At 40.7% G+C, this 72089-nt stretch overlaps 2 protein-coding genes across 2 annotated transcripts in view; one reads left to right on the top strand and one right to left on the bottom strand.

The window, feature by feature from the left end:
* Nucleotides 1-3393, top strand: part of opn5 (opsin 5) — a 23988-nt gene extending 20595 nt beyond the window's left edge. The window contains exons 3-6 of the mRNA XM_035144195.2: nt 61-231; nt 879-1213; nt 1321-1565; nt 2841-3393. Coding sequence (XP_035000086.2) covers nt 61-231; nt 879-1213; nt 1321-1565; nt 2841-2907 — 818 coding nt within the window. The 3' untranslated portion in view covers nt 2908-3393. The remainder of the gene's footprint in view (nt 1-60; nt 232-878; nt 1214-1320; nt 1566-2840) is intronic.
* A 23236-nt stretch (nt 3394-26629) lies between these two features.
* Nucleotides 26630-64213, bottom strand: ptchd4 (patched domain containing 4). The gene is made up of 3 exons (XM_035143361.2): nt 63180-64213; nt 53157-53652; nt 26630-34141 (listed from the first exon to the last, which is right to left on the bottom strand). Exons 1-3 carry the CDS (start codon nt 63777-63779, stop codon nt 32460-32462), a joined length of 2778 nt encoding a protein of 925 aa, XP_034999252.1. The 5' UTR covers nt 63780-64213; the 3' UTR covers nt 26630-32459.
* Nucleotides 64214-72089: the final 7876 nt, after the last annotated feature.

The following is a 72089-nucleotide window of genomic DNA, read 5'->3' as shown; positions in this document are numbered from 1 at the left end:
CCCATTTCCATTTACTTCCTCCCTCCTCATCTCCTTCCTTCTCCTTCTTTGTCCCTGCAGTGACGGGAAAGCCCTTCTTCGTTGTGTCTAGTTTCTCCCACCGCTGGTTGTTCGGCTGGGAGGGCTGTCAATTCTACGGCTGGGCGGGCTTCTTCTTTGGTTGTGGGAGCCTCATCACGATGACCATGGTCAGCCTGGACCGGTATCTCAAAATCTGCCATCTCAGTTACGGTATGTCAGTATCTCCTTTACAAGGGTCTCAAACAATGAAGTTCCATGAAGACCAGAGAAATCTCCTGTTCTACCACATCCCAGAAGTGTTTTGAGTCCACAAAACACTTCTGGAGTTTCAGGGGTTAACAGCATTGCAGCAGAATCCAATACAATTGAAGTAACTGGTGACCACGTCTTCAGACGTAATAAAACAACAGAAAAAACATCTCATGCCTCCATACTGCTCATGTGATGTCATTTAGGTGTCCCCAAGCCCTGACAATCAAATTCGACTTAAAACAGCATCATTTACACCAAGTTTTAAGCCTAAAAGTCCTCTGATATCTTGCGACGAGGTGCACTCAGGGACCGTCAGAAATGCTAACGTCCGCTAGCTTAGCCACTTCTGGTGGAACCTTTAACTGTGCCTTCTGTTGTCAAGAATTGATTTAAGGGTTATTAAGTTTTGGCTAATTGTCACGACAGTGAGAGGGCAGCAGTCATAAACCTGGTCTGAGAGTCAGGATTAAAGATAGAAAAGAAAAGGTATAAGAAAAATAAGGTTGGAGTGAGAGAATTAAGGTTACATTTCTGTGTAGATGTGTTTTTTATTACCTATCTCATCACTAGTCCATCATCCTTTCTCTCTTATATTTCCCCCTCAGGCACATGGCTCAAACGCCACCACATCTTCCTGTGCCTGGCATTTGTGTGGGCGTATGCAATGTTTTGGGCCACCATGCCCCTGATCGGCTGGGGAAACTACGCCCCTGAGCCCTTCGGGACGTCCTGCACGCTGGACTGGTGGCTGGCACAGGCCTCTGTGTCCGGCCAGACCTTCGTCATCACCATCCTCATCTTCTGCCTCATCCTCCCCACTGTCATCATTGTCTTCTCCTATGTCATGATCATCTTCAAGGTCAAGTCTTCTGCAAAGGAGATCTCGCAATTTGACACCCGCGTCAACAACAGTCACAACCTTGAGTTGAAACTTACAAAGGTGGGTGAGAGGCAGGAGGGGAGGTGAGGGGAAGAAAGTTCTGCTTGTACAGGAATCATGTTCAGGTCAACTTTGTGACAAGAGTACTGCTTTGTATCCTCTTCCAGGTGGCAATGCTGATCTGTGCAGGCTTCTTGATAGCCTGGATTCCTTATGCAATCGTGTCCGTGGTGTCTGCGTTTGGTGACCCAGACTCAGTGCCCATCCCTCTGTCCGTCATTCCCACCTTGCTGGCCAAGTCCTCCGCCATGTACAACCCCATCATCTACCAGGTTGTGGACCTGAAAAACTCCTGCGCAAGATCCTCCTGTTTTATGGCCCTGAAGAAACGCAGGCATTTTAGAAAGTCAAGGTAAAGAGGATTGTAATTGTTCATCTTTATTGATGATTAATTATTGCTGAAGCACATTGATGGATCAGGCAGAGCACTGGAGTTATGTTAAAGCAGTGTAGCTATCAGCATTTTCCACCAAATCGGTATCGTATAAACATTTTCCATGATTAAAGATAAGATGAAGATAAAAGATTCCATCTAATGCAAATCAACTGTTCAACATTTCCTATCTATCTATCTATCTATCTATCTATCTATCTATCTATCTATCTATCTATCTATCTATCTATCTATCTATCTATCTATCTATCGTTACGTGCCCATATGGCTTCTATATGAATACAATACTTATCTTTAGCAAAATAAGCAGCAAACTGAGTATTTCCATCTTGAAACTACAGTGAACCAATAATAGTCTCAAAAGAAAAACAGATTCCGACAGCCAGGATTTCATTCGTTACACACATTTAAGAAACCAGTTATGTCATCTTGCAGTTTTCCATATTGTTTGCACCATAGACCACTTGACTCGGCTGTTGAGTAAAACCATGGACCCCTATTGTTGCTGCCAGTAGTTCGCTTGCAGGATAACGTGGTTTATCGAAGGTTATTCTACACAAGGCCACTTTATCTATCAATTAGTAATTCTGTGACTCCCACATTCTGTCACATCTGTTGTACTTGACATTTGTATACATTTAATTCACGGAAAAAAATGTTACTTCTAACTTTTAGGGAAGAGAGATGACTTTTGGGGATTAATCAGTGCCAGGATTAAATTGCCAATCTTCAGTGTCTCAAATATATTTCGACTTTTTTTGTAGTATAATAACTATTTTTACCATTGTGGTTTAATTCTTTTAAAACAAAGGAATTTGAACAACACGCACAGCCTTTGTTGCTTAAACCAAAGCTTTAGGTGCAGTCAAAAGATGAAAGTAAAGGTAGTCGTGGCTTGAGGAAGTAAGACGTCAACAGCCAGATGTGCAGGATGAATGTGGACAATGCTGAGCTCAACTGAAACATCATTCACAGCTTTTGAATTAAAAGCCACAAACCAATCTCATCTTCAAGGGCATTTGGCAGTCAGGTGTCAACTCTGCAACCAACTCCATCATATGTGCAGACTCAAAAACCTTCCACACAAACAGATTATATAGTAGTGTTTTGCCCATACTATGTAAAGTGTTATATAACATGTATAAATTACACTGAACTAAAAGGAATCTCAATTGAACAGCTTAGTTGGCGGAGTGTTTCCATCTGACGCGCCTGTTTTCGTGTTCCCCGCAGGTTCTGCACCATCTCTGGCTCATTAAAGAACACAGCACCAGCCAAAGAAGCTCACATTGAGATGTGAGACAGACGCTTTAGACTGTGGGACCTCCTTACCTCATCTACTTTGGAAAGTTTGCCTTGTTCCCTGACCTCTGTGTCCTGCACTTACCCAGTCACGCGCTGCCTGACCTCATCAACTGTTCACCCTCAGTCTTGCTGCTTGTTTTTATGCCTAAGCTGGATTTGCATATGCTTACCACAGTTCCCCTCTTCCTCCTACTTGGAAACGCATCTTCCCCACAAGGTTCTCCTTCATGTGTGGAGCTGTGTTGTAATGTTCAGTCGTAACAACATACAAGTAATGTGTTGTGCGAACTCTTTGACTCTGTTTTTGTTTTTTTTCAGTATTTCAGACACACTGTCAGTTATGCTTTGAAAAAAAGAAAAAGAAGTTCTATTGGCTGACTTACTACAGTGTTGTTCTCATAATACAGCTCGACTCAGGTTTTTGAAATTGAGAACTTTCCAACTAGTCATGTCACATTAGAGATGTCATTTTTTTGTGAATCCAAACCTTGAAAAGAGTGTATATATATATATATATATATATATATATATATATATATATATATATATATATATATACATATGCTTTAAAAATGTAATTTAAACTTTTTTCAACATGTTTTTAAAGTGGAAGTGCAAATTAAAATTGAAAGAAAACACAAATCAACTTGATGTGAGCCATGTCAAATTGGGTGCAACCTTCAATCGTAAAGTCATATTTGTACTGTTTGTACAGGCTGTTGTCTTTTGTACCCTAACACATTGTATACAGTGGATATATACTAATGAGCACTTTAGTAGGAACACCTAATTGGCTGTGCAATTGTCCAATCAAAGAGCAAACATTCAGGTCAGGATCTTCAGCTAATGTCTATATCTAACATCTGAATGTGGAGGAAAATGAGATTTCAGGCTGGTATGACTGATTTCTGCAACTGCTGATCTCCTGAGATTCTCCGTTTCTGGAGTTTACTCAAAAAAAAAAACATCCAGTGAGCAGCAGTTCTGTGGAAGGAAACACGTTGTCAATGAGGAGAATGGTCAGACTGGTTGGAGCTGAAAGACAACATAACCACTCTTTCCAACTGTGGTGAGCAGACAAACTTCTCTGAGGGAACGTGATCAACCTTCCACAACAGATGAAGACCCCATCAGGAATCCCTCTTGTCACCTGCAGATGCTAGGATCAGAGTCTGGAGTCAACAGCATGAATCAAAGGACCCAGCTGCCTTGTGTCAACAGTCCAGGCTGCTGCTGCTGCTGCTGGTGTCATTGTATGGGAAATGATTTATTGGCACATTTTGGACCCCTTAGTATATATGGTGTTCTTAATAAAGTGCTCATCGAGTGTATATCAAAATATAGTGACTCTCATCAACTGCACAAGGAGACGATTAGATTGCATTTACATGGTGTAGCTTTTTACCGTTACAGAGGAGGTTAGGTTTTCTATCTGTCTGCCAGAGCGATTTCCTTTTAACTTCGTGGCAGGTGGGGCATCACCCAAGGTAGAACCTGTTAAATGCTGGAGTGGATCCGCATAAACAGGTGGATCTAATAGAGCTCTTTTATTTTCTTAATACAACACCTTGGTGGAGGTATGAGCTCTCCGAGTGCCCTTCTTGTTTATTCTTTAGATTAGCGTTTACTAGTAAGATAAACAAGTTGAGGGTTAACTCTTTACAAGAAAAGAGACAATGTGGGCACTTTAGTAGCAAACACATTCAATATGCAGTGAGAGCAGTTTGGTGTTACATATACAGTAAACAGTATTTCTGATGACGTGTTGCCATTGTCGGATAGTTTATCAGGACGACCGGAACAAATCCAGGTGGACTGCCACATACTTGTGGGCTGGATACATGAGAATGATGACTTCAGAGGGGCTGTTTGCACCTGAAACTTGTCATGTGACTTAAAGAGACAAAAATGCAAGAACATTAGCCAGTTTAACCATGAGCATTTTACAGATGGCTGGCTACTATTCCCAGCTACCACGTTACCAAAACTGAGCACACTGACATTGGGTTTGACTGACTTTTTTGGAAATGTGTTACAATGGACACAGTTCAATAACAGTCGTGTTCGTTTTTGCACTACGCAACTCTAAGAACTCAGACTCAGTGTAAGAAAGGTTGTAGAATTTAAGGGGACTAGCTATGTTCAGGGACTGGTATCTAGATGGAGAGCAGGGTGTTGACCTGGGTGTTTGGTCAGGGCTGGGTTGCAGATCCTGGAGAGCTGGGCAGGCAACAGAATAGTGGAGTAGGCCAGACTGGAAGACGAACACAGAGCTGGCTGGGCACTGGTTCTCAGGGTGGGGTTTGTCGACATGGCAGGGAGCTGGTTGACGTAAGAGGCAAACATGCGAAGATGAACCAAATGAGTGAGTGGGAGATCTAGTGAAGAGTGGTGTGAAACCTCAGGGTTTAATGCTGCCTTCAAAAGGGGTCGTGTTTCTGAGCACCCCCCTCTAATTCATAAGCTTGGATCTCACAATCTCATGTTAGCTCCAAGTTCACGAGATCTTAAAAGTTCGCTGCTGTTTTCAGAAATCTCAGAGGCCACACTGAATTAAATTTTTCATTGAATGGTAAGTTGATTTATCATAATTTTTGTGTCACGTAGTTTGATTTGGAATTTTACAATGAAAATGGAGATATTTCCAAACGCCTCATCTCAAATCCACTATTATGCCGAGCGAGAATGTGGAAGGTCGGACCCAGTATACAGGCACTCACACAGATCAGGTACAGAATATAAACTAGGGAAAGGGAAAACAGCAGGAGCACAAAGGAGTGAGGGAGAGATAAAGCCAATACCTAACTGTTTTATGACTGCATGGTCCTGACCTTTTGCTGGCAAATGGATGCACTCATTTGACATCAGATTTGATAATGTCAGTATTATACTGAAAGTTTTGTAACTGGTGTTGTGTAAGATCCCCCTTCTCCTGAAGTTCAAGTAAACAAGTAAGCTCATTTAGCCAGCAAAACTTGACCTACTGACACCATCTATTCCATGACCTTTGCCTTGCAGGTCTTGACAGTGACTTGAGTGTCTCCTAAAGATTTCAGAGGTTCATCTTGCATGTCTGTCTCATGCTTTTCAGTGCAATTTACTGCTTTGGGGGTTGAATCTCTGCTGAAACAAAGACTCACTCAAGAGTGCTCCGAAAGTTCAACAGTTGAGTTATCTGGAATGAAGTACGGAGAAATGCAAAACTTCCTTTTGAAAAGAAAGCCATCTTGCAGCAGCAGGGTGAGGCAAAGTTCACTGCACACATATCAGAGGTGGAGGCAAACAGGAATAAAGATATAACATGTTGTAGTGCATGATGAAAGTCCTCAAATATACTGGCTTTGATTCGTCTGTGCCAATTTTGTTTGCTGAAATGTTGGGTGATCAAGGTTATTTCATGTCTTCTTAAGAATGAATGACCTCTGCAAGTTCGACAGCTGCTCTGGAAATTCAACACTGAAATTTTCTGCACAATTACACACTGAGTGACTTACATTTTTGTGTCTAATGCCAACATTTCAAACATTCTTACTTGCTAGATTATCTGCACATGGGCTCTATAATTAAAGTTGGGGAAAGACAATGATTATGGCAAAAAGTACAAAAACAAAATTAATTAGAGCTGCTTGAGAGAGGATCGAATGGCTTTGTAAATATCCCTATCCCACACCCTTGTGCATTAGACAATCTCACACCCACTTCAAGCCATGATTGGTTCTGTGTTCCCGAATGAAAGGCTTCGGTTTGGGAGGTAAAAGGATCGAACCCTGGCTCCTCCAGTCCGCATACTGAAGTGTCCATGGGCAGGTCACTGATCCAGTGTGAATGTGTGATAGAAAAGCGCTGCTGTATGAATATGGCTTAATGTGACTTTTAGTGTAAAGCTTTGAGTCGTCGCTATGTCTTGAAAAGTCAACGACAATTTTCATTTGAACAACACTATGGGCAACACTATGGATGTCTTCCAAAGGGGCTGTGTTAAAATGTATGTTTATTATTATTATTATTATAATTATTAAATTGGCCTTCAAACACTTCTACCATGGTGGGACAACATGTGTTTCCTGATTCAGCTCAAACTGAGCCTTAGGCAACTAAAAGACTTAGTTAGGGTTAGGTGGTGACTATGGTCATGGTTGATAAATGTGTGGAGCTAACCATGTCTGGAACTCTGGAAAGCCAGACGTGCTGTACTCCCATCCACCAGCCAGACCTCAGCAACCATCTATCATCTGTGCTACACAAAGGGCACATTGCTGCCTGCTGTGGTTCTGAATATTGGCATCAGATGTAAATCCTAAAGTGCACATTTGTTCAGTCTTGACTAACATAGCTTTTGGCCATTCTGCTCGGAAGCTTTGGCTTCATTAATTAGTCAAATGACTGTTTTTCCTTACTCTTGTTGAGGGTTAAGGTCAGCCCTAACCCTAACCCTACACCCTGTTAAAGCCCTATGAGACAAATTATGATTTGTGAATATGGGCTACACATAAAATTGTATTGTATTGAACAAGGATATTTGCATCAACATTCTGAAAATCCTGGATGGTCCAGGATGTAAAATTGATAAAGCATACGAATAAAATGTAAATATATATAGATATTCCACAAATAAAGATTATATTAATATCATCCAGATTTACTTTGGAACATAAACCAATATGGCCAACAACTTGTGAATCAGCCTAATTGTAGGGACGGATTATTCCTGAACTTGCTCATTTAAATACAGCACCTACTGCCCCAGTTAAAGGCTGTATATGGGTACTTGAGGGGTATGTGACAGCAAAGCAACACGTTTGGTTTGATGAAATCTATAGAAAACATAGAAATGACTCCATTTTCATAGTTGCTCCTTCCTCAAAATACAGTGTTAGACAATGTCAAAGTGCAGAGCTTACCCTGTATCTTATTTCAGATTCTTGTTTCCTTTGCTGATTCTAACAGCACATTCCCAGGTTATTCTATTTCAAACCCAACCACACTTAAGTAGCATTTTCTCATAATATGGATTTTACTGAAGAGGTGATGCTCTACTTGCTGCTGAAAGTCAAATGCCGTCGCGTTGCTCAGCCTTTTGTAAACTTGCCTCATTGATCCTCTTTTGTTTTCCTCTGTGTGCCAGCACTCAGGCTTCAACACCTCCACAGCTTTGGAGTGTTTGGACATGTCCTACTGTCTTAAACACCTGACTGGATTCTATTATCACTGCAACCCAAGATAGACAGACTCCACACGGTGGATTTTCCAGCAACTCTTCAGTGCCACTTATTCACATCTATATTTAGATTCACACACAGTCACGTCCCATTTGTTGTGTTGTGTAATTTGTATCATTATAAATGTCTCCTCCTCTTCTGTACCACCTTAGGAATACTACAAAGGTATAATCAATTCTTGTCTTTTGTGAACAGTCAATAATCTTCCTCGCAGGGACAGTTGCCTTTAATAATTTCCTATATTTTAATCAAATACATGTTTTTTTTAAAAATGTGATTGTGATTTGTTTCGTCTCCTGCTGCTCAACTGCAATGTTGACACCACCACTCCTGTGTCTGATTACCCACAGTGCACAGAAAAGACATGATTTGATATTCACATTAGCAGCTGAGCTTTGGCTTGATTGCGTAGTTTTATGAAGCACTCTTACGTGTGACATCAATTCCTCTCCATTGTCCACAATGGAAGGACATTTATAAAACAATTTTACAAAACCTGCTTTTGCAAACTAGTCTTTTGTGATTCGTTTGTTTTGTCTGAGTGGGACAGAAGTGGCTTCAACTGATCTTGAACCGTGGTGTCAACAATTCCATCATTTCTGTTGTCATCAGAGGCCATCAACATGCTTCAGTGTGTGTGTTCTCCCCGTATATTTTCCAACAGCAACATAACCAATACTGTCTTTGCTGACTATTGCTGAACGACCTGAGCATCTCAAAATCAGGCACATTTGGTTCACCACACAAAAGTCGGTCAATCTCAGGGTATTGCACATGCGAAACAAGCCATAATTCCTGAACGCAAGGTTCAATACACCTTGTGTGCATCTTTAGATAGACAATCTTGATTATAGAATAACAACAGAACTACAGATTGATTGGTTATTGTCCCCAGTGTCAGTATGATTGAGGGAAAAATCATACGTGCTGGGATCAAAATTCAGCAGCTCTTAAACTGTTTTACCTAATCATATTGACACTTGTACAGACGTAAATTGTATTTTTTAAATGAATCATTATACTTCTTAATAATGTGCACAGAAAGTACTTACATTGCACTCTACAGATGTGTTTGTGTTTTGGCCACTGGGAATTGTCTTGGTAAATCAAAGTCATTTGCATGTCTCCTAGTAATCTCAGTCCTTGGTCCCCCTGTGTAACAGTGCTGCACCAATCATTCTGCACCAGCTCTGTATTGCTTTAGCTTTGCACTGTTTGCATTGTTCCAAAACCTCTCCACTGCTCAGACCCTCTTCACTTGCTGCTTACAGCTCGCAGCTCACAGCCTACATATTTTAGCTGTGATTATTTATGTGCAGATTGATCACATGGTTTTCTTTTAAAAATGGTTAAGTTCTTATTTCTTATCCTGGTGGGTCAAATGATGTTTTGCTCGTCAGGTCTGTACAAGGCCAATGTCAATGATGAAATTAACTGATGTTTAGTTTTCCAAAAAGTACACTGATACTCTGGACTGATACATCTGATGTTTATGCACAAAGAACAAAAACAGGCTGGGGTGAGTTTGCTCTCAGTTCACAGGAAAAAGTTTGGTTTAATAATCATAAGCGGGGATTGATGCCTTAATACTTTACAGAAGAAATATTAGAAATCCTGAAGTAAGAGGTGGTGAAGACTACAATGCCCTTGTTTGGCATCACAATGAATCTTGGGTATTGGTTGTTAGTTGTTGGTCTGTTTCTAGTTTGTTGGTCAATGAGGAATGTAAAGGTTTTTGTTTGTTTAAAAAAATGAAACTACTATTGTTTTTCATCTAATTAATGTTGTACATCGTTTAGAATTTATAGCTCTTGTCAGGCTATGGTCCTTCAAATTGGTCTCAGGTCAACCCTTTTAAAAAAACGCACCTTGATATCACTAACCTATCTATGAAATTCGCTTTACAATGAAGATCTTGCTCTAGAGAATATCAGTAAAGTACAAATACCTCTTCAGGCTGCTCTGGTCACCTGACTGAGACCTGCTAGTTACACTCCCCTCAATGCCGAAAACAAGAGGGGTCGGATTCTCGTTGTCCTGGGTCTCAGGCTGTGGAACAGTCTGCCTCCTTTTTAAAGTCCCACCGGAAGACCTAAAGATCTGTTGCTGTTATTAAGCGCACTTTTTGTGTTTTTGTTGTGCTATGTCTCCTGTTTTAATGTTCCTTTAAATTAGTTTTTTCAAACTTTTATTTTCTCTTGCAAGGTACTTTGTTACTCAGGTTTTGAGATAAATAAGTACATGAAAATTAACTTCATTTACTAAAATCATTTCACATTGATTTGAACTATTTGTCTATAAGTCAAGACTTCAGTTGATAATAATCTGACATTAAAACCACAATAAACATTACTACTTAATTCAAACGTGCCGCTGAATCTGCTGCTCTGTATTTGATAGTCTCATAATTATATCCTCTTTTTGCGTTTACCCAACCCTAACCCTTTTGCATTGACGTCATCAGGAGGTTGCTGACGTCCCCCGGTGGTCACATTAGGTGGGGATTGATGTAAAACTGCCTGGGAAAGGATGTGAACACAGAATTATAAGGAGCTGATAAGCGGAGTTATTTTTCATGTGACTTTCATACGGTTACTGAGACAAATCATCCTACAGTTTAATATTGTGACACATGATTAGGTGAAAACCAAATATTTGTTTACTCCAACAGAATCATCTCACAGTGAGCCTCAGTGTTCTCCGTAAATCGGGTGTTTGTGTGATTATTCTTGGTCCCATGTTAACATGAAAAATAACCTTGTTCGAGTTTTTGGTCAGAAAGCTGAACTCAGAGCAAGCTCCCACTGATTATCACAGACGGCCTGGTTATTATTTACCCTTTTGTTTTAATCTTTGCTTGGATTTTGGATTAATCCATGGAATCAAACATGACCAATGCTAATTTTTACAACAATCTTTTGTGGAATAATTTGTTCTGTATTTTCAATGTTTGGATAATGAAGTGAAGAATCAAAGAATGAAAGATAAATAATATGAGCATGTTTATGGGAAATCTTAAAATTTGTTGTCTTTATAAGATGCACTGGTGCAATAATCTATATTTCCCTTTGTCATGCAGTATCCTAATGTGTCTTTGTATCTGAAAAGAAACATGTTTTTTATCCAACTGGTTTGTCTTTTTTTAATTATTGTGCAGGAAAAAAAGTTAAATCTTCAGTGATTACATGTTGACTATCTGCTTCTTTTTGACATCTGACATTATTACACTGTTGTCTTTGCTGACTTCGCCATGGACACCAGTCAAACAAACCTTGCATTTGTATGTGTTTTGTGTAAAAACATCACATGCATCAATGAGACTGTTCGACAAATGTTATGTGTATCACTACTCGTTGTGTATCTCAAGTACCACCTGTTGCACACTGACTGTACTCTTTTATCACCTGTTTTGTGTTCAAAACAAACACAGAGATTTGTTCATGCTCTTGAATGAAGGTTCAAATAAACAAAAATGTGCACATGAGTGATTGAAATGTGTTTTTCTCCATCCTGTGTCACCGCTTTCATAACTTTGATTAATCGGCTTCAATTGTCATATAATCTTAACTCATCAATGTGAACATATAAATATAGCAACATCAGTATTTAGTGTATTTCTGATGTAGTGTAAATCTATTTTCACAGTTTCCAACAATGAGAAACAAGCTCAGCTATGATCACACATTTTGTGACAAATTTGTTTTCAATGGCAATATCTCTGTATTACCACCCACACTCCACAATTTTAATCCAAGTTACTTGTGAATATTTGATCCATCCGTTATCCATACCACTCATCCTCTTTGTGATTGGCTCCAGCTCCCCCTGCCACCCTCAGTTCACATTGGACGAGAGGTGCGGTACACCCTGCAGGACACCAGTGTATCACAGGGCTAACATAAGCTGCTTTCAGACATGCACTGGAGAAAGTCCACAGAAACTCTGCAGGATATCCGGAGTTCGTTTCATGTCTGAAAGTAGTTTAAGGCTGCAACAAACAGTAATGATATTCATTTTGAAACAGGTCTTAGATGGATGAAGCCAGTGCGGAGAAGTGGGTTGTTTGTTCTTAAAATTTTGAACTCGAATCAAAGACAATACAATTTCATGCAAGGGAGATACCATTCAATGACATGAGCCCAGAAATGTCTGCACGGCTGAAGTTTAGGACCTCAGTCAGGTGAAGGAAGGTTTTTACCATCCAGGATTTAACATCCACAGTGGAGTATGAAGGGATTGAACAGTGCATGGATGGGAGGTACAGTGAGGTGTCATCTGCTTAAATATCATGGGAGACTTAATATACAAATATTTTCACAAAAAGATCTGTATAAAAGTACATAAAAACTATTGAAATAATAGCAACCCTGATGTTAAAAAGCATAAGCGAAAAATGTTTTTTTTAAGTATATATTATTAATAGTGTATGGCAGTTTAGTTGACCAACATGTAGACGCATATGACATCACAAAACAAGAGGGGGAACTGTAAAAAAACCCAGTAACAACAACAAAGTAAACGTGTGTGTGTCTGTGTGTGTGTGTGTGTGCTCTTGTAAAGATTCCTTGTGATAACAAGTTTTAGCCTACAACCTACGGAGTGAGGACATTTTAGCCGGTCCTCACTTTCTGACCCACCTTTAATGGAATGTTTAGGGTTTGAGTGTCCTCACTAAGATAGAAGTATAAACATGTGTGTGCGTGCGTGTGTGTTTAATACATATTTTAACCATTTGTACATCTAAGTTGGACCATATTTGATTTTGAAAGATCAATGAGAAAAAAATCTAATAAGAATTAATTTAAAAAAGAACATCAAAGTGACTAGTTTAGGGCTAGTTACAGATAAAAGGAATAGAATGTTGGAGTGACTTTGATCTTTGTTAGATGACAGAATTGTAGCAGTTCATTCCTCACGACCTCAGTTGAAGACCCTTCACCTGTGAACAACAGTTATTTCTGAAGACGAATCAGCACCAACATTTGTGTGGAAAAAATCTATTTCTGTCAATGAAAAATGCATCGAAATTCACAATCAACCGACTGTACTGCAGCAGACAAACATAGTAAGTATACCGCAAACACACACACACACACATAAGCATAAATGCTTTTTAAAAATATATATTAACAATAGTGTTCTGCAGTTTATCTGACCAACATGTAGATGCATATGACACAGCACAAAACAGGAGGGGGAACTGTAACAAAAACAGTAACAACAACAACAAAGTAAATGTGTGTGTGTGTGTGTGTGTGTGTGTGTGTGTGTGTGTGTGTGTGTGTGTGTGTGTGTCTGTGTGTGTGTGTGTGTGTGTGTGTGTTTAATACATATTTTAACCATTTGTACATCTAAGTTGGACCATATTTGATTTGGAAAGATCAATGAGAAATAATCAAATAAGAATGAATTTAAATAAAAGACATCAAAGTGAGTAGTTTAGTGCTAGTAACAGATAAAAGGCATAGAATGTTGGAGTGACTTTGATCTTTGTTGGATGACAGAATTGTATATAAGCAGATCATTTCTCACATGACCTCAGTTACACATACTTCCCCTGTGAACAACCATTATTTCTGAAGACGATTCAGCGCCGACATTTGTGTGGAAAAGATCAATTTCTGTCAATTAAAAATGCATGGAAATGCACAATCAGCCGACTGTACGGCAGCAGACAAACATAGTAAGTATACCGCAAACAAACACTTAGTGAGTAAATGTACTCAATTACTGTACTGTACATGTTTGTGTTTTGAAATGTAATGGATTAAGTATAAAGTAGCATAAATTGTAGCAACACAGAGGATGCTTTAGTATAATATATAATAATATGACAGTGATATCCTGCCTCCACAATGACTGGCAGACTATCAGTTCCCTGGATCAGCTTGAAACAGTAAGTGGTCCTTTTCTTAAAAATGGTAAATGGTCTGTATTTACTTTCACACACACTCAGACACGTATGTGCAGCACTTTCTCTATCACACACCACTCACACACTGCCCAAGGACACTTCAGCACAGAGAAAGGGGGAGACTGGGATCAAACCGCCGACCTTCTTGTTAGCGGACGTCCGCCGAGTTCTGTTGCTGAGAGACAGGAAGCAGATAAACTGAACGATCAGATTTGTTTCAAATCCAGATTTACCCAGAGATCCAGGAGCCCATTGAGATGATCGATCATAGAGCCTTCGTCAACCTGCTGAAGCTTCTTCTGCAGATGGACCCTGAGCTGAGGATCACTGCTGCTGAGGCTCTGCAGCACCCGTTTGTGTCCATGAGACACATGGAGGAGGAGCTGGACACCAGCTTGTAGTAAGTGACTGTGTGTTGGTATCAGCAGAGTTGGACAGATGCATGATTGGAAGAATTGACACGTTTATTTACTGATTGATTGATTATTTCTTGTTCATGTTTTTCTCAGTGCGTACGGCCCATTTGATAAGATGATCGTCTGCAAGATGGACGACTCAAAGGATGATTCCAAAGTCTCTGTCTCTCCTCTCTGCGGTGAGGGCATCACTAACATGCCTGCCTCACCTGGAGAAATCCTGCTGATAAAGATGGACTCTCAGGAGGAAACGGCTGATGAAGAGGCTGAGGAGGAAATTCAGGTCGTGCTTACAACTTCTCCTCGGGCCTATGAAGGCAGAAACAAATCTGCCTGAAGGAGCAGCAGCTTCTGGAGCTGAGGGTGCTGAAGCTGTCAATCACGATGCCATCAGTCGTGATCTGCCTGCGGTTTCAATTTTGACTTCTGCAACTTATTCTGATATCTGTTTTCCGCAATAGATCATCATATTATACCTTTCTGTAATGCTTATGATGTTTTTACACCAGAAGAAATAATGGAGACATCATACTCACATGACACAGCTTATAGTGTTCTTTGTGCCAAAAAACAACATTTTGCCTGAATTTGATCATCTGGGACAGGTCACTCTTTCTATTGGGAGCGACTCAGGGACCAAACAGTCCTTGCAGGTGAGAGAAAATCAGCATGGATCAGCCCATTGTCTTCTCCACATGTTTGGTAAAACCAATGGCTGCAGACCACAAGAAAGACTCTTCTGTGCTTTTTCGATCATCTCTACCAGACAATCAGTTTAAAGAGACAGAGACAGTATTTACCATTAACTCCTGTCTGACAATTGCAGATCATCAGCTACATCTCTTTAGTTATTCATTGTTTTTTACTTCAGGAAGTCACTAAATGTATATTTCCCTCATTTAGTGACTTTGAATAAATGTCCCAGATTACACACAGCATGCTGTACCACATTATCAATCATGTTTGATAAAGTGGGACAACTAAACAAAAAGATGTTTAAAAAACATCAACAACAACAAAACACAATTTAAACAACTCAATGCATATTTTGTCTCTTGAATACATCACAAACATAATTTGATGACAATTAGCAACATTTAATATATCCGTAACATTATTTACACCCACTTTAGGGTCTCTATTCAATTTAACCCGAATCTGTCTTTGGTTTGTGGGAGGAAGCCAGAGCACCAGATGAAGAATCAATGGCAATTTATATATGTATTTATTTATGTTTTTGTTTGTTTGTTTATTTATTTTGAAAGAGCACCAGCCAATGTGGAAACACTAACACTTAGCCAACCAGTGGAGTTGCCTGATCAATGTGAGAATTCACATACTTGGTCTGGAGAACATATGGCTGTAATGCACCTTGACGTTGGTTGCCACCCGCCAATAAACCGAGCAATGAAGAAGAATTCACATACAACAAAACAACAATCTGCTTTCATTATGAATTTGCACACAAACTATAAGTACAAGAATCGCATGGACTTGATTAAGTAGCACTTAATAACAAATTGTCATCCTCCTGTGTTTGTAGGGGCGGGGGTTAGATAAACCTCTCAGCGAGTACACCTGGAGCCTCATGAAAAGAATGACACGCTATTTAAATGTAATTCTCCCATTACAAGCAGCCCTTGTGACGCCAATAACTAACAAGCGCTTTGGAAAATGGAGATTGTGATACAGTAAATGGGTCAAGCTTCAGAGTATCCCTGTTTAACCCTGAACAGAGAATGTAAGCCTTTATCAAATAAGAAAAAAAACCCCCACCATGATGAGCCAGGGAAGTCAGTGGAGAGTCTCACATTTTCCTCATGTTTCCTGAAATGAACCAAGCAGCATGTGAACCTCCCTTCACAGCAGATTTTGTCTAAGACGTGTCCGGCCGCAGCATTGAATCATCTAAATACGAGCAGAATTGAATTATGGGATTACAATGATTACAGTCACTTGATATGATGAATGAACACTGAAAAAAAAAGTCTGAACAGGGCCGTGAAAAACATGAGAATTGGATTTAGAAATAAATGAGACAAGAGACCAAGACACTGTGTATCACACACACTGTTTCCCAGTGTTGTTCATGATGAGATGTTCTTCTGTAGTTATTCAGACAGGAGAGAGGAGTACACTGAACAAGTTGACCAACCTAAAACACTGAAAAAACAAATGAATTAAATTAAACTGATCAATTGTGTTAATATAAATTAATTTGAATCTTAATTTATTAAACAATTTTCTTGTATCAGTGTATGTGACAAAGTTACAAGATACTTACTACTATGCCCATTTCCTTCACCACTTCTCAGATGGATTTTATTTACCTTTTGCTCAACTACATTATTTTAACAACGTAAGAACATGACTTTATTCTTTAACTTTCTTCAACATGGTCCTAATTCTCTTTAAAACTGTATCATGTCAATAAGACCAAAGATAATCAATGAGTCACATTCAACTTAAAATGCTCTTTCATATAAACAACATGTTACACACTGCGCTTCACATAAAAACAGCAAAATCCTACGAAACACTGACAAATATTAACAATCTTTCTTATATTTGTGTGCTTAAACCTAAGAAGGTGTTTAAAAGCAGGATTTATCTGCATTCAAAATGTATTAACTCAACATGTTACTGTATTAGAGTATTTTCACAGCAATGTATATTAAAATGGGATCCGCTGCTGCACCGCACAACTTTTAGAACGATGATCTGAAACCAAAATGTCAAATGTTCAACCAACATCTCCAGCAGTTTAGCTTCCTCTGACGTAGTGTGCTTTCTCACAGGGTTTAACCCCACGTCCCCCCACCCCCCCTCTGTCATGCACCCTTTAGCACAGCTCACACCACAGTCTATTCACTGGCTTTCATTAGACTTTACACAGAGCCCCAGGAGCCAGAATTCTACTATAGCTTTGCTGTGTGGCTCCGAGTGATTGTTTTAAACACCAATTAAAACCAGATTGTAGGAAAGGACTGTTTACAAGACAGAGTGTGTGGATTGTCTAAATCAAATGTAGTCAAACACAGCCTCCTGTTGAACCACACGGGGAAGCTTCTGAGAGAATCTGAAGGACTGAGGTGCACACTCTGAACACCTATCACTGTCTTACCACAGATTTCTCATCAAGCGTGTTCGGGTTCGCTGCCGTTCTTCATGATCACATCCAGCACTCCCCCTGACTGATGTTCACAGTGACTGGAGTCATTCACATCGAGCACAGGCCGGAGAGAGAAGGGCTAAAAATCAATAGACAAATATCTTCTACGTCAAAGTGAAAAAAGTCCAAAGAATTGACAAAGCAAATTTCACCAAAAATGAAAAGGTGTCAACACAGAAAATCATAGACATCAGTTATAGTTCTAATCCCACAAAGACACACACAATTTTAGAAATGATCAGAATACAACCTTTGAAAAACCATGTGTGTATACTGAGATTTCTTTTATCACTGAGTGCACTGCACTCTAGTGGCTAAATGTACGAACAACATAGACCAGCTGTCACGACTGCAGAGGATCGATATGATTTGTTAGACATATTATGTTAAGTGTTAGAGGAAGTATAGAATAAAGAAGATTATATATATATATATATAGTTGTAAAAATATTTAGAAATATTATGTGAAAACCACAATAGTTGCAGCATTAGCAAATAACTGTGTGCAGAAGGTAGAGTAACCATATTTATCGTGCAAACCCCATAATTACAAATAGTGCAAAACAAGATTCATTGGTAATGATTAAAGATTTTATAGATTAAAGTATTAAAAAGTAAAAGTACTTTTATTGGCCTAGTAGTTTCCTATTCCCTAATGCAATGGTCTTGGACTTGGTTAACCTATTTCAAATGTATTTTAGATGTTCCTATACCAGTGATGCTGCTGCTGCTTTGAAATATAGATAGATAGATAGATAAAATCTATACTTCCCAGAAGTATCCAACCTCTTTTATTTAAATAACACACACACACACACACACACACACACACGCACACACACACACACACACACACACACACACACACACACACACACACACACAGCAATCGGTTTTTAGTATTTATTTGTGTGGTCTGAGGCACTCCCGGGCTGAAAATGGATTTGTACTGTAGGTGGCGCAATTGCTCTTTCTCTGAAGTTCTCAAGCACCTTCAAGGTCCGGAGCATGAAAGCATGAACGACAGTAATGGTGTGAATGTATTTTACATGGCCTGGACATGGAGCCGGTTTCTGTTTTCTCCCTCTTGCATATTAAAGATTTTTCATATTTCCTCTCAAGGAAGCTGCTGGTAGCTGCTGGGGTTTCAGGAGACCTCAGGTCAGTAAGAGTTGCCACAGCTACAGTATATTGAGCAACACTACTGTATCCTCATAGCTCCATTTATATTTTGTCTAGTTGTTCCTCACTCATATTCCCCTACTTGCAATTTCTGTGATATTTGCACCCAGGAAGTTTTAACATCTGCTAAAACAGTATTCAATCAAACTTTATTTAAACTTTAGCGAGTAAACCAGCCGTGTTCTGTCTCATCACTTTCCAATAGTCAGTCACTGCAGCGTCCAGTGTGTCCTGAAGAAACAGTGATGGTCAGAGGACGTATTACATCCTCCAACATAACCTGCTTCTGGCAAGAAACCACATCTGGCAGCACATAACACAACAGCTGCTTTTTAGTTTTTTGTAAGAACAATTTTTTTAATACTTGTTATTACTTCACTGTGTAAAATAACAAATCACAGGCTTTATTACAGATCATAGCCAATAGAATGATCAGTTAAAATAAGCTCCATCTTAATCAGTCACAGCAGTAAAGTGTTGCCTACATGCAACTACAGTGTAACTGTAAAATATAATAATCCTCAATAAAAATCCAGCAGCAGCGGGGCCTATTTTCTGCCTCTTTACTTTTGATCCTTAAAGAATGTTTAATGCAATTTCACTTAACAAACATTTTGAATACAGAAGTTGTGTTGGATTATATTTAAATTGTGGTGTACAAGTACTTTCACTCAGACAAATGATCTAAATACTCCTCCCAGTATCAAGGTTAACAGATTGTGAAATAGTGTTCAAACTATTTCAATGAGATAAATCAGAAAAGTTACTGAGAATTGAGGTTTCACTCAAATTTTGATTTATAATCAGTATTTATTTATATTTCAGTATTTATTTCAATTTTCTTTTTTCCTTGCCCTTGCAAAAATGGGCTTTCATATGAAGCTGAACCAGAGTTACAAGGTAAAAAGTTTTTTAACCCAGAGAAAAAAAAAAAATCAAAATGGTTTGGAAATACCTCGGGAGTCAGGCAAAAGGAAAGCAGGCCTCTGTATTCATAGACACAGAGTGTATACTGTACATCATACATATATGTAAACTCATTAGCATGTTATGTTCTTTACCCAGGCTGATACTGTGAATGCCTCTATGATTCATGGTGTGTAGCTTTGCTTACTTCTGCATTTCAGCACTGTTCAACTCTCCACTTAAATCATGTCAAACTTCCACACTGACCAGTGAAACCACCATTTTCTTCCATTAATCAATGAGTAGCACCACAGGAGCTGTTAGTTCGTTTTCCATTAAACACTCAGACAGATCACATTTTTTGAGACATCAAGAGTAGTTGTAGTTTTCATTTATTCTGAGATGACAAACTTTATTTCCATGTGATGTTGAGATTAAAGTAGTAGGCTCAATGGTACTTGTTGTAATATCTGCCTCTGGTTGGCGCTGACCCCGTCGTTCGATGCTCAGTTGACCAAAGTGGTGCAGTCCTGCTTTGAGACAGTTAAAGAATATCAGGTCTTTCCTGTCTTCTGCAGATGTAGAAAAGGTCTTCCAGCCCTTATTTCGTCAAGGCTGGTCTATTGTAATGCAATAATAATTTTTGGTATCAAGAGAAACTTTGAAAGAATCAAATGTATCCACAATGCTGCTGCTAGGCTTTTAATACACACTTAAAGAAGCGACCATGTCAGGCTAATCCTTGCTGCCCTTCACTGGTTACCTGTGAGTTATAGAATTGATTTTGACTAACCCTCTATCAGTCTGAACGCTAACTGAGATCCTCCCACAGGGACGTGCTAACAGTTCTAAAACTCGCCTGGTCACTCAAGGTGACCTTTGCAATCCGGGCCCCGCAACTTTGGAACTTCCTGTCTGGAGATCTCAGGCAAGTCCTTTAAGTCTCTTCTTAAGACTAATTTTTATCGCATGGCTTATTTTTAACTGTTATTATAAGAAAAAAAAAATAAAAATCTTGCTTTATTTTTGTTAAAATTGAAACATTTGATTCTTGAAATCCACTAAAGCCCTTTGTAACTTTGCTTTTGAAAGGTGCTACATAAATAAAGCTATTATTAACATTATTATTAAAATGCGTCCGTCAGTTGTCATTGCTCCAGTTCCAGTAAATCCATAAAAGCTGTAAAACACAGACTCATGCAGGAAATCTGGTGATTGCTGTAACTCGTGTTTACATAGGAATCAGAGCTGCACAAAGAACCAACTGAGTCTGATCTGAAACCAGCCACAAGCCACAGATCACAGACGTTGACCTCGAGTGTGACATAATCACAACAGCACTGCCCCGACTTAGCTTCGCCTCAAGAAGGTTGTGGGTTTGAACTTGCCAGCTGACTGGGGGCTTTTCTGTTTGGAGTTTACATCTTTCTGGACTTTTTTCCACAGTCCAGAGTCATGCAGTTTAGGTTAAGTGCACAATCTTAGTTATAAGTGTGAATGTGAGCGTGGGTGGTTTGTGTCTTTCTAGCAACTTTCACCTCTATCCAGTCTGATATAAAGTTTATTTGTCAAATTATTTTCAATATGTCTTTAAAAGCATCTTTTGCTCGCAGTCATTTTTGTCTTTAAGAGGATTTGATGTAACTACTTGAAGCTACGATCAAGCAACAGGAAACTCAACTCCTGTCGTAAAGAAATTAACATAGTATGTACTAAAATCTGTTCTCTTATATGAATTACATTTAAACATGTTTATTATTATTATTATTATTACAATTATTTGTATTATTAATCCAGGTATTTCATCTATTTTTTCCTTTTTATTAAGTAAAAGCAGACTAGATCATTAACGCTAGATTCTGATTCCATCTTTCTTTTCCTTGTAATATATTCAACAGATCATATAACACTCATGTCAAAATTCCCCTTTGAATAATTCACTATTTTGTGCTGTTTATTCGCGTCCCTGCTGATGTGCAAAGGCCTGAAATAGACAACAAAACAACATCAGTCATAAGAAATTTATAGACAAAAGCTCTTTTAATGAAAATCATGTTTTTTTTCTGTCAGGTATAAAAAAGATTGACCATATGCATATAATTTATAGTTTCAACACAGCAGGCAGTAGAAAAAGAGTTTATATTTAAAATATTCAAAGCATTCAAAAGCACACGTCTCCTTATAAACTGAAACTGAGACATTCCCATAAATCATCTACTCACTGTGGTTCTAGTTCTGGCTGCTGTCATCAGCTCCTGGCTACAACAGTGATGTACAGTACACAAGCCTGAGATCAAACTCTGTCCAAAATCCTTCCACGTGTACATTCAGGGCATTTTGATTTGCCAGTCAGAGACAGAATTGGAAAAATTGGGGCAGATGATGCGGCCGGCTGCTCAAGCATTCACTGTGAAAAGCTTCCCAAAAAGGATTCAGGATTATATTTTACCCCAGTGATTTCATTCTCTTCCTTCCGCAGATTTTTCCTTTTGCTGTTTCTGTTTTATTATCCTTCATCTTTCATCACTGCTCCGGGAGACCACTAATATCTTTACATCTCTAACTATGGAAGACTGTTCGCGGGCTGCTGCCGCAAAGGTTTGTGTTTATATTTCACAAGCTGAGATGATGTATTTGCTTTTATTTAATCTCTGTTGGATAATGTGTGCATGTTTCAGAACATCAGAAACTACTCGTGGGTTCTACAACGGGGCCAGTGCATGTTATGTATCTGTGTTGTAACAGATTCAAGCAGCTGCAGTGGAGGATACATCCAAAACTTTCATTTCGTTAAAGAATTTGAAGACTTGAGATGAATTTAAATACGAATCTGTGTATTGATAAATATTACCATTGAATGTGTATCATAACTTTTTCTTTCTACTTAAAACAATTTTTGTGCTAATAATTTATTTTAAAAACTTGGTAGTGACAAACACTTTTTTAGGGCTGCAACTACTATTTTCATGATCAATTAAACAACTGATATTTCCCTGATGAATAATTTTGTCTATAAGTGTCAGAAATGGTATGAAATTGCTGGTTATATCAAATATCCACAGATATCAAAGCAGCACTTCTGCTGAGTAGCAGTAACAGGGGGTTCTCGGGTCAGGTCAGCGATGCTTGATTACATATGTACAGTATATAAAGTACGACATGGCTAGTGATCCCAGTACCAGAACACACACAAGCACACAGAACAGGCACCCAGATATGGCCCTTAAAGCGACAGACAGGGTCAGGGTCTGTCCCAGTTTGTCCCATATCCAGTACACCACTGATTTAAGGCTTATTTATTCTGAGATATATAAGATATACATCCGTTTAAAAAGAATCAAACCATCACTGCCCAGCAATACGTCTGTAATATGCATCACATTTTTATTTTGGCTTTTCCTTGTTGATCTGGATTTATTTTTCTTCTTCTAGGATTTAATGGTACCTATTCGGATTTCAAGATTATTTTGTTCTTGTCAAATGTTTTTGTGTCGTTTTTTACGTTTGTTTTTGTCTTGACATCTTGGGACCATGTTAAAAATGGTAATAGTGTTTTTTCACTGGATGATGTTATCCGATGGATACTTTTGTCTTATTGTCTGCTTACCCATGAATAAAACTCAGTCAATCAATCAATCAATCATTCACTAAGAGGCAGTGCAGAGTTGAGAGAGCCAACATGGTGACAGTGAAAGAGGCTTTGATCATGTACCTCTAACGAAAAGAGGCAAAAACAGCTTTTTGTACAAGGTGAAGAAACATCATAGTTTCTTAGCAACTCCTGAAGTCTCTCCTCAAAATCTTCTGCCATTATTGAAATTTCTTCCTTGCACACTGATAATCACAAAACTGTAAATAAAATTAAGACTTCACTGAGTACTCTCACTCACCGCTCTCTCATTTTCAGTAAAGGACTTTCAGCCTCCACTGAAATATAGACTCATAAACTATATTATCAACTATATTCATTGTCGAAGGTCTTTGTGTTCTTTCTTTGAGTAGAGAGGGAGAACAAGAGCAAAGCAGAGAATTCTCAGGCAGTAATTATCACAGCAGAACTCAGCAGGGGATTCAGACTACGTCAACGGGTTATGAGCAAAAGCAATCTAAATGAAGGGGAGAGTAGAGGGATACATTAAAAGGTCGGCTGCGGTGTTAACGGGATTATTGATTCAGTATTTATTTATTTATATATTTGGAGGGTACACAGCAGATACATTATATAAATGAATAAATTATAGGCCTGATCCCCAGCATGGGAACAGACACCTGGTACCACGCAGGCACGGTAATAAAGATCCGACCATATCAAGGGGAATACCGGTGTTGGTGTTTAAGGGGGGGGGTTCCGGTGGTGTAAAATGAGAAAGACGGTGAGAAAGGGAGGAGGTGGGGCGAGAGGGGAGGAGAGGAAGCATGAATAATCCATCAGAGAATCACGACGGGATTAAGACAAGGTGGGAGCCAAAAATATCCCTGGCCAAGGCAGCTTGGCGCAATAATGCTGCAACAGAGCTCAACACGACAGCAGGAGCTAATGCTGCCAGTCTCCCTCAGTTCAGGAAGTAATGAAAAAAAACCACTATGATGTTGCTGTGTACAGTAAAACTTCCATTGCCATGCAATATCACACACACACACACCAGTGTTTCTACTTTCTCTATGCAGCCTGTATGCAAAACACACTGTGAACTCTCATTTAATGAGCTTTCAAAGGGCACTCCAGCACATTGAGTTCAGTGAACTTAACATCTTAAATCAACATAACACTGACAGGGAAAAACCCAGTCAGGTCAGTGTTATGTGTTTGTATGGACCAAGTGTTTTTGGAGCCTGACATATATCAAAGGAAAGCAGGCATCTGTCCCAGCACCAATGCAGGAGCCTAAAAGCCCCATGCAGGTTGTCTGTGAGACAGTTACCTTGTTATACTTCATTATACACTGTATTTTTTTTCTAAAATGTTACTAATATGTATGATTGAGCATGTTGAGCACTGTTATTTTAATAGGCTTTTATTTGCTGGTACAAGTATTTGTAATTGTGTTTCACCTTTTGTCTTTTTCTCTTTGCTGTGTGTGTTTTTTCAGTTTGTTTTCATATACCGACACATAAATGAACTTTAAGGGAATCAGGAAAAACCATTATCCAACTTAACCCCACTCACCTGAAATCAGCGATAAACACTTGAAAAAAACAAACAATAAAAGCCACAAATCACTAATATCTTGGGTGAAAAAAGAAATAAAGTTATTAAAAAATGTACGTAAATGCGAAGCAAAAATGGCAAGTTTATGTTTACCAAAGTTGAGCTTCACGTATTTGGATGCAAATGTTTTTTATTCCTAATTGCCCCCTTGCTCACACAGATTGGAAGTGAAGAGGGGACAGAGGTTTGCCTCTGAAACACACATATATGTGACTGGGCCCTAAGTATAACATTTCAGTTGAAATTATGATGATTTGACCTTATTTATATTTTATCTGTTTCTCTCATGTCCACCAACTTTATGGCAGTGCAATACTGCCAATTAGAATATGTAATTTAATAAGTTGCCAAATCTGACATAACACTGAGGTAATTCTCTTAACCTGATTTAAAAAAAAAGGAGTGTCTTGACATTGTCTTGATAACAGAGGTAAAATCTCACTTTCCTCCAAATCAGCATTTGTCACAACAGACCAACTTTCTATATGTGCTGGAAGCAAACTGAGCCAATAAGACTCTCTACATCAGTAAAGCCTTAATGTGAACATTTCTCTCTCTATGAAACTCCCTTCCCCCTGAAAAACCTCCCATCATTCCTGCTGCTGAAATCTTCTCAAATTCAAATGAGGGCTTACCTCCTCTCTTGCTGGCATCCCTCTTCTATATCTCTTCCTCCTTCTTACGTTTCCCTCATCCTTGCCTCACTCTATTTTCCCCCACTCACTCTGTCACAGTCAGTCAAATGAGGTTAAATCTTCCGGATGTTTTGTAAGAGGCACAAATTAACAAAACAGAGTTCAAGCTCTGCAGCCTCCTACGAAGGCGACCAGAAATACCAAGCCACACAAAAGCAGAGCAGGTCATTTTATGTTCTTTTTTTGTTGAGTATTGTTGTGTGAACGTGTTTGTGTAACATATAAAGCCATGCCAAGTTGTACACAGCATTTACTGTACATAAGAGGAGGTTAACAGGGGTTTCAGGTAATAAGATGGGGTTAACATGTTAGCTAAACTGCACCATGTGAACCGCAATTTCTGGACATGAACATAAACGTTCTTTTCTCAGTTTCAGAGCACAAGTGCAGCTTGATATGATTGTTGCGAGATGAGTAGTTAAAAGAGAGGCATTCAAAACAAACAGCGTCAAAAAGCCCAAATTTAACAGGATTATAATAACTTACCCTCAAACTCAAAGTACTCAAAGTACATGTCCTCTCACCTACATCACGCAGACAATCAACAGTGTCATCTCCTCACAGCGATCTCTCCTGCACCTGGTTCTGAGGATGTACTTTATTTCTTAGGAGCTCTTTGTTTGTTAACTACGGCTCAACACCCATCGAAGTCAAATGCTTCATCTACATTGTCCCCATCAGAAAAGGTTCAGACACAATAGTTTCCCTCCCTTATTATTGTGTCACACCAGATGCATAGTAAAGCATCTTTGACCGAGGTAACATTCTTTCACAAGGCAAACATTTTAGGACGAGGGCTGTGAAGCCGTAGCTTAGTTTGAAAATACTTGGTTACATTACATCCCATTGACGGGGATCTAGACAAACATTACGTCATGTTTGTCAGGGATGTTGACCTAAAAATGCATTCATTTGCTTCAGCAACAATTATCTGCTGTGTTTGATTTGAAGGAGAGCTGACCAATCTGATACAACGGAGTGGACCATCCAAAGAAATCACAATGCATATGTACTTTCTTTAATTAGGTGGAATACCCTTGAAGACATGATATATAAGGCTAACACTTTGGCAAAAAACAAAGAGAATCCTCCCAATGCATAATAAGAACAAACAACCAATCGTACTGTCAGTTGGGTCTGCTATCCAAGTTCCAGATGATTGGGTCAGAAAATTCCCATCAGGCATAGAAAGATGGCGAGGATAGAGAAGCTGTAGCACAGAAACAGCATTTTAACAGCGGTTTAAAGTTATGCCATATGTTAGTATTTTAAATCTATGATGAGATGAGGAAATCATTAGATAGATGGATAGATAGTTAGATAGAAGGACAAAGGTTACCAAATAACCCTATCCCTATTGAGCGTGCTGCCCTCTACACTGTTGAAAGGTTAAGAAAAATGCTGACCTAGATGCCATTAAATAACAGGTTTGATGAATGACCGTACATGAGTTTACTTTTGTGGCTTGACATACGAGATAGACGAGTTACGATAAAACAGTAATGTGTCCTCTGAGGCTGTGGTTGAAACAAATTGACCATGTACAGTCAATTATTCAACAAGCGGTGATTGCATAATTTTATTGCCCTGTTTCGTGGAAACGTTTTGCCGTCCCTGGTTGTAAAAACTGAAAATGTGCGAGTGTATGGAAAGCACCCCATGAGACTTATAGTGCACTTACCTATATGCTGACTGACTTTTGAAACACCAGCACTTTGTCATTTATATGTATTTATATTACTATTTTAATTCCTTTTTGATTATCGTGCATGGTACTCAAACCGCATTTTGAGGTAACCTCACCTAACAACTAATTCAAAGCCCATTTATCATATATCAGCTGTAATGTTACAGTATAAAACGTGTTTGAGATGTCACCATAGAGGTGAGAAATCAGCATAACCCAGCAGGATCTAATGAAACCTATTCTTTAAATGTGTAGAAAATGTGCAACACTTCAATAGGTTTGACACGGTCTATCTAATTTTGAAGAAAAAAATGCTGCGTCTATGGATGAAAGTTAGTTTTGACATAATAATGTAGTAGAAGATGTATAAATGTGGGAGTAAAGCAACATGTACTCTTCACAATGCATGCCGACTACCACATCTGGCACCTTATCAAATGTAATTATATAGTAGTCCAGATGTTAAGAATGAAGCTGTCAATGGTGTTATTGTCTAGAAATCCCAAGACCAAAACCATCAGTCCATTGACCCTACCACTACAAATACAAGTCTTGTTCCTCTGTGCCTTCGATCTCCATTGTTTCCGTTAACCTATTAAAACACATCAATGAGCCACTCTGTTGCACTGGATTACGTCTCTTCATTACCATGATAATAACTTTTGTTTAGTATTCTATTTGTGGAAAAAATTAACTTTTAATGGACATGTCATGGCCGGTTGCAGCTACCCCATAAGATTACAGAGGTCAGAGGACAAAACCATTATAGTCTATTATGTCACGGATGAGGAGGAGCCAGGAAGTAACAAAGAGAAAGTAGTTAAATTGTAGCATAAAAACCTGGTTTTACACAAAATATGAATTCCCAACAAAACTCTACAGCACAAAAGGTAGAAACTCCGCCCTCTTAGCAACTACCTTGAAAACACCCCGGGAATAAGAAGACTGGTTCTCCATCTAAAACAATAAGGAGAGAGAGCCTCAACTACAATTGTACTGAATCACCAGTCAAATCGGATTTTAAACAAAGTTTGGGGACTTTTTTGCCCAAAATCGTCTTTACCCCCAACAATTTGTACTTTTTCTGTGCATGTGCAAAATCTCTTTTATGGCTCAGTCATGTGCTCTGCCATCCTAATTCACCTATGAATACAGTAACACAGTTTTTATATCCACGTAAAAAAATCCTCCTTTTCCATACTTACTTGAAGTGTGAACTATTTGTTGTTGGTTACACAAACAATCTGAGCTCTAGGCCTTTTTTTGCTGAGGCACAAATGTTGCTGTCCCCACGTACACGGCCCATCGTTTAGAAACAAATGTGTTCACACTTTTAAACCAACCACAATTCACAATTTTCAGTCGCCATGACACCGTTTGAATACATAAATACTGAGTATAACACCAAAGGAATATCATTATTCATTTGTCACGTCTCCGGTTTGAGTAACATGTGTTAAATAACTACAGCACTCAACTGTTTATTATTTTAGCCTTTTTAATGATAAATGGGTTTTAAATCATAAATGAAACAAGAATATGAGAACCAGTAGGCGTTGGCTGGGGACGTCAGAGATATTGAGAAACAGACAAACTGTTGGTTTTGGTCTTTTCAGGGGATTTGTTGACAATAATAAAATACTGAATAATGGCATGCTCATCCTTAAACCCAGGTTTTCATTTTCAATGGTGAAAATAATACGTAGTATTTATTATGAATATTACATGCTCTTTCAATAACCTGTTGGTTCTTCTACTGCGTTGCTGTAGAAGAATCATTTCTAGTGACTTCTTTTCATTTCTTATAACAATGACACGGCAGCCTAATCAGACAGGCGAGTATTGGGAATGATGGTAATTTTAAAGTAGCTGAAAGGTGGCAAGTGTTGCTAGGCAATAGCTTTGTAGCCAGCGATGAGGAGGAAGACGCCCATATCTAGGAATGATGTTCCAGACGAGTTAACAATAATGCTTAATATTGATATCTTAGTTGCTAAGCTTGGTCTGCCAGACAGCAAAGTGTAATAAATTTAATTCAGGATATAAACTGGACATTCTGTCTATGTTCTGTAAATCTCTAATGTGGTTTTTTTGTGGTTAAAAATGATCATTACAAAGCCTGATGGGCCGTCGTGTTGTTTACAAAAGGGCTGTTGAGTACTGAGTGATATCCCTAAATGTGAGGGCCAAGTAGAGGTTATAAAGGAGTCAAGACACACTAACAAACAATAAAATGGTGTTTCCCACATAAAAATGTGAATCATCAACAAACACTGACACTGTAGTTTGCAAGGAATAAGATCTAGTATACTGGTAACATTCCACTGTTTGTTACTGGCCTACTGTGTTCAACTTTTTTCCCTTTTTATTTTTTTAAGAAAATTCTGTCATTAAAAATCTTTCTATAGTATATATATATTTTTTTTAGAAAATATAGAAAAGAATAATTTACAGGTATTTTACAGATGAAATATCCTCTGGCTTTTGTTTTGGAACAGATATGACTCATTTTGTTCTTTTGCAGCACACGGTGTTACAGAATATCCATCGAGACGACAAACTTAACCACAGCGGAGCAAAAGAAAAGAAAAATAAGAAAATGCAGACTTCGCACAGAAAAATTAAATACATGCATACATACATACAATACAGTGCCATGCAAACAGTCCATTTTTGGGAGGTAAATTATTTAATATCTGCATTTCTTTCCCATTTTTCAAAGATTTCATGCCTTTTGCTATACATACATGACGTGGCTTTTACATAACGTGACGCTCACTGCAGCAGCTTCGGGAAGCCGCTGGCCATAAACACCTTAATTCTAAGAAGGGCGTCATCTGATGAAAGACAAGGTTCCTGACGATTCAACACTTTACTGTCTAATTCTGCAATAGCAGGAAATTCTTCTTTTAACCTTTATTTCTCATTATTTTACAGATTTAAATCCAAACAAGAAGGTTTATCAGCCATTTTTTATAACTTGTAATTTGCTATATGACTGTATGAGCTCGTTGTCAAACAACAGATGCCCCTCACTGACATGTGGTACAGTATGAATACTCCAACTTCCTTCCAGCTGCCTGATTAGCTGAGAGACATTCACTCTCCCTCAATGACAGCCCTGTAAGAACAGTCAGTGTCCTCGTCAGACGTTATTGACAGATCTGCAATCAGCCTCATCTGCTCACAGGGGGCCACTCTATCACATGCGACCAGCTAAGATCTGCCTGCCAGAGGTCAGCCTCAGACCGGTATCTGTTGGGCCTGCTGACCTTGAGTGTGTTTGGTTTTTGACTGCAACACAGATTCCTATCGGACTTTGACGGACACAGATAATGCTGTTTACCCCACGGAGAAACAGCAGCCAGTTTAGCCTTCCACTGAATAATAAGGGTATTTTATAGAGATAAATTGATAAAGCTTTTTTCACAGGCTAATGCTGCCTGCTGCTGCAAACCAGGTTGATGAAAGTAGTTGAAGTGAACCAAAACAGTAATGTCGTGGGTTGTACAATGAAAACAATGAGCGGAAAGATGCTAAAAAGGTCTGCACAGCTGAGGGGAACTGCAGCACCAGGTGATTATGATCAACACCTTACATTTCACACTTCGATCCATCGACTGCATAAAAATATAATTCATTACAGCTTGAGGGCTGAAAACCAAATATTAAATAAAAAAAGCAATAAAATGTTAAGAAAAACAATGATGCATTGTTTTTCAAATGCACTATTTCTGTATAGACAAATGGCGTGAACAGCATGCTCTTCAGCAAGGCTGCAGGGCTGGACTTTTACTTATTTGTATTATTAACATGTTATTGTGATTTTTAATTGCAGTTTCCTACATTTGGAGCAAAACAAATTTCTCGTTTCACTTCAGCTCTTCGTTTCAATTTGTCACGCTATTCAGAGACAGCATTCTTTACAAAAAGTGCCTCACTGCCTAATTTAAAGCCTGTTTCGTAATCAGCTTCACAAACCCAAAAGACACTGAATAGCAATCATTTAAATTAGCTGGGACAAATATCGAGCTGATATTTTTTGTTGTTTGTTTTTATAGAAATCAGTCGGCAGACAAAAGCTTCTGTACACCATTTGGCACCACTGCTCGTAATGAATCACATCCGGACCTTCCTTATACCAGTATCACGCCAGTGAGCTTTTGTAAGTGGATCACAAACACATTCGTACCCTCACAGAAATTTTCCATTGTAATCAATCTACTGGGATATATTTCCGGCCTTGAAGACACTCTTCACTTTTGGTTTTAGTGGTTTGCAGAAGCAGTTTAGGATTTACTCAAGTACTCAAAGAATCAGGTTTACTGCCTTTTCAAGTACTGCTGCCCAATAGTTCCTTATCCCTTTCTCCTCATACACTGCAGCCCTCTGCAGTATATTTTGCCATTGTCTGATACCTTAGATGACTTCTGGGATGAAGACATATTTGCCTCATTACCTTGACCGTACTATTCCCCGAATGCAATGTGCAAGATAATTCTTCACAATTGACACAGTGTATGCCATCTGCCCGGTTCAGCTTGATTTCATGTTACAGAAAAGCATGCAGTGTGCTTCCAGGTCCACAGTTTCTCTCTTTCCACAGAATTTGGTTTTGTTTCTGTTTGATGTTACCGAGGTGTGAGGAGTGAGGTGCGATCACAGCCGTCGCCTGCCCACTTTCAATCTGTGGACTTGTGTATTATCACCCTTAGCACTTTCACCAACTTTTCCTTGTGTCCTTACTTTAACAGACTGCTTTGCTCCTCTCTCACTGTCTTTGAGATAAGGGCTGCAGGAGAGGAACTTAGAATTGCTATTGCTATAATGGACTACCACACTGTGTGTTTAGAATGTACCTACAGCCGTAGCAAGCATAGGTTCTGGCAACTAACTCGTGTTTAATACCAAATAGTTGGGACCATGAGCATGTTGCACTGTCCAGACTGAAGGACTGGATGACCGACCAGTGGGGCTGCGCTCTACTCTGGCCAGCTTAGCTGCTATTGGTTGGGAGTGACGGGTGTCCACTCCTCAGGGGACATATCAAGCTCCCCTGCACCTGTAGAGGCACCTCACATTTGGAGAACACCTCTTCTTAACCAATAACTGACCCACTGATATGCACTGCTAAAATAACAAACTACTCAGACGTTTGTCACATGATCAGGATTCTCCCTGACTTCAATGCACTCTATCTCCTCCCTTTCTCTTTCCCTCTCCCTTTCCCGCTCTCTCTCCCTCTCCCGCTCTTTCCGCTTGGCCCGTTTCTTTTTCTTGTGTCTCTTTTTGGATGGTGGGAAGAAGGTCAGGAAGACCGGCAGGATGACGAAGCAGTGCAGCACAGTGCAGCCTGCAGTGAGGAGGGAGCACTTGAACAGTGTGTAGGTCAGATTGGAAGGCACAAACACCAGGGGCATGATCCCGATCACGAAGCAGGATGTGTTCTGCAGGATGGCAGCCCCGTGCTCCTCCAGTGCCAACTTGATGCACTGCGTCCTAGTGTGCTCGTTGGCCAGCACAAAGGTGTACAGGTGTGGTACACAGTGATCCATGGCGAAGTTGAGGGTATAAATAAGGCACAGGATTGAGATGCTGTCCATGCCAACGTTCCAAAGGGTCATCAAACCCAAGACGCCCAGTTCCACAGACGTTACTGTGAGGATGAGCCAGAAGTTCCCTAAGGGGTTGATGACCAGGAAGAAAGTGAGGATGAGGATGGTGAGCACACTGAAGCCTGAGGTCAGGATGGGGGAGATGACAGAAGAGCTGTAGCGGTCCATGAACACAAATGTTGGATTGAAGGCAATGAACTTAATGCTGTTGATAAGCATCAATGGACGGAGCTTTTCCAGGAGCTCCACCACTTCCTCACGCTTCTTCTCAGTTGTCCGCGCCACCAGGTACATCCGTGAGGCGATTATATCATACTCGTCAGTCTCACGATTCTTTGAGAATATGATGTCCTCAGTGAAGTGCTGGTACTCCGGGCTGCGCAGGAAGGAGCCTTTAAGGATGGTGATGAAGTCGCCCTTAGTTGACGCACTCACATTCACCACCCGCAGGTAGTGGAAAAAGTTGTCCATCCAGGAGATCTTGTTGAAGCCGTGACTAAGAGTCTTCAGGTGCTCCTGCACCGTGGAGTTCCAATACTCAATGGGCTCGTAAATATAAAACCCGATCACAGGGCTGTAGTTGCTAAAGTATTTCTGCTGGGTTAGAGCATACGAGACACTCGGAGAGTTACTTGCCAGCAGGTTAACAACATTTGATCCATCGCTAATTTGTAAACATCCCATGAATGAGAAAGAGGCGTAGATGAGATAGAGAATGACCACAAAGGGTTTTACATAAGTATTGGTTATCCACTCTGTGTAGTGCTCTCGCAGGAAGTGCTGGATGAAGTGATTCTGGTAGGGTACACTGTCGTGGTGCGTGGACAGGTCATGGCCGTCACTCATCATAGTTTTAAACCATGTGGGCTGGCGGTCCAGATACTCCACTGAGGGGATTTTACAACAGAAAACACTGTGGTAGCGGTTCTGCTCCAGCTGTCCAGCGAACACCAGGCAGGAGCCATAGAACGAGAAGACGTAGAAGTAGTTGACCAGTATGGCTACGCACATGCTCTGACAGAAAATTTTCACAGACTCGATGTTGGTAAAAGGGCTCGCTCCCATGCCAAAGGTGATGATGTAGAGTGAGCTTGTCATGGTGTAGCACACCATCACATCAGCAAAAGCGTCCGCCACGCGTTCCTTGAAGGGGAGGTTCTCCCTCGTTCTCCTCCAGCCTGCTAGCAGCTCGAACACTCCTTTGGTTCCATGGCCTGGAAGAAGCAAGAGAGAGGTGTGTTAACATTTTGTACGTTAGAAAACGGCCCAGTTTGTATGTTGTGAGAGTTTTCATGAAGAGAATATGGTCAATGTTACTGCATAATGAATCAGACACACTGCTGATGTTGAGATTGTCTGTGGCCTTAAATGTATGTTTCGTCATAGAAGTTGAACCAGTAAGGATTTGTGCATCATGATTATAAAGAATTATTTCAAACAGCCTGGTTTCGAGAAGTCAGTGTAAGACAACAGACAATTAATGCATTTCAAAGGAGGAATCGAAACTCTCCTGGTTACATTTGAGGTCATAGTTGAGGTCATAGAATAGATATTAAATAAATAATAGAGATAGTTGGATTGCTTTAAACATCTGTGCATGAAATGCATCTGGTAAAGGTAGATGCCGAAGTGAAGAGGTAAACTCTGACTCCTAAGGTGAATTTCAGTATAAAACACCCGACTACTGACCTTTAAGACTAATTAAACCAAAGGTGCTTCCAGACATGCACTGAACTCTGAACATTATCTCTTGAACCATCTAGATAATGTCTGAGTGAGCCCATGTGAGAATAAATTAGGAGATTCTCCTGAGGGCTCACAGTGACACACATTGGAAGAAAAACGGAGAAAAACTAAAATAACACAAATATATCAGCACAAACAACAGCAACACACATAAAAGACACCAAAGAAGATGTCAATTCAAACAAAAACAACTTGATCGTTGCAGTGGAATGTTAATGTTACATCCTGCCTCCAGCACGCTGCAGAAACCCCCACAGAAAGTATGAACCACATTGCGCCGACTCACAATGCTCAAGCGTAATTATCCTGCTCGCACTGCCGAGGTGACAGTGGTGACAATATGCTTTTTCCGAACCCTGTGGAGCAGTAATTCGGTGAGAGCAACTTTACGTCCCAGGCGGATGTGGTCAGAATGTGAAGCTGTGAATCCTGGCTGGGTTCAACAGACCAGTAACTTTCAACTCATACAGGCCGGTGCAGCTGTGTTTTTCCTCCTTTGAAGTCTAGCATTGAATATTACTTACTTTAAAATTCTGTTACATGTGCCAGTACCAGTGAGAAAAAGTTGGCAAAGATAAATTAGACTGAATAAATGATCGATTCTGGAGGAGTTCTGCAGCGGTGGTGCTGTCTTTGGCCCCCATGGAGTTGTGTTTTGGCCCAAACTGCAACAACTCATTTTATTTTAAATACACTCTTGACTCATGCCTGTGTCAGACTTCCTCTGCAGAGCCACTGCAGCCAGGGCTCATGGGTTTCTGTATGAAAAATTAAAACAGATAGGATTGTATCACTGCCAGGGAGGGTGAACATCATGAAAGGAGAAGAAAAAAGGATTTGCAGTGGGGCAAAGTAATTCTCGAACCAGTGGCTCTTCAGGGTCCAACTTTATTAATAATAATAATAATAATGATAATAATAATAATAATAATAATAATAATAATAATAATAATAATAATAATAATAATAATAATAATAGCACTTATTTAAACTAGGTTACAAGGTGGTCACACAAAAGTCCATGGCTAAAAGCCAAATCACAACATAACAAGGTCAAGACCTTAAGTGTATAGGTTACATTTGATTTTTATATATTTTAGGGTATTTTGAATGAACCAGCTGGTATCACAGTGTCAGCAGACGCAGCAAACATGTAAGGACATCCTTTAATTCCAAAGTACTGGCTGCTAACTGGCCGCTAAACAATTTTAGTGTGACAAGAATGATTAACATACATTTGAAGAGGAGGGTGGGGGTGGTGGTCGGGGAGACTGTCTCATAAATTTGTGAACACTACAATTAATTGAATGTTCCTCCACTACGTAAATATTTCAGTGAGAGTGAAAGATGGATTGGGCACTCGTTTCTCTGTGGACATCAGCTTTAAAATATTCCTTTCAGTTAGAGCACTGTAGGTGGACAGGAAAGTAAGGGGGGGATTGACAGTATTATAAATTTCCCTTTGTTTGACAGAGAGGGGGAAAAAAGTTAATTAACTATAAAGGATTAGGCCAGTGTAATGAGTCGGCTAGATGGCTCTTCCTGCTTTTAGTTTTATTAAGCTGTTCTGCAAGTCAATTAGTTAGTGTCAGTTGGTTTAGAGGGTGTGGACTCAGAGGGAATCCACACCAGCATTACACCAGGGGCGTATGCGTGTGTTTCCCTTCACTAGTTACCAAATAGGATGCTAGGAAGCATGTTATTTTCCAGACATGATTGGAAGAGCTCACAGATTCATTAGAGTGATTGATTGCTGGCAGGCGGAGGTGGATAATGGCAATGAGCCCATCTGGTAAAGTGTCCCTGGTTCTTATCTCCGAAGAAGGATTCTGACAGATGTGTGCATTTGTATACGTGTGTGTGCGTACATGCTGGATCCAAGCCAGGGATGCCACAGTAACCCTAACCCAGTTATAACATTTAATTCCAGATGACGATATCTTTAATTGGCCTCAATTTAAGATACCTTAAATACAGTTTAAAGTTGTCTGAATGGTGCTGTAGATATCATGAACTTGAATTATGACTAGTAGATATCTTAATCTGGAATATCATCATAATAAAGTGGCAGATGTCTATAATACACACAAAAACAGCATTGTATAAGTTAGCATTTGTCTTTATATCCGATTAATAATCGAATAAGTAATTGACAGATTCATTTATTATCAAAATAATCATTACTGCTATTGATATTGAGATACTGCTGCAATATTATCTGATGTTTTCTTCTCTCACGTTTCAGTTTCTGTCAAAAGTACTGAAGCTAAATCAAAATCCGGCACTTACATCCACACTGTTTCGCTCTTGTAACTAACACTGTAGGATACACACAAACTAAGAGATTGATTTACAAACAGGTGTTCAAAATGTCATCCAGAGGACAAAGGAAGGAGGAAAGCCTGAACAGTGCAGGAGCCTTAATGGGTAAGAGAGTCAAACGGTGGGATGGAGAGCAGCACGTGGCTGGGAGCACGACTGAAGCTCAATGCTAATCATCTTTGGAAAAAAAAACGACAGTTCTCTCAATGTCTGAATGCTGATAGATGCAAAACTGAACGTCTTACAGAGGCCTCTGTAACACAGCAACTGAGGCTGAGCAAGAGACTGCTGCATTCCCACCAGCCTCGATTATTGCTGTGATAAAACTAAACCAGTGTCCCACACACACACAGCGTGACTACCATCTTAGAACTTTATAGCCACAACAATGAGTCTGCAGGGGAGACCAGACTCTCATTTGCTGTAGCACTCGTCTTCTTCACCCACACACAAACACATGCATATAGAGAGCAAATGAACAAGGCTGCCTCGTTTCACCTCCCTTTATTTCCTCTGACACTGCAGGTTTTGACAGCTGCAGTGAAGTAAGTCAATATCTGTGAACAGCTATGTGCAATGAATGGAGAATATTTGGACAATAACAGCTGGCTACAGTAAAGTAAATATGAATTTGCACTTGTCAAGCTCCCTAGTTAGGCTCTTTCCTGTTGCTATGGAGGACAATGAAGTGATGCCTGCAGTATTTTCTTGCTTGTTTTTATTAGGAATTTACAATTTTAAACAAAACCTCTTATCATTGAGTTGTACTTGTGACTTTAGTTCTCTCAAACACAGTGGACAACATGTCCTCGGCTTTGTGTGCAGCCTTCTCTAATGTCGCTTTGTTTTGTGTCGTCCCACAAGGATCAGTTGTCGGTTCCCTGTTATTCTCTATCTGCATGCTGAACCTCTCAGACTGTCATTGTAATGTAAATGATATACAACCAATTTATTGCTAAGCTCCACTGTGAAACAGCAAATGTCAAATCATGGAGGCAATGAGTCTTTCAACTAAAGTCCACGCAGACTGAAACAAGCTACATTTTTAATTATTGATAGATTATTAAGATTAAGAGTTGGGCGGTTAGTTTTAGCCTGGATTTGCATCACATAGCCTAACCTTAAATATGTCTTAAAAATATACATATTTAAGACCCTTTGGCAGGTTTTCATTGTCAAATTCAGTGATGTTAAAATGTCTGCAACTGATTCCAACCAACTTTTTTTATTTATGTTACCCAACCTGACTGTGAAAAAAATCTATTGACACGTTTGCCATTCCAAAATTACTATGTACTTTAAATGGTAAAGCCGCTGATGTTACATTTGTGGACATTATACTGACTGTGCTTGATTGGACGGACTCAAGAGACAAAGCAACAATAACTAAAGGGGAAGGATTTAGTGACATGGTTCAGTCCTCTGTTGTCCACTTACATAGCTGAAGTGCTGAAGGTCCATTTGAATGACTCTAAACCCAAAATCCCTATAATTACTCCTTCCCCTGGTATCTGCAGTGTTAATATAAATACAGTCTAATGCCTGGGTGCTCTGTGTAAATGAAAAGGATAGGTGTTATCTCTTTTTATTCTGAGCTGAAATGTGATGCCCAGGTCACTGAAGTCTTATTTTATTTAACTGAGCATATCAGTGAAATCACATTGTGTGTGTTTCTATCTCCATTAGGCTCCATGTGCTTAATTTGAGCCTCAGCAGGCACTTAGACTTAAGACCTCCGTATTTCTGAAATCCTGGATATACTGGAAGGATGAAGATGCAAGAGGCCTTGTATCTCAAGCACCTGCACGATGCAGGTACAAGCCTGAATGGATTTTAGAAGGGCTGTTTGTCACTGGCTGTCCTGCAGACTATTTTCTTCCCAAAAGAGAAGCTGGGGGCTGCATATGTCCGTCCCCCCTCTCCTGGCCCACACCAAAATCCACTGAGTCATTAAACTAAACTTCTGCTATAAAACTTATGTGGACCCCTGAAATGCATCCATTGTGAGGCAAGATGTCAGGTCAACCACTCCCACCCACTGTAGATTCCTCCAATCAGGATGACGGTTAACCATTCTGGCTCATCATACGGGTAGTGATGACAAAGGAGCCAATATTGCAAGGAGGTTGCTCGTTGCACAAATTCAATAAAAACAGATGAGGGGGAATGAAAGTGAGGACGAACACTGGGGAAGCCAAAAAGCAATCTTCATGTCCTGGTCAATATTTGGTTGATAACGCTCCATATAAATCCCAGTTGTTGTATTTTTATAACAACCATATAGAACCTTTCTACAATCTAACTGAGCCGAATACTCGTATGAAACGAGTATCCGTTCACTCAATACTTCTTAATACTGCATGTGTTCATTGATTCACTGAAGTTTATTCACTAAACTTTATAAAAAACTTGTTCTGAATATTCCTCCTACCCTTGTGATCAAAAATTTGATCTGAACCTCAAGTCTAAGGCTGTTCTTTAAATAGTTTTCTAATAAACAATAAATATAGCAACTTCTGATCACCCATGTCAGGCTTAAAATACCAACTTTTGGTTTAAGCCCCGCCCATTTCCGGTTCAAGTCCGTGTACGGATACGGATACAGATAATTTAGTTGTTTGAAAAGATACAGGTACAGATACGGATAATGGTGTACTCGCTCATCCCTAGTGCTGCCTGTAGTTGCTGTCTCACTGCAGCTGTTAGCTCATACAGTCTTTGGTGGAGGTGAGTTTAACCCTGCTGCAGGGGATTACAGACAGAAGTGATGAATACTGAAAGACCGCATCATCACCCAGACTGCAGGGTGAGATTAACAAATTTACTCTCAGTCGGAGTATCATGGACTCATTCCTCCTTTGCATCAAATTACATTCAAATATAGTTAAAACTTATTTTCTAACTACATTTCTTACTATGAGCAATGGGCTCCTACTTGAAGACATACTGCTTTGAGCCATATGAGCCTTCAACATGAAATTTCCACGTAATTTAAGTTAACCCTCGTGTTGTCCCTGGGTCAGATTGACCCAGAGTGTGTGTGTGTGTGTGTGTGCGTGCGTGCGTGCGTGCGTGCGTGCGTGCGTGCGATCATCCGCAAGCCCTGGCCGGTCAGGGTTAGGGTTAGGGTGACCCAAGGATTGTCATTATCCAATTCTCCTGGGGGGTCATGACCCCCAGAGAGGGCACTGTGGTGCTCTGTGGGGTCATTTAGATCCATACCTGATTCCAATTGTAATCTAGGGGGGTACATTAGACCCACAGAGAAGCCGGTGGGCCATTCTCCGTGTGCCACCCTCCCGGACCATGGCACAATGTCACGTCAGGAGCATTTCACCAGAGAACAGGTTCTCCAACAGCTATTCTCCCAGCAACCATCCTCTGAACCCGAAGAGGACGCGAAAGAGCCAGACCGAGAAGCGGACGGACAAGGAGATGGAGAAGCAGACCGAAAAGCTGACCGAGAAGAAGACAGAGAGGACGGCGACGACGACGGTGACTACGAAGACAACGACGGCGGCGACGAAGACCCAGTGGGTGATGCTTCTGCAGATTCGTCGATGGTGTCGACCACGGCGACACCATCACCACCACCACCACCGGACTCGTGGAAAGAGGGACCTTCCCGTCAAGAAACGGGGAAATAACATGGTCCTCGAGGGCCGCTCCTCCTCCTCCTCCTCCTCCTCTTCCTCCTCCTCTGCTGCGGCTCAAAGCGGGGTCCCCCCGGGCCCCACGATCCACGCGATGTCCCGCACCGGTGACCTAGCCTCGACGTTCCGGCTGTTCATCACGCAGACGGTAGAGAACACCATCCTGGAGATGACGAATCGGGAGTGTCGTCGAAAATACGGCGACGAATGGAAAGGGATGGACGAGACCGACCTGCGCGCCTACGTAGGGCTGCTGATCTTAGCGGGCGTGTACAGGTCCCGGGGCGAGGCCACCGCCAGAGTTCTATCAAGAGTTTGTCATTTTGTTAAGATAAATAGCTATATCAAGGTGATGGGGATTTCATGTTTGTATCATGTAAGTTGAATATTTTTTACACCTTTAAGGATATTAAGGGAAGTAATATTTGTTTGTTTTCCTCTTAGCTCTTATGGTGTGTTCACACTGTTCACGGCATGTTTGGAGTTGTTAATAAAGCGTTATGAACCATCAGTAAAAGAGAGTCACACCATCATTCAGCCGGGTTGCTACAATCCTCACACACACTCACATTCCCCCTGCAGTTCAGTGGCATCATTATCCTGCATTTTGAGCAGGAGGCTGGCAAGGTTTGAAACAGATTCTCTGGAAGTACCTCCAGGTGTGAAACAGCAAATTTACCCATTTGCATTATTAAGTCCTCTCCCTCTGCAGGAAAACATCCACAGTATGTTACTGTTGCTGCTCTGCAGTAAACTGTCTTTATGTTTTGCACATGTGCTGTTTGTGTCCTTCTGTTCATGGATTCCTCATTTCAGAAGCTTGGTTTTTATTGTTTGTAATATCTAATAAAGTTGCTTCTCTGTCTGTTGCTGAGGTGTGGTGTGCCGAGTTGTGTTGTTGTATTTAGGGGAATGACCTCCCTAGTTTTTACTTTGCTTTGTAACCCTAGACTCTGCTCCAAAGCCCCTGAGAACAGAGAATCAAATGCTGTTAACAGTCTAACGATCCAGGCTTTAACACAGGGGGTCATGTTTTTATGGTTTTAGCTCCAACACAGTGGAACCAACACCTCGTCAACATTAGATCAGCAGAATCAGTGACTCAATTCAAAAAAGCGCTTCATGCGTGTAGACTGCCATTTTTATAGTTTTTTTACATTATTATTTTAATGTTTCATGCTTGCTCTTTTATTGCATTAGGATGAGGCTTTTCTAGTATTTGCTAACTTTGAAATTATATTTTATTTTGTGAAGCACCTCTGTAACTCTGGTTTTGAACAGCACCATATAAATAAAGTTGAATATTATTATTATTATTATTATTGTATAGAATCAATTTCCCATGTTTCTTGAGAGTTAAATAAATCACTAGAGATGCTAAACTTCAATTATAAGTTAAATTAAGTGTCTGTTTCTGCTACATTGTAACATTTTGTTGCAGTTGTGATATTTTGGGTTTGGACTGAATTCTGACGAATAAACAGAAGATTCATTTACTGACAGTTTAATTGACAGTAACACTTTGAGTGTCAATGTGCAGATGTCAGACCACACAGAGCACAGGGAACATTTCGCATTACAAAAACAAACACCACTCTGATTCAAAATGTTCCTCAGGCGATGAATATTTTACATAACCGTTGCTGAAAACCTGCAGCAATCTATGTGACTCTGAGACACCATAAGAGAAAAACATCGCTGTCGCAATCTCACCTTTGATGTGACACGACTTCACTAGCAGTTTATGCAGCGAAACAAAAATACCACAACAGCCCAAAATATACAGCAACAAAGGATGAGGCACGGTTAACTAAAGTTCTCTGTCGGCCCATTTAAAATTCAAGACCTCACGACTCATTGATGCGTATTAAGTGCTGTTCAGAGGGGTCCTCTCAAAACCCTGCACCTCCTGCCGGCTGTTCCTTTAAAAATGGATTAGCCTCCACAACACCTGCTCACTGACTTTCATCAGTAACAGTGACGCTGATATTCTCCCTGGTCAATATTCACACACTGAGACAAATACCAAATCTAATGAGACGGTGACATGTAGGAGGAGCCGTGGCTTTTTCTAAATATCTTTTTAAACAATCCAAAATATATTGATTATAAAATTCATGTTAAGTGACAAACTAAAAATGTATAATTCTTAACAATACAGCACAACAGTGACTGACCACTTTTACAGCAACTCAGAAAATCCTGAAAAGGGGGAGTTTTTAGACTGTAACCAGGTCAACCAGCTACGAGATGAATTGGCCTTTAATCATTTGATTCAGAGGAAAACTAAATGTGGGGAAAAAGAAAAAATGCAAAGGTACAAGACTATAGCTATGCATCACGAATTATCCCTTTAAAACGACTTCCAGTGTGCTCCTGTAATGGAAAATGTACTTAATATCTACTTAGTTTATGCTTACAGAAGACATTTCCATCTAGGGTACAGCTCGACATAAACTTTATGCAAAGCATGTACATCCACTGTCTAGCATGTGACTCCGTTGTCTCAACATGTATTGCAGAAGTTGATCCTGAGGTCACCTGAATCAATAGTGACCTTTTGCTGTACTCCGGTTGAATTCTGTTTATCTACTCACCTGACTGCCAAACATCCTTACCACAGATATCATTATTTCCTCTCCAACACAGAAATGATGCAATCTAAAAGTCACACGTACCCTAATAACATATGAGTTTTGTCATCACTATAAATGGACAAGTGTTCTAGGTTCTAGCTTTATGTGTGGCGGCTACAGCCCCTCTATTGGTCTGTCAAGTATAATAATTTCTCTTTCAAAGCCTAAACATGAGAGCGCTGGTCCCCTGTGATGCAGATCTGAGACCAATTGGCCGCAGTGGTCTCATATCCATTGTGTCCATTACTCCCCTGTCACACATTAGTGAATAATTATACAGCTGCCTGATTAATGTCATTTAATATGTCACACATGGAGGCATCTGATCGGATACTTGTGGTGTTGATTATATTTCTCTAACATTTTATTGCATACTGGTAAATCAATAGATTTAAATAATTAAACTTTAATACTTTATGCTACGGTTTAAAATTACATGCATTAGCATTAGCAACATTAGCTCAACGCTGCATCCAGGTATGTACTCAAGTAATTTTCCATGCTGCATACAGTATGTGACATGTACTTCCTATTGGTTTTATGTGTGTGTGTGTGTGTGTGTGTGTCTGTGTGTGTAGGTCAGCTGTTTCTTGACCGTTAACTCTGACAGTAATGTGAAGATCAATACTTAGGAGGAGCCACATATGACACATGTACTGTACACACACACACAACACACACACACACACACACACACACAGTCATGTCTCCATGACTTTTGAGGACATTACATTAACTTACATTGATTTCCTGGAGACTCACTCTAACCTTAACCATATTGCCTAACTCTAAACCTAACCTCAAACATGTCTTCATCTTAAAATTTACGTTAGCTTATGGGGACTTGATTTGCGTCCTCATAAGGAAGACAAGTCCCCATAACGTGAGTGTGTAAACAGATGTAGGTCCCGACAACATGAGTAATACCTGAATCTCACACACACACACACACACACACACACACACACACACACACACACACACACACACACTTAAGCTGTCACACACGTACATGGATTCCATTGATTCCTTTCTTTCAGTTACCTCAAAACTGGACCAACACAGTTCTTTACTGTTATGGCAAATATCACAAATCGCAAAAGAACTGATTATGAGTCCTCTCCCCATAATCATTAGGTATGAAGTATGAAGTATGGGAGTAAACCTTCAGACAAGCACACACTGAAACACCATGGTTCAGTCAATTACATCAAGGTTGGTGGCAGTAATGTGGCAGTGGGGAATACAAATGACTTGCCTGTGATGCAAACGGGCTGACAAATGACGCTGTAAACAGATTATCATGTGTTGCTCTGCTTGTTGGTGTAGCTGCTGCTGGAGCCAGAGCTTGAGCAGCAGACACTGCACTTTTTTTTTTAAGTAACAGAAGTTAGGGAATATAGTGCTATCAAAGTCAACTTCAAAAGGTCCTGCATAACAACAATGCACATTTTATTCTAATTGCAAATGCAAAAATAATGTTGAGCAATGCAGGTATCATGATTTTTATTCTTAATATAATTCTTATTCATTTGACCAAATTCAGGATGTCAATCATTTGGGCATACACACACACACACACACACACACACACACACACACACACACACACACACACACACACACATACTGACTCTGCTGCTCACTTCTCTCTCTCGCAAACACACACAAACACTGACACAGCAGACGTCTCTGACCTGCTACAGTTTAAACAACATCACAATATCAACACCGATCACCTCACGATGATCAATACCTTTCTTAAATAAGCCAGATTATTAACATGCTAACACAAATAAGATGAGTTAGTGTTAAGCTCAAAGCATCAATATGTATCATCCTCTGGCATCAGTAAACAAAACATTTCTAATTGCCTTATTTTGTCAGAAAAAATACAAAGTAAGAGCATTTTGAGGCCAACCGATTCCACATCCTCTGTCCAGGAAACCCAATGATCCTCCTGGGTTTAGGTTGCCAGATCGTCATGTGTGACTGTGACTGCTACATCCCTCCACAGTCAGTAATCTGATTTAATTCAACTTAACCTTTTTCCTCCCTGATACTACGCTCAGTTTTACCTGCAAGAAGCAGAGTTTCTTTGTACTATAAATACAGCAAAGTTCACATTTCACAGTCTTCAATTAAAGAGTGGACACAGACTAGTGAACACTGATTATATAATTATGAATTGAGAAGGGAAGACATGTTTGGAAAAGCTTAATACAATTTGAACATGACACTAGGAATAAAGTCAGAAATAATTCTAGCGGCCGTCAAAAAATCTGTTTTCCTGTTGCCCACAGCAACATTCAGTGTCTGATGGAAACATCAAGGACATTCTGATCACTTTCTTTTCAGAAACATCGCATTTTTACCATTTGGTACTAAATGTCATTACGGAGCTATATTAATTAATGTACCTGGTTTATTATTCCTCCCTGATGCACTAAATAACGACGCTGAAGCTGTCATACCTCCTTCCTCCCAGAGCCACTCACGGCAATAACATCCCTGGATCGATCATCACTCTCCCAGTGCTGCTTTGTGAAACGGGCAGGAATTCCCGGAGGGCTTTTTCACCGTCAGCAGGGATGGTCACTGTGCATGAATGTTGAGTGTCACCATCTATTTTGCCCTCACAGGTTTAAAAAAATGTCAGTGTGTAAAAAATATCGATGTTCAGAAAGAGGTACGGGAGCATCACAGGTTCAGATTGATGAGGCAGAGAGTTTGCCTTTGATGACCAGAGATTTAACCTGGAAATTATTATTAATTCAAGTCAACAAAGAGCTATATATTTTTCATGTTAACTGCCATTTGGATAAATATACCAATCAATTGTCCAGGCTGATTGACAAATTGGAATATGTGAACAAAAAAGTATAACTTATAGAAATAGAATAGGAATACTTATAGAGAAGTATTCTCTACTTTAATAAAAGAGACAAGAAGGGCCATACATCATCAGTGAGCAGATGATAGTTGCTAAAAATTTGATGTATTGCCTCAGGCAAAAACAGTCCTGGGAACTGGGGAGATAAAAAACTAATATCCAAAATGTATCACAGCTCAAATCTAGAGCTGCTGAATATACTCAGAAAGTTTTATGCATATCGCTTTATACCCGCTAGTGCTTTCTAACTTAATCACCTGATTTACCTACCACCAAATATCTGATTACTCTTTATTAAGTTCATGAAGACAAGCAAAGTTTCACAGCAAAAATAATGGCCTTGATCTTATTTTTTTGTTTTTGTTTCCACATGTAACACCACAACATATAACGTGAATAAAGCACAGATGAGGTTTGGCTGGGGCCAATATCAGCTTATTGAAGAAATATCACTGTTGGTGTTTGTGTTGGAAAATATATAACAAAAAGAAGCAGCACAGAGCAATGAACAAGGAAAAGCTTTTGATCTCATCCTATGGTCTTCTTCGGCATTGGAACTCAAAGCTACATTAAATAAATGGATCTTATGTTCAGAATATATGTACGACGTGAGCCCCTGAGGTTGTAAAGGGAATCTCCACACTCACATCACCACTATCTTAGGTGGTGATATCAGTTTACATCCACATAACCTTGATGCTGCTGTGAGCGACGTTGACTGATGAAGGCATTTGTAGTTTGACTTTCTGCCGAAAATAAAACACAAACACCTGCACACCCTTCGTGCAAGGCAGCCATTCAAGGCAATTTATGTTCTCACTGCGAGTCAAATATGGCTAGGGTGAAAAAAAAGATTACACCTCTGCACTATAGAGTTCCATCATGCCCCTGTAGGATGTAGCTGCATGTTGCGTTGAGTAAATAAAATAGAGTTTGGGAAGGTCAATATACCTGAGTTTATTTGGGCCTGTCAGAGACTGGCAGAGGCATCACTCCCTCTGTGAAGACACAGCAGGTATGTTTCATGAGCCCTCCTCTGCTTTCTTTCCTCTCCTCCTCGCACTTCTAACAGCCGTCACATATCCAGAGAGAGAACAAAGTGACAAGCTCAGCTCAGCAGTAATTGGCCGGCTCGAAGATGACACGGCCGATAGACGCAGGGGAGAAAGGCAGGAGAGGAAGCTGCTCCATATTAAACAAAGGTCCGCCGACACGTGATGGTACCTGCTCCGTGCCGGGTTTTCTTCCGCTACATGATTCAAGGACCTGATGACATCAGCTGGATTGTTCAGAGAGAATAATGGATTAGTTCTACTACGATGTGAGAGATAAAGGGAAACCATGACGCAGCTTTACATTTGACAAGCCAAATCAAATTTGGAGAGAGGAAAATTCTCTCTTGAATATTGGATACCATCAGACTTTGTCACAACTTTGAAAAGATCATTTTGGTTATGTGCCTCGTATGGCTGACAATCAAACCTCAGTTCTGTAGCAATCACAATGCCTCTGTAGCGCCACCAACTGTTGACCAAATGTCTTCTCAGATTCATAGTCCTATAGTCTTATTTTCTGATCAGATCATTTTTGATTTAAATTGTAATTTTCCACGTTCACACTAATTTAGACTGGGTTTCAGTTTATCTTACTGGGAGAAGCTGCCCTGTTTCTTGTGGAGACGTTTTGTCTGACTCCTCTCCACTGCCATGTGGTGTCCCACACGGTTCCGTTTCGGGGCTCCTGTTATTCTCACTGTATTTGCTGCCCTTGAGTGAGATCATGAGAAATCATTAAGAATGTATATTTTCTTTTTTCGCAGATGAAATCCAACTAAAATGATCTATCAATCCTAGAGAGACATTTAGGTTGTCTAAGCTTCAGCTATCAGAGATTGCACCACTGCAAACTCTAAACAAAGAAAAGACGATCTGAAAGTTGTCCCTCCAATCAAACAAAGTTTACGGTTTCTTTCCTCAGCCTCTTGGTCTAGTCTACCTAATTTAGGGGTTATATTATACACACACATAAAGCAGCTACCTAAGTCTTGTTTCTTCTATCTTAGGAATATTATACATATATATTAGTAAATGGAGACCTATACATTGCTCTTTACTCTTTAAGCAAATCAGCCCTCAGTCATCTACAAGCAATCCAAAATGCCGCCGCTAGACTTCTTACTAGGTCAAACAGATGGTCCCATTACACCCATACTTAGTTCTCTTCACTGGCTCCCTGTCACTTACAGAATTCAGTTGAAAATTCTTATTGTTATATACCGATCACTGCACCATCAGGCACCTACATATCTGAGAGATGTACTCCACCCTTGTCGTGACTGGGCTTTTGAGACAATAGCACCAAAGTTGTGGAATGCTTTACGTAAATCTTAACGGTTTACTGATTCTGTGAAACCATTTAAAATCCAGTTAAAAGCATACCTGTTTAAGTAGGCATTCATATGATTCGGTCTCTCTACTGGACTCTATAGAATTGTTTTTAGTGTGTGTTTTTTTTCTCTTTTTACATTTGTATGGCGTAAATCTGTTTTTAACCTCTTTGGCACTGTAAAGCACCTTGTGACTCTTGTTTACTAATTTGTTTTAGCATAATTTGGTATACTAATATCCCAAAACTATAGACTTGCCTGTTATTATACCAAGGGTCTTGACAGGTTTTTTTCCCCCCCGTTTTCTAAATCTTGACCAGTGTGCCAGTCCTGACTAAGCTAAGAAAAGCTTCCCAACAGCATGATGCTGTAAACACTACACCTCACAGTGCTGAGCGGTGTCTCAACACACATATGTGCCATTTATGTCAGAGTTTAACTTCCATCCTGTCAGACAGAACAGTTTTTCAGCTTTAAATGCCCAGAGACACACACCTATTGGGCGGTGAGCTGTCTCTCAGACGTGGCCTTCATCTGGCCACTTCACACCACAGGCCTGACAGATGGAGAGCTTTAGGGATGGATGGTTTTGGTTGTGCGTCACCTTTTTCTACTTCAATGTGATGGAGCCAAGTTTACTGCAGGGACCAATACATATTTTTGTGATCCGTGCTTCTGAAATATACTTTCATGAAAGTCTATTGACATCCACTTTCATGTGTTTGTGTGTAATACGTATGGGGAGGTATGTCCCTTTGTAAGGTAAATGTAAATATAGCAAAATATTGTAGCAAATACAATCTAATATATATTTATAATGGCATAATGATGAAATAATCAGAAAATGATTTGCATTACTCATTTCTTATAGTGCCTGATGCACTTTAATGGAGTAGGTTAAGTGTCTTGGAAATGGAGCTCTAAGCCTTGCTCTTTTCACACACTTAGTCTAAAAGCCAGCTTTAAATTCCAAGGTGTTCACGTCGCTGACAACATACTTCACCTAGTCCCTTAATACCACCTTCCTGGTTATGAAGATACAGCTAAATCTCTAAATCTCTCACACTTAGCCCCCACAGCACTAAAAGGAGAAACCTAAAATAAAACTGGCTCATGTTATGGTATCGTAACTGTTCTGTAACTGCCATGCTTTGAGCAGACATTGAAACTGCCCAAGTCCACACATTCATTACATTCACCTTAAATGCAGTCTGAGAAAACCATGGCACTACTGAAGACTCGGCCCACATCAGTTGCAACAAACACACATTGCTACAAGCACTGTTTTTTAGCGCTTTTGCTGTAGTATTAAAAATAAACCGTGGCCAAGAACAATGAAATGTCCATTTGTATCTACATGGAAGACCTGCACCATCGGTATAATTTCAGATTCTGTGCTAATAACAATTTTATACATATGGTTTTTAAATAGTGCACTGTGATCCCAAGTGTTTATGTTGTCTCCACAGAGGAGATGAAGGGCACAAGAACAAACTAAGAAGCCATGGGACTATATTCAGACCAGATAATTAGGTCCATGGTGTATATCAGCGCCATAAATGAATCATGGGACTGTGCATACCGAGGCTCAGAAGTGTCTGGGTACCTCAGCTTCAGCAAAGGTGTTTGTTAGCATGTGGCCAGCGGCAGCTGCAGGCTAACTCATTAGCTGAAAATAACATTGCAGAGTTGTATTAGTATTTTGATATGTGTGAGCCCTCTACTAAAGTATAACTTAACAATGCTCCACATTGCTCGTTTTAATGCAGACAACAGACTGATCCTTTGATGTTCCCCTTCACACATCACACGGAGCCTAAGATTACGGTTTTATTCTCGTTATATCGTGACTTTACTCACATAAATATACAACTTTTTTCTCTTATTATTATGACTTTATCCTTGTAATTTTGTGACTTTACACGTGACTTTGACCTCTGAATATTATAATTTATGACTATTCCCATTTATTTATGATTTAATTCTTGTAATATTACAATTTAATTCTCTTAATATTACAACTTAATCAAATCTTATTCTCATTTGTTTTATTTTCCGTGTGGCCCTATAACTCCTTCGAATGAATTTCCTGGCAGCCTGGACTTGAAAAGGCTGCAGTAACACAATAACATCATCCTGGGCTCAAACCACATTAAAGCCAGGATGTTAAAAGGTACTCCAACATTGCTAACTGATGATGACAACTGCCCAGGCTCTGAAATAATCCAGTCAGTAATTCAAGTTGCTATTTGAATTAAAACGTCCAGAGAGAGAGCTTTGAACAGTGATGACCTCTCAACAGGGGGCGCCTCACTGACAGATCGGGCATCAGTATCCGTTTCTGTCCTCAGAGTCTGCCCTGATGTGGCGGTGATAAAGTGATAGGGGTGTGTCTCAGTCGGGACCTCCCAAGAGGAGGGTGGACATCTGCTGCCTCTAAGGTCCTGTCACATGAAATTACAGACTTAATCAAGTCCTCTCCATCTCTTTGCCCTTCTCCACCTCCTCCTTCTGGATGTGACTTTCTGCCTCTACCTCTGTCTATCACATGCAGTTTTTTTCTTTGCTCTTTTCTCCTTGACTTTCCTTCTTATCCTCTCTCAGCACGGCACCTTTATTGCCCTCTCCTCTCCTCTCCTCTCCTCTCATCCCCTCTGCTGCCTTTATAGGTCACAGGGAGTGGATCCAGCCTCCTGCTTCTGAGCATTACTTAAACTTCCCTTATGTCTGCTGGCCTGCAGCAGAGCCATACCAGAGCCCAGGGGATCCAGTGACCTTAGGAATGCACAGGAAGGAGAGGCAAGATATAGTGTAAATATAGTATAACTGAAGACGTGAAGAGAGAAATAAAAATGAAAAGGGGAAGACATAACGTAAAATGCACAGAATGATAAAAAATTATATATTACACTGCACTGCACTGTGAATTTATATTGTGTTAGTAAAGCTGCAGTAGGTGGGATCGCTAGAAATATAGTTGATTGTTAAGTCTCATCCCCAGGACGTTCAATACTGTCGTTTTAGCATAGAGGTATTCTGACCTTAACCCCTTCCACCAGATGAGCAGATGCACAGGTTTCATACACAGATGTCCCACGTTTGACTTATTATGTTTATTGTCCGACTTTATTTTGGGAATTTATTTTCGGACTTTATTCCGTCATCTTTTTAGCAGGTTGCTTTGGCAGCTGTTGCCAATGCTGGAATAGCAACCTTTCATTAAGGATTTACTGCCATTGATTCAGGACAGGCTTTTCCTCGAAGGGACGTCGGACGCAGCTCTCCCTGAACTGCCCAGTGATTGGTCAACGTCTCTTGTCTCTGGCCACAGGGCAAGATTAGCTCAAGGATGGAAACGTAGCCTTGACAAAGTGCAGAAGTCTAGTTTTCTCTCAGATCACTTGATTTACATTATACTGAAAGGTTATAATGAAATTGTTGCTCAATAACAATAGAAATATGTTGTCTCCTCCAGCTGTAAGTGAATAATGGCGATACACAAACTCTCCCATTGAGAGTAAATGGTATTTGCCAAAACATTTCACTTCAGTGTACTTTCTTGTGCTTACTGGCCAGTGAGTCTCCATCTTGATCCCTTAATGTATCGATAATTTATCGGTGATTTCATCATATGGGGCAAATATTGGGGTTGGTGGTTAAGTTGTTTCAGCTTTTTTTTGTCAAAATCCATTTGTTGTTGATGTTGAAAATGTGTGACTTTTGATCGCAAGACCTTGAAATTTGAGACAATTTGAGCAATTGTGTAAATTCTGGAAGGAACCGCATTTAAATATGTGCAATATACTGCACAGCCAACTAATGAAATAGGGTCAAAGAAACGTCCATCTCCTTTGTTAGAGGGGATGGAGGAGGACTTCATGACATGGCCTCTGTATTCCTAAGATTGTGTGAAGAGCCCTGATGCCATCGGAGACTTTGGAACATACTGTCCATTACATCATTCTGTACAGACTTTTGATATGAGGCAGAGTCATCCTCAAAAACCACCTTTTCCTCTCTGTAACACCACAGGGATTATTCAAAGGTATAGCATGGTTCAGCATCCACTGCAAATATATTCTACCTTTACATATCATGGTTCACTGACATCACCTAAATATGACTTACAAATTTCAAATATGAAATCTATCTTTTTTTGGATGTGTCTTCATAATTGGATTATCAGGCTTTCTGGGATTCTGAGTTTTGTGTTGCTTCTCATTGGTTGAGACGATAATATCACCTGAGGCTTAGTGCAATAATGAAAAACCTGCACAACAACTGAGGGGCCGCGTCCTCAATGCAAAAGTTACACACACAAACATGTAAAACTGCTTAAGAAAAGAATGTGCTGCACAGCCTCGTCTGCTAAGACACACACGGAAACACACATGCCACATACTGACAACAATGAGCGTTCGGGGCCCCCCTCCAAGGAAAAGCCCAACACAATTCTGCTAATCCCTTCCCCAATCAACTTTCTGTGAGTGTCAAACCCCGATAAGCCCTTTAACTAACCACACGCACACACTCCTACACACACAGATATAAGACACACAGTCTGTCTCAGTCACGCTGCACGCTCCCACTCACCCATGGCAAAGAACGGGATCCCCAGCAGCGTAGAGTTGAACTTCCCGTCTGATATAAAGAAGATCCCTGCGGCGGTCACGTTGGCGATGCAGATGGTCAGTACGCCGAGGAGGCCCAGGAACGGCTTCCCCCTCAGGCAGTCCCTCATGGAGCTGGAGATGGTGGCGGCCAGGAGCACCAGCACCAGGCTGACCAGCACCTCCCCCTTTGCCAGCACGCCCGTCTGGTGGAAGTCCCGCCACAGGCTGAAGGAGGTGAGTGACTGGATGTGGAGTTGGTCGGAAGCGTGGGGAGCCTCGGCCGTGGACAGTCGGCTGACCAAGGCACCAAACTCATTCTCCCAGCGCTCGGCAATGGCATCCTGCACCACAGGTCCATGGTTGCGGAGGTAGTAGGTGATTTGAACTGCACGGGCAAACTTGACCTGCTGGTCCCGGCTGTTGGGTGAATAGGACACGCCGCCCAGCTGGTGGCCGATGAAGGACACACGGCCATCCTGCAGGGATGTAGAGATATCTGACATTAGCTCTGATGAAACAATACTGATAGAAATACATTATTATAGCTTTTTATTCTAATACTATACTATACCATGGCCCCTGTGACATAAACACACTTATTTTGCTGATGATAACAGGGAGCAAACACTTGCAACATGCTAGAAACCTCCAGCCTACAGAGAGCAGTGCAGAGGTAGATCTCACACTTTATTTGCTTTCATGTTGACTCACCAAGTTGAACTCCTAATCTAGCTGTGGACAAAGCAGGTGCTAAATACCACAGGTTGATGTGGAGCGCCACAGCAAGTCTTAAATCAATAGTAAATCCAGAAATCCCTGTCTGTGTGTATGCTGAACAAACATAACCAATCATGTCATCAACTTCACACCGTTGAATTAGGTGTGATTTAGACAGATGATAAATTCAATAATAATAACATTTTAATAAATAAGACTCATCTACGCAAGTGACAACGTCATTCACGACAACAGATTGTTCACGACAACAGCAAAGCCAACTGATTTGGGTTCTGCGTTCTGAGTCAAGCGCCACTGAACAGCTCTTTGTGCAGGAGCGGTGGTGCAGCTTCTTCAACAAAGATGAATTTATTTTACGTTCAACCTTTGTAATGTTGAACGTAAACATTGTATGAAAAGTTTTCACTGGTTACAAAGATTGAACTTCTGAAGGGAACACGACTACGGAGAAAAATAATGTCTCAGGGAAAGTAATGCTTTTATGCAACTAATTTGTATGAGCAAATTTAACTGCAACAAACTTAACTAACTCTCCTCCGTTGACAAAGGTTTACCACAGACTGGAATGTGGATGTGAACCCAATCAATCGTGTGACAGCTTCATCCACCCCAGCCAAAAATGTACCTCTGAACATTATCCAACATGATTGATTACATGGAAGCCACAACATAAATGTGACAACGGTTTAGTAGTTTATGGCTCAGGAAGTTAAAGTCTAACAATGAATAATATTCACCCACGTGTCTGGATAAATATTTTAGAGGATAAGTACTCTGCTTATTAACATATGTGATGATTGTACAAAAACGTACTCCACTCTGAAATCAATCAACACAAAATGACTGCAGTTACTTTTCCTTTAAACGCAACGCAACAGTTCTCGACCAGTGTACGGGTAGGATAAAAATGTGTACATTGAAAAAATGTAAATTGACTTAGTGTTTCTTATATTGAATTTAAAGGTTAAACCGTAAAATATCAAGCCTTAATTACATTTCTTTGTCATGCAGGTTTCAAAATTACCGCTATATATACAAATACTGAATATGACATCAAACCACTTCAAAGGCTGGTACTGCTAGCTAGTGATCCACTGCAGTACACTTGATCCTGATTCATGGAGTTATACGTTCAGTTTGAGTTTTCAGTGGTAACGATTTGTTAACTCATCTACAATCTAAGTGCAGCATTATTTCTTCATTGTGATGCATTTTCACCCTGTCACACATGGCGCCCAGCAAGGTGAGACACACATTCAAAACTCCACTTGATCATTAATGACTAATGCGCTAATGCAATCATTAACACACACACATGCACATTCACACACACACACACACACGAGCGCACATACACACACAACATTGTAATGTGAATTCGAACCCCTACACGACACTGTTGTGTTGTTGTAACAATGTCATCTTTAATTTGCAGCTTATTGCAGATATAATCTTATGAACATAATAATCCAGCCACAGTTTGCTGTTTCACAGCAGGGAGCTCGATATACATCTCCTGCTTCTGGATAAGTAAATCCCTGTGATTGTTTGCTTTAGTTTCTGGAGTTAATTTACTACAACGACCAAAAAATGGATGCATTATTCTGCTCTGGCATGATGTGGGCAGCAGGAGGAATCAGATATGGTGGACACTGCACCTTCATGGTACATTACTGTTCCCATCAATGGGTCAACAGCCAGGCTTCCTGTCATAGTCTGAAAATGTACAACTGACTACCTCTGATATATTATATTACATATAAAATGATATGTTTGCTACATTATTACTCTCGATCAACCCCAGTCAGTGCTTCAAATGTGTTGTATCATGACAGTCCACAAGTGTGTGTATGAATTGTGATCAATCCTTAATTGTGAAGGGAACTCAGAAAACTTTAGCTCTCATTTCAATTATGTAATTGCACAAAGCTGCAATTTATCACCACAATGGCTCTCCATCCTCCAGCATTTCAAATGAACCTCAATACTCACAACAAGCTAATGTAGAAACCTTTGTATCCAACACTGAGCCAGTACATGCTTTGAGTGTGTACAAAGGGCTGGAACACATACATCCATGTAACCAGCTGTAACATTGTGAATAATGCAACATTATGAGGGCAACAATATCCAAATCATCTGGAATATGTCTGTTCAGTTCAGGTTTTAAAAAGTGCTTGGGGTTTGTTCTCTCCTCTTGTTCATCTTCGTGACTACCGCTGTGTGTGTGTTCGAGAAAGAGTGACAGAGTGGGAGTAGGTGGGGATTTGCCATCACACAAAAGCGTGTGTCCTTGTGTGTGTGTGTGTGTGTGCGTGTGTGTGTGTGTGTGTGTGTGTGTGTGTGTGCGTGCGTGTGCGTGTGTGTGTGCGTGTGTGTCTCAGTGCGATATCTGTGAGGACTTGAAGGATATGTGAAAAGGGGGGATGTGACATCTCTTGAGCTTCCTGACAAAAGATGGATGTGACTGGTGGGAGAGGGGCTTCCAGGCTTTTCTAACAAATTAAAAAAATAGAGAAACTCATCAAATCAAGAATGCTGATATACTTTTACTGTTTGCACAAGGGCAACCTAATTGATATTTTTGTTTATTAACAGCCTTTTGTTAAAGGAGCTCCTCATTCCTGCAGGTCAAATGCTGCGTTCCAGACAACTTGGATGTCGGCTGTTCCGATGTTCCAACACACGGTGATGGCACGGCTTTGAACAGAAAACAAACATGGCCGACCCTGAGAAGCTGATGTTTATTTGGCTCATGATGAGACAATTCACCCGTGTCCAGTGCAGCCTCCTTTCATACATAAACAAAGCAGAGGAGGGGAAACGACGCATGAGGCAAACAACACCATTTTACGTTTTATTTAGCAGCACTTTTATACTTGGAAATACATTCCAATAAAATGTAATAAAATTGTGAGCATGCAACATGCCCACAATTGCAATGTTAACAAGCCACTGTTCAGCAGGTTTGTTTGCCACAATCAGAATCGTTATGTAGCATGTTAGCTTGCTTATATTTGCTAACTAGAATGGCCCTCAGTGGAGTATATACCTCCGCCAAGCTCTGAAAGTCTCCATAAATGTAAACATGCAGCACTTCATTGCATACACTCCTAGACATCGGCCCCCTAAGTATAGTTGATATTTGCAACCGACTGCATCGCGAACGTTATTGTTCACGTTGTTGCACTTGCTTAGGTACTACACATGTTACTGGAGGCTAACCACAGAACTCGGACTAAAGATTGTAGAGCACGCCGCACAATAATCTTTGATTCAGACCGATCTTTCTGCCACTTTCGGACAAAATGGTCACTGATCTCTCGTCATCTGTTTTGAACAGGCGATTTGTCACTGCACGTTGTCAATCACACATCATACAAATGTAGGTAACTCTGGACCTGGGCACACAGCTTGTCTTCAAAACTGTGCACCATTTCTGTCACTGACCCTGTCAAGGACTTGTGTCTGCGCTGACCTTTATGTGGGTAATGTAATGCATCTTGCGTGCCCATCGTATTATTTCCTGAGGACAAGCACAACCTATACACCAAGTGCATGCAAGATACAAGAAACAGTCATCTTTTGTTTTTTCATATAAACCTCAGCATTTTTGCTTGAAAATTCACAAAAATGTTTTAAAAAATACACATTTTCTGATATTGTGAAAGTGTGTGGAGGAGCATTCCTGAATCTCTTCCCTTAATCAAATCTGCTCCAAAAATTCAATTAGCAAAACATATATAGTAAAACTGAGGCTGAAGGAATATAGGTACGAGAAAAGTTAAATTTATGACCCACCGATGACCAAAGAAAATTCGTTCATGTGAATATCCTCGTATTGATTTCAACAATATCACCCAGACCTGCTAACTATTAAAGCACTTAATAATGAAAATACTTAATTGGGGCTTTTAATCTAGTTTGAGGAGACATCTGAGGACACTATTGATTGTTCCTTATTGCAGAGTTCCCAAACGCACCCTGGGGCAAGCCAATTATTGACACACACACACACACACACATATGTAACCTCATCAGCCAAAGCCTTGTCTCCCCTCCCATCCTCAGATCACATCGGCTCTCCTGCAGGATCTAAAGTGCCCTGGATCATGTCCTCTGCATATCAGCGGTTTCCCTGCAGCTTCACACCACTGCTGCTTTCCCCTCCAGTTTTATGATTTATTAAATAGAATGGGGGGTGTAAAACAAACATTGACCTTAGCTTGACATTGCCATGCAGCATACAGTATAACCCTAACTACTAAATAACTTAATTCAATCCAGCACTCTATTTCACCGTCCTCTCATGAATGTATCCAGGATCTTGCGCTTGTCAGACACATTATTATTGGTGTTAGGATAAATGCAATTCAGAAATGGCACACGTGTGTTTTTAAATAAATCCATTTTGACTACCAGACCACTCACTGCGGAGGCCCAGGCCTGTGGAGGCCCAGTATCTACGTCAAGACAACAACTTAATTATCTCATTATCATGACATTGCAGACACGCTTGAATGCTGGTAGTGTGCTGCAATGATTTTAAATGTAGCTGCTAACCTCTAATGAAACCTAGTAACACTGACCAAACATAAACCTGCATATGGCCGCCATTGTTGTTATTGTGTCCGACACATGCTCATCACACAAAGCAACAGTAACGGTGGTGGGCATTCACAAAGTAAAGTGGTTTGGATGAGGGCAACAAAAACGACTTTATGATACAAGACGACTACATGCTCATCTGTGGGAGGAAGCCGGAGTACTCGGAGGAAACCGACGCAAACACTCGGCAAACACGCAAACTCCACACAGAAAACCTCCTGCCAAAGCAGGATTCAAACCAAGCACTTGTATTGCTGTGTGTCTCCAAATGACCTAAATATCATCTGCATGTGTTTGGACTGTGTGAAAAAGTACACACAAGGTGAGATAATTCAGAAAAACCCTGGTCGCACCAGGAATCTTCTTGTTGTGAGGTGACTGTGCTTAACCATTGAACCACTGTAGTGTGTATCTGTAAGTCCTGATTGGCTATAGTTAATTCATTAACCTCTATTTGCTGTATGTTTTTTATAGCATTCTTTAATCTATTTTTATTCTTGCGACACCTGACAGCTTTAGAGGATTACACAACTGGAAATACAGCAGACAGGGCGAAACAAAGCATATATATTTTAAGAATTTTCTCCTGGGAACATAGCTGAAGTTCAGCTCAGCAAAAAGTAGGACTTTCTTTTTCTTTTCTTTTTTTTTACAAATAGTACGTCTGTAAAGCAAGCACAGAAATAAACCCTGGTTGTGACTTCAAAGAGCAGAATGACGTATAAGAAGTCAGGCAAATGAATTAGCCCAGACAGCCTGTCGGACAGGCCGACAGAGAGGAAGAGGATTCAGGAACACGGAGAGTGCAGCAAGCCTGATACAGAGTGAGGCGAACTGGAGAGGAAAGAGGTCACAGCAGCCTTCAAGGGAGAATTAAACATCCTTCATGTTGCAGAGAACCTGCTGCTAATGTGCAAGTGTCTGTGCCCGTATGCATACATTTTGTGTAATGAGAAAGAAAACGTCGACATCGTTTTAGTAGGCTCAAGTTAGCAAGGGTAAAGAACTGGCTGGACTACCGGATACAAGTAACACATTCCTTTGATGAGAAGATTTGACTGTAGAATAATAATGTGCTGACATTCAGTCACATCACAAGAAAGAAATCTGTTTTTAAACTCTTCATGCTCATTTGAAGGCAGCGGAATCAAGTTTCGTACACAGCTTTGACATATCATAGTTTTTCATTGAGCTTGTATGTATGTTTGTCTGTTTGTCAGCAGGGTGACTCAAAAACTAGTGACCTGATTTCCATGACATTTTGTGGCGGAGTGAGATATGACCTAAGAAAGCACCCAATAACTTTTGGGGCGGATCCAGATAAACTGATGGATCCAGGCACTTTTATTTTTCACTTTCTTTAACAGGGTCAGAGCGTTATTTTTGTGTGGAGGGATGCACTCTCCAAGCGCCCTGCTAGTAAACTGTTACATGGATACAGCACACTTGTTAGTGGACGGTTTACATATTCATGCATCCAGTATAAAGAACATGGGAACATGGTGCCGGGAAGGTGGTGCAACATGGTTTTTAGAGGTTAAAACAAACGTATTGCAGCAGCCTGAAACAGCTTTTTCAGAGTGGTGGCAGTGAACCTAAACAACCTTCATTTACAGAAGGGACAGTTAAACAAAGAGCTGAAGCTCACTATACGGCTGCTGCAAAGCTGAGCAGAGGAGAATCCATGATAATTATCTGTTGGTTCAACAGACCCTTTTACACATTTCACAGTGTTTTCAAAGTGTCATTTGACAGATGACTCTAAGTGTAAAATAGTAGTTGTATCCAGATATCAACAGATATTAAAAAGGAATAAACGCAGTATTTAAGAGCCTCTGAAGCTTCTGTCACCGCCAAGTTAGTATGGAGCTGATCTTCATTTGGCTAAAGCTAAAAAACAGTGACATGTATTTCCAATGACGGCGACTTAATACAGCAAGAAAGTTTTTTTTACTGTGCACGTGTGTGTGTGTGCACATGATAACGAAACACTGTACGGACAGATTTCCACAAGCTTTGGGAGCAGATTGGACAAAGGTCAACAAAAACTGTGGTTACAAAACAAAATCGAAATCTCACATCATACAGAAAACTATTCCCCATCAGTGGGAATATTTGTTTGGCTCCAAAAGGATGAGCGGTGTACATAATGGATGGATGGATGATGTCATATATGAGAAATGACGTCAAAAAGAAATCACAATGAAGTTTGAAAAAAAAAATGTATCATGCATAGTTCATAAATGGACTACAGACACAACCTCAAGCTTCTATTGATCCCAAAAAATATTTATGATAATGTGGTAGAATAGTGACCCCACTAATGTCCCACTGCCATTTCGCATTGACATCATGATGACGTCATTTTTAAATGGCATTGATTACAGTGTGCACAGGATGTGACTCGCCCCTGCTTTGCTTTCCATTTGCAAATTAGACAATAAGAGGTGGAGGGACACTCAGCTGCACTGGGGCAGCAGCAGGGGTGTCAGCGTGAGAAAGGGCATTCTGTTGTATTTTGAGGTGTAATGAATCTTTACAAATCCGAAGGCCAGAGGACAATGTGAGACATTTACAGGTAAAAATAATTCATTTAAGAAAAAATGATTACTGCATACTGTAAAGGACCGCACTCAGGTGATCGTTGAGATGGGATATGAGATGTGTATGTGATAGAGTAGTTACTCATTTTGATTGCTTGGTTCTCCAGTAGTAAAGAAAGTAATGTCCACTTTTCTTGTATATTAAACTCTCTGTCGATCATTTCTACATGTGCAGCTTTATGTGTATTCTAACCCACAGCAAAGTGAGGACATAAAATCCGATTGTCGCCAATACCTCTGTGAAACCATGTATCTCGTAAATGTCACGTTTTTAATATCGAAAAAAATAAGGCAAGAGGATGATGAATGGCCTGCGCGCTCCAATCGGACACTGATGCTGCACGGGTAGACCGTACGGCTGTGCAGCTCTCAATGGAAGTTACAACCTGCCGTGCCGGAGACCAGGCCTGTCACACACTGGATATGTGCTTGTGACAGTGTGAGCCGACATTATGAGATAAAAGCAGAGTACAGTGGCATGTACTTCACAATTTCATGATCATTCCAGTGACTGTGTGTAACCTGCATGTCCACATTCTGGCACAGCTGTACAGTAGAGTGGAGTCAATGCTTCTCAGTGTCCCTTTTTGAATGCATCCTTCCTTCACGTAAAGCACACAGCATGTAAATAGTGTAACCTTCCACATAGAATAACCTTCACACTGCACTTGGCTTGTGGTGTGGGGATGATACAATTTAATCTATAGAAATGCGAAAAGCTAGCTAATTTATTGAAATTAAACTGAACCCCAACAGATTTTCTGCAGTAGATTCGATTATAGAATATTTTGTTTGCTTAAATTTATCATAATAAAGCAAATGTTGATTGCATTATGAATTTGCCAACAAATCTGCATTGCAAATGGTTCCCTATAAGTCCGGTGGTCACACTTTGCAATCCTGTCAGCCACCGGGAGTCGGAATCACCCTGAAAAATGAAGACTTTTCTGGATATTGAGAAACCAAAGTTACTGCGGGACCTGCAGCTACCTACACGTGAAGCGAGCCATGGTGAGCCCAGTTTCAGAACAAGCATGCGGCACGATCGCTGAAAAAAACGCCACACAGAGAGGGCTAGTGAAGAGACTGGAGGGCCACTGGCCCGCCGATGTGGTGTCCCTCTGGGATTTGTACAGGTGCTAGCTGTGAAGAGATCTCTGGGATTTGAGAGGGTTCAAACCAAGTCATTCAGGTGGGATTACAACTTCCCAGTATCTTGTTCAAAGCGTGATTTGTTTTGTGGTTGTGTCTTGCTTTGGTCAACAACCCAGGCTGATAGCCGTTGTCAAGTTGATCGTCTTTTTCCGGCAGCAGTTACCACTTGGCAACACTAAGCTTTCTTTAGTTAAATTGTATGTTTCCACTTTGAAGCCCCACACAGGCTCACTATCACCACATCAGACTAAAATCTGCAGTGCACATCTGCACATGATTCATTTGTGAATTTGGCTTCTGAATGAGCATCTGCACGCATATTGATATGGTTTAATGCGTGTGTGTGGCTAATACAGCTGCATGTGTGCGGTCAGATCCCACACGGCAACAGAGAGGAAGATACAGGCGAGCAGGATGCCTGAGTCTAGCAGCTGCTGTAGCCTTGTCATTACAAAGCATGTGCAGGCAGGAAAAAGCCAGAGGGAGACACTGCATCAAAAAAAGAGAGGATATCCCTATGTATGTGTGTGTGTGTGAGAGAGAGAGAGAGAGGGAGGGAGAGGGAGTGTGTGTGGAAGAGCAGAGCACAGCAGTGAGGGGCTGTATGCAGCCAATCAATTCACCTGCACCAAGGAGGGAGGCTGAGAACTGCACACCGGCTGTCTGTGTGGAGGGTTCCCTCACTGCCTGCTGCATGTAGCCGCCGCGCACAGCCCCACAGCCTGAGCCAACACTGTGTTCATTCAGAAAATTATGGCGAGCTCCAAGGGCCACCACTGCAATTCACATGCTGCACTGTCACCGCCACGGTGGGTGCGGGGCAATGTGCACGCACACACACACACAGGCCTGGCTGTCGTGCATGTAGAGGGGAGCTGCAGTGCCCAATAAAACCTCACCTTTAGTGTGGTGTTCGGGTAGCTCACGGGCACCTTGTGGAAAGTGCTGTTGGAGAGCACAGCCTGCCTGATGTCTTCGAAGATGGTGATGATATCATCCAGCAGGCAGCGCTTGTCCCGGTGGCTCAGGACGCAGAGGTGGGCGAACGTGTAATTGAACCCCTTGTAATTGACGCGTAAATCCAGCACCTGCTTGTGGACCTGCAGGACCTGGTCGGCCAGCTCCAGGATGTTCCCCCCGGACTTGGCGAGCAGGATCAGCCTGCCATATCTGCCCGGGGTGTGCAAATCCGAGTACAGCTTGTGCTTCGACTGGTCGATCGGGAACAGGCTGTTGGCGAGACTGCGCTCGATCTTGGCGAGGCTGTGCGTCGGGGCGACCAGCACCTCCAGGTCCGTCTCCGGCTTGAATCGGCTGAGCACGGTAGATCCGAAAATGATGGTGAGGACCGCGGGGACGGTGAGGAAGAACACGGGGTGCCTGCTAACGAATAAGCCCAGCCAGTAGAACGAAGCCTTGAGCCCTCTGTGGATCACTTGCCGCAGCATCCTCCACAAAATCCAGCTTGCAGATGCCCCGTTTCCTCCGATGAAGCACATGTGACATCAGACTCCGTTCCCCGGCTTTAGTCCAATTCGTAAGAGAATTACACGAGGCTACAACATCAGCACCATGCACACAAACACACACACACACGCACGCACGCACGCAACACACTCACACGCACGCACCTCAACACCTGGAAAAACAGCACTGCAGCAATCCGCGAGCAAGACTGACACACACACACACACACGCGCACACACACACACACACACACACTCACACACACACACACACTCACACTCACACACACACTCACACACACACACACACACACAAGGACAAGGCAGACAGTCAGAAGATCATCGTGCAGCGGCCGATCGAGACGAGTCCTCCGTGTCTGCGCTCAGGCCATTCCGCCTCCATGTGCCGGAGAAAGCCGCGCGTCTCCTTCCCTCGCTGCACCGGCTGCAGCCGCAGCGACGAGCCGTACGTGGCGGTGGGATGTGCATGTGCGCTCACGCTCCGCTGTCTGCCGGCTCCACAGCTCTCAACGGCGGCGGTGGCGCCTGATTTATGTACTTAACTGTAACCATGTGTGCGGGGGTCCGAGAGGAGGGAAGGAGGCTGGATGCTGGATGGAGGGGGAGGTGTGTGTGTGTGTGTGTGTGTGTGTGTGTGTGTGTGTGTGTGTGTGTGTGGGAGAGGGTGCCTGGTTATTTTAGGATCAGTGGAGGCAACAGGCAACATGGGAGTTGTGAAGTGTTTCTGCAGGTGGCTGCTGCTGGTGGACCACAAGCACTCGCGGGGATGAGTCAGTGTTGGCATCATGAATGGGGAAAACCCACCTGGCTGAGTGGTTCATACCGACCAGACATGTGACTGGAGCACACGTTTTTATGTTGGGTTCACTGGTCTATGTAAGGATGGACACACACACACACACACACACACACACGTGCACAGCCGTCCTTATTGTCAAGGACTAGTACAAATATACCATCACAGTGCATGGGTCAAGATCTGATGTCACGATATGTAGCGATCTGATACAATACGATACATATTACCATGAATAGCAATACGCTACATAGTTTTTGATGAAATTTTTAAAATAGAGCTGAAAATAAAACTTGTGTAGCTACCACCTTGATAGTCTCATTTGCACATCACATAATACCGATAACTCAGCATTATAATTTTCCATTCCAGTTCATTACGAAAAATATTTGCTTTGCATAGTAGCAAGACAGTAGGGGTCGGACTATTTTTTAACAATAAAAAATGATTACGATAGTCAGCTGCAATATTTCTGCACATCCCAAAAACGTATCCCTAACCTTAGCCATTCCCATCCTTAACCTAACCACAATTTACATCTTATCGGTAACCTTAAACACGACCAATTTATATCTAACCGTAACCTTAACCAAACCACAATTCAAATCTTGCCCCTAACCTTAACCAGGACCTCAATCATGACGTTTTGCCTCATTAGGACCAGGCTTTGGTCCCCATTAGGTCTACTGGTGCTGACAAGGTCAGAGTTTATGCTAGAAAAGGTCCTAGATGTAACAAAAAAACACATTAACACTCCTCTATAACCTCAGTCATTAACACTTCTGTCAATCAAGTGTGTTGTTTTAAATAGATGCTGGCATACTTGTACTTATCCATCTATTGTGCTCCCAACTGACAAGATGGGAGCCTCCAGGCTATTTGTCACACATCTCCCCGACTGTTATTTGTCATTGTCATTGTGAAACTGCTATACATTATTTGAAAGGCGTCTATTTGGAGGCCTGTCTTCTGGACAACGGTTTGTGGCACTTGCAGCAGACACGGTGCATGTCCCTGACCTTGAGTCATCTGTTTCTTAGTGCAGCTACAGAGGTACCAGTGCTTCAGCAGCCAGTGCTAAGAACAATTCAGTTATGATATCGACACATTTCAGGCCACCAGTGGCAGCACCGAGCAGACTGCTGCTGAGCAGGACGCTAGTATTACATGATGATTCAATGTTATGTTTTGCTGATGAGTGGCCCAAGGCCTCACTGAATTTCATTATATATCATTAGGTTTAAAAATGTTTTTTGTGGTTGACTAGCTACTACGATTCTAAAAAGGGGTTTCATCCATGGTTTCATCACGGGTAAAGTTTTTTGTAAACACCCCAGGCTCCCAACTCTCAGTTTGTAACACAGATTTTCAGACAGTTGTTTTTCTTCGACTAATCCAAAGGTCTTTAATTTTTTATATAAAGTGCCATATTGTAGAGCGATTTCGATGGGTTAAATATGTTTTGTTTTTCTCAATCCCTAAATCCACTCTATAAATGGAAACCTTTTAAATAATTTGTGCTTTCAATATTAGGTGCTTCAGCATTTGCTACAGCCGTCCAACCCACTCATGTAGCTGCTCGCCGCTTCTTGAGTAGTCGCACAGACAAGGATTAAACCTCGTCCTGGTCGAAAATCTTTTTAGTGAACATCTCATCACGGAAAAATCCATTACAGCCCAGGATTAGGATTCTCTCCTGCTTGTTATATCGAAGTTGCCATTTGTATACTCCTGGGTTTACAGTGGTAATCATCAGTGAAGCCCCTTACTAGTCTGTATTCAAAGGAGGCCATGAAAGAGTCGTCTGAACTAGGCTTCTCACTGTGTAAGCGTAGGAGAGTCGGATTGTACAAGCAGCACCTCTCACAATCACAGAAACAACAGGGAAGTAGCATAAAAAGTAGGGCATGCACAGTCACCACCTCTGCACCTCAGTAACAACTTGGCATGCGTTCAACCTCATTCACCAGTCTGCCAACCAAACCTCGTGAGCAAAGGATGCAGCAGCAATATTTCTTCTTACTTGTTCCCTTGGGTTGTCAGGCCCAGTATGAATGTACCTGCTAATTAGAATGACACAACTTGGATCCTGCTTATTAGACGACTGCAGACACTTACCACTCTTAACCTTCTTCGAAGTTATCTTTTATAATTATTAGAAATTTCATGTATTCCAGCACTCAAAAACCTCTTCAACTGGCACAAGGGACCTGTTCCTGAGGACTTTAGATAAACAGATTTCTATTGTGGCACGCTATCAGTTGAGTTGAAGTAGCCCTTTTTGCAAAAGTCCTTTATCTAACACAAAACGTTGATATCAAAGAGCTCATGGTTGGCGCAGCCTGTTCAGTGCCACGGAGAGGCAGAAATGGGGCAGAAGATATTTTAAAGCTGCTTTTATATTAAACGCTTTACCCTTTAAGTGAAGATCCCTTTAAATGCAGCCATTCAATTTCAAACCCTGGTATACGATATATTACGACGTAGTCACACGTTGCTAAAGCATCGATTCACATCTGTACGTACACTTTGTGCTTTATAGATTTCCTGAGTGAGGAAAACCTCATTATTTTCTCTTTCCAGAACTGTAAATCCTCTGCTCTGGAAGGACTTCATTAAAGGCCACACAATGACCACATTCCATTTAGCCTCTGATTGGATGCCAAGAGCTCCCCTTCTGAAACCCAAACCTGTGGTCACTGTGGAGAGGGTCGCAAGTGGCAACCTGATCACAGCATCGTGTCAACCAGTGTAAACCACTGTGCACACGGTAGCTTCTTTTTAAATGTAACTGGATGTTGTCACAGAGTGTACATACATTTTTTATGGCTCTGGTTTCTTGCAAAACCAAGGAAAAACGAGGTTATCTACTGCACTGTAAAAAATAAAAACGTTAGAAAACCTCGAGATTTCAGGGCTGAAGAAAATCACTTGCAGATCTGCCAACTTATTATCTTTTGCTCTGTTACTTATCCATCATATTTATAAAAACGTAACATTTTGAGCTCTCACAAGAGTTAGGGGGATTTAACCACCGTATTACTATGGAAATTTGGAATAGGTGAGTCACAATTAACAATTACATTTCCCTTATAAGAAGGTGGGGTTGGATACCTTATAAGTACCTTTCCTTGTTAGAGTAACTGCATGTACAAAACTCTGTAAATGCAGCAGTAACAGGCCATTGTAGAAATGCTGCAATAACAAATGTTGAAGAATTTAAAACGGCCTCAGGCTGCGCTGTAGGAGTAAACAAATGATGGCAGTTATGCGCATAGGACTGAAAAAGTCAAGTTGTGTGCTGACTCAAGTAAAACTGTAATCTACAAACTTGAATGGAGGAGATTAGAGTATAAAATGTCGTTGTTTGCTTGGAGTTAATATGGGGAAAAAAACAGCATTCACATGACTTGAACTTGTAAGACCCAGCTAAGTCTGGGTTCTGGGTTCTGTCTTATTCTCCACCGTGTTTTACAAATTTAGGACATTTTAGATATAAAATTTGAAGACCCTCAAACGTACAAGGGATATTCACTATCTTGTCATATATTCTAAAATGTACCTTATAAATACACAATTAAAATGTATATTTTCCACTATACAAACTTTGTAGTGCGAACTGTTGTCTCGTGTTGAACATTGTTAATTTCTAGTTTATTACACTTAATAGACAAAACATCCGTATCTCTTTTTGATAACGAAATTAAAAGAAAACAAGTCTGGCTTCCTGAAAATAGCTCACAGTCAGTACAAAGAACATCAGTGTCACTCCTGTCCCAAAAATACCTGCACATAAAGCCATGTTTCTATTTCTGTCTCTGCTCCATCAATAACATTTGGGAGCAGTGACAGGCGCTGACTGTGCCCTTCCTCCTGCATGACAGCACATCTCGACCTGCTGAATCCATTGCAGCGCTGCATGGTGTGCATAGCAGCTACTGTCATATTGCTGTATGGGTTGATTGATACAGTTAATACCTTATAAAATGCATATAGACACAGACTTTACTTAATTATCTCAAGAACAGAAACACAGTAGCTTCTGTAGCTTCTCCTCAAATGACCATTCGTCTTTAGCGAAAGACTTCTTTAACCAGTTTTAGCTAAATTTAGCATCCCCTCGGGCTAGTCTTTCTCCAGAAATCTTAATAAGAAGATTTTTTCCCCATCTGCCTATTAATTTGACTCAGCGAAAAAAAATCTACAGGGATCGCTAATTGAGGGTTGGGTAGTGGATGTCACTGATTGATTTGGCTTGTACTCCACTGTTCCCCACAGACTAGACCCTAATGAGTCCTTACTGTTCATAGTAAGCCCACTTAACCCAGATTGGCTGCCATTAACTGGCCATCACGCTGTGCTCTCCCAGACGAAGGTAATTACCTATAGTCTCCTGTCTACAATCCCCAAAAAAAACATATAGGACCAATAAGCAATTTTTTGGGGGGCTATCTTCGGGACATATTTTTGTCTTGTTTTACACAAATATGCTTATTTCCATTTTTGGCTAAGCTTAGTATAAAGACCAGAGTGTAGGAAGGAGCTAGCTTGGCTCTGTCCAGTTAAAAAATTCACCAGAAAACAAAGAAGCTGACTTACTAATAAATGATATCATGTTTATGTAACCTGTGCAGGAATAAATGTTTTTTTTATAAAGATTTATGTTTTTAGTTGAAGTTTGGTGCTGTAACGACATATTTTTGGGGAAACAACAGTCCAGAGCAGACTCTCAGAATCCTTAACTCTTAACATCAATTTTATGGTATCTTTTTTTTTTCCTTTTCATTTCTCCAGTACAAAATGTTCGGAACAGACACTGTAAGTAACTGCTTTGTAAGCGTTTGTGCTGGGATTCATTTAAAATCATGGAGCATTATTTCCCGCTGCTTTGTTAACCTTCAGTCACAGCAGACCCATGATTGATACTAATCACTTATGTATTGGAATATAAAAGAAATGTATATGCAGCCAAAAGTTTGCTTATGTCATCCTTGATGTTAGTCTTTCCACTGTGCTTGAGCAGCGTGAGCACGAGGAGAAGAGCTGAAGCTGGAGTGAAGAAAGCTAAATATCTGGAGTGCAAGCGCAAATCTAAGCACAAGCGCAAGGTTTTTAGTCAAAGCTTGAAATCAATAACTCCTGCTCTTGAACTGAATGACCGGGCTCTTGACTAAAGATAGGGAAAATAAAATAAAAAAAACTGTTAGGCATCGATTGTTCAGTAAATGTTATTCAGATACGTTTAAGTGACTTAAAGTTTCCTTTACAGAGTGTAGTTTGTATTAGGGCTGTGCAATATGACTCAAAAGCGATATCACAATTATTTAAAACTTTTACCTTGATTGCGATTAATGAACGGTTATTTTATTTTATTTTAGTATTTGTAGGCAACTGGACTTGCTTGTGGAAGCACAACCATGTCAAACTTCTGAACAACTTCTGAAAATGTGGATGACTGAGAATCTTCACAGACAGACTAGCAAATAACGCAGTCAAAAGAAAATAGGCAGATTTAGCACTTCTACATCATTTGACCACAATGTGCAATCACCTTGGTAATGGTTTCACATGTTCCAGCCACTCACGTGATCGTTTCCCAGCTCCGACCCACATATGCTTTGATTTTGCACACGTTTGTTCCTGCCCACTGATACCTGGGCCATGTTTGTATCACAGCAGTAAAACAGGTGTGATTGGAACACGGATCTGCTGGTTTGTAGGAGGATCCAGATCAGAGTCAAGTGCTATCTGGGTTTTTTGGTCTCCCACAACACCCGATTTTTTAAAATATTGAAACAAACAACATTCATGTTGGCTGGCAGTCTTTTATATTCTATTTTTGTCAGAACATTACTTCAGTTTTCTGCTTTTATATATGACTGACATGTGAACATGAGGCTTCTAAATATAGTTGGTAGTGGATGTCATGCAAAAATGAAAAAAAAAAAAAAATCCCTCAGAAGTTAACGTACACAAGTCGACAAGTTGATTATATTATGGTGTTTTGATGATCATGTTTATTACAACTCATAAACTACAGCTTTATTTTCCTGAGTTGAAACACAGGAATAAATCTGGACACATACATGCATGATGTTAATAATTAATGAAGGAAACATGAACATGCAGGAGTGCTTGCACTCGAGGAAGCATGTTTTATAAATCTGCAGTATGGACAACCCCCTACAGGACTGGATTTAAAGTTGCATATAGGAGAGAGTGAGAGCTAGAGATACCCTTCTGGGTTTTCCCCCCACTCACCTACATGAAAAGGGCTTTTAATCCACAGAGACAGAGCAGTAGAGTAAGGGTGTAGAGAGAAAAAACTAGGAGGTAGATGATGGAAGTCGACCGCTGCTTGGTGGGGGATGGGGAACACCCTGTGCAGAGTTAGCATCTTTATGGCCTCTGAGCTTCACCGACGCTCTCACATCACATCGCTGTGCCTGCAGGGAGAAGAGAAGGCACTGAGCAATGTCCTTATGAGGGTAAGGAAATGCAGGTAGCAGATACAGTACAGGATTTTCAACTTGATAAAAAGCATATCTCATGCTCCCCAATTGCTGATTCCATCTGTTCTGTGGAGGTTACGAGCAGTTACACTGGGAGTCCCTGAAAGACGGGCCTGTCACCTCATCCCGTCGCAGTTGTGCTGACACACACAGACACGCTCGTCATGAATCACCTTCGTCTGTCAGTATGTCCACCCGTTTTATTGCACACTCCAATCTGTCAGTCCGTCCTCTTTAATTGGCAGTGGGGACCTGCTCAGTAACAACCAAACAACAACAGCAAGTCTACAAATTGAACAATGGGCAAGGTGCAATCCGTCTGCTCTCCAATGTCCAATCACCAAGCAGGTTTGAGTGATTACAGACAAGAACAGCTAAGGCCACTATTTTACCTGCACATGCAAAATAAGTGATGCTAGTGAGGTGCTGAACACGTGTGCTTGATGACATCAGCTGTTTTCAGACACATACCATGGAAAATGTTTGGAAAACTGTTTTTTTCCTTGGTTTGCCTTTCACACACGAAGAATGCCCGAGTCAGTTACTGCAGACAGAGGACCTTCTCCTGCCAGCCCCCAAGTAAAAACTCTGGATAATGTCCAAATGAGCTCATGTGAGAAGCAGGACATCTTCTTGAGGATTCATTGTGCGCTAAAGAAGTTCCTAACATGCTACATACAAAACTGAAAAGAATACAAGTATCTCAGGATGAAAAAGAAGAGCCATGCAGTACATGTAGAAGAGGCTGGGAAAGATCCCAACTTGGAAAGACAATGCTATCTTCCACTATGTTCTTTGGGTGGGAAAGCCAAACTCCAGTCCAAAGTCCAGACCCTGTTGTACAGAGTTTTTCCTGGAGATTTCCTGGAGTTTTAAAACAGCTTATGACACTTCAGAACTTGCACTAGTGCCTTCTCACGGAGGTAATTTGACCTTCCTCCAGTTGCTTACTAAATCAACCTTGGGTCATATACAGATACACTTGGTTCCTAAGAGAGGCCTAAATATTGAGGC

This window comes from Hippoglossus stenolepis, chromosome 20, assembly GCF_022539355.2.
Source record: "Hippoglossus stenolepis isolate QCI-W04-F060 chromosome 20, HSTE1.2, whole genome shotgun sequence".
Taxonomy (NCBI): Eukaryota; Metazoa; Chordata; class Actinopteri; order Pleuronectiformes; family Pleuronectidae; genus Hippoglossus; species Hippoglossus stenolepis.
Note: the sequence above shows the minus strand (reverse complement) of the source record. Positions and strands in the feature narration are given on the sequence as shown.

Excerpts from the sequence above, each read along its gene's own strand:
- ptchd4 (XM_035143361.2), bottom strand. The coding sequence starts at position 63,779 with ATGTGCTTCATCGGAGGAAACGGGGCATCTGCAAGCTGGATTTTGTGG. Across the intron at positions 53,653-63,179 it reads ACCCGAACACCACACTAAAG|GATGGCCGTGTGTCCTTCAT; the intron begins GTGAGGTTTTAT and ends ACATCCCTGCAG. Across the intron at positions 34,142-53,156 it reads GATCCCGTTCTTTGCCATGG|GCCATGGAACCAAAGGAGTG; the intron begins GTGAGTGGGAGC and ends TGCTTCTTCCAG.